This window comes from Cajanus cajan, chromosome 5, assembly GCF_000230855.2.
Source record: "Cajanus cajan strain Asha chromosome 5, NIPB_CcT2T_4, whole genome shotgun sequence".
In the NCBI taxonomy this organism is placed as follows: domain Eukaryota; kingdom Viridiplantae; phylum Streptophyta; class Magnoliopsida; order Fabales; family Fabaceae; genus Cajanus; species Cajanus cajan.
Genome location: NC_138521.1, coordinates 23,316,195 through 23,388,283, shown reverse-complemented (window position 1 = coordinate 23,388,283; position 72,089 = coordinate 23,316,195). Strand labels below are relative to the sequence as shown.

Genomic DNA, 72,089 nt, shown 5'->3' with positions numbered 1-72,089 from the left:
ACCATCCCACACTTAACATATGAGACACAGATAACAAGCTATGCTCTCTATTTCTCCTTCTCCTAGTGGACCTTTAAGCCACTCGATGCTATGCCAAAATTGACGCAATCATAGAAAGTGCAAAAAATCACATAAGACATACCAAAACCCAAATCATGAAATTGAATTGGTGAAAACATGCATAAAGCTTAATTCAACACAAATAAGTCATCAATTAAACATCCTTACATCTAAAACATCACAAAAACTTACTTATTTACTTTACTCTATACTTTAGGGTTCTTACAAGAACCACAAACACTCCCAGATTCCTAATTACAACAATTAACAAGAAATTGATTATACATATATCTCAACCATCATAAATTGATTATACATATATCTCAACCATCATAAAAGAGTACAAAACATAAATTTATAATTATTAGACAAAATTGTGATTTCTCCCTCATAACATACATGAACAAATAAGAGATTGGGAGCTAATCTCTCTACCTCGAAAATATCCCACACTTTAGAGTGAGACTATTCACTTCTTCCTTACCTCAATGAGCATTAGACAAAGGGTTTGAAACATTGAGATGATCTCCGATAGCCTCTGATTCTTTAAGTTCTTCAAATACAAAGAGAAAAGCGTAAGAAAACGTAAAAAAAAAAAAAGAATTGATGCTAACTCCTCATAAAATTCCCTAACTCACATTTAACTCATCGGTTAATAAAATAAATCACAGTTATACTTTCCTTCTCTCATATTAATTAAATAAACATTTAATTAAATGCATTTAAGTGACAAATTAAAACACATGTTTCTTCAACACACACATATATAAAATAATTTTTTGCAAACTTTTCTTATTTAATAAGAAACACTCATATATATATATATATATATATATATAACATCTCAATTAATTAATTAAACTATCTTATTAATTTATTTAGAAAAATTTGGGGTGTTACACATTTAAGCTTTGTTGCTCCAAAGCCATTAAGCCATCTTCTACTTCCCACTTGAAACCTACATCGATGACTATAGAAGCCATCGAGAAGAGGAGGTGTTGCGCGAATGGAGAATGGTGAGGGAGAAATAAATTAAAAAAAATTTAGTGTTGAAAAATTACTTTATATTCCTAAGGACAAGATATATCTAATGGTTAAAAATAATAGTTCACAATCACTAGTGTAAAAAGAACTTTTTATGATGAAAATTTTATATCGAGTGTAATCCACACAATGATGTAGTGACAAAATAGTAAATATAAAAAAAAAATTTATGTTAGTCATGTTTCACCTGTCATAAAAAGTTGTTTCTACTTGGGGTGCCATTACATCCATCATAGAATGTGTTAGGAGGGCTCAACTTTATAGTTGACTCCAACCTTGCTATGAAGGGTGCAATAACACTTGACATAAAAATAATTTTTTATGATAGGTAAAACAACATTTGACATAGAAAATGTTTTAAAATTTTAAATCGAAAACACAATTTATGTTTCAGATTCTTGTTTTTTGTTTTGCCTTCTTTTCTTTACTATCTTCCTTCTTGCACTTCCAAGTCTAGGTAAATTATTTTCTTCTTTTGCTTTTTTTTTGTGTTTTCTGTTGTTATTGTTTAAATATTGATAGTGTGATGGTTTGGAAGTAAACATGATGGTGTTGTAATGCAAAATGTGGTGACTACAAAACAAGATGCGAGAACGAGAGGAAAAAAGGGCACTAGAGAATGCTAAGAGATGCGATGAGAGAAAAAGAATGTGGCAATGAAACACGAAGAGATGTGACCCAAGAGAAAGGCAACGTAATACAAAAAGATGCGATAAGAGAGAAAGAGAGTGATGACAAAACATGAAGAGATGCGAGAAGGGAGAAAGAGAACGACGGTGAAATGTGAAGAGATGCAACCACAAAATGAAAAGAATGACGCAATGACAAAATAAAAAGAGATTAGAGTCGTCAAAGTGGGCTCTAGCCCGTGGCCAACCCGACCCACCTTGAAAATGGGTTGGGCTAGGCCAAAAAAATGAAAAAATTTATGATGGGTCAAAAAATGTGACCTGACCCACTTTTGATTCGGCCCACTCGGGTTGAGCCCGTGGTGGGCCGGGCAGCTCACCTAACCCACTTACCACCCCATCAACCCAATCCATTAACAACCCACGTAACTATTTATTATTATATATGTATTATTTTAACAAGATATCATTTTTTTATAGATAAAGATAAAATCAATGTTAAACAACATGAAATTGTTATAAATTTATCTACTCAAATCTCTAATGAAATTTAATATTGATGAATAATCTCTCTTATGAAAGAATTTTTATTTTTTTTGTTTTGATTTTTTAATGTTGTACACTTTTTAATTTAAGTTTAATGATGTATGCATAATACTTAGTTTTATAATTTTTACTTTAGATTAGAGATTATTTTATATTAAAATTTATTTTAAATTACAATTTTTTTTTATAAAAAAAATAGGTAGATTGGTGGGCCGACACGGTTAGTTCACCAACCAGTGATGGGCCGGATCAGGTTAGAAAATTTCGGATAATAAATTTGGTGAGTCGGCCTGAGTCAACTTACTTAAAAAGTGAGTTGAAGTGGGCCATACCAAATAGGCCAAATTGATAGCTCTAGAAGAGATGCAACGATAGAAAAATAGCACAACAAATAAACATTTGTTAACCTAAATAATAAGACTATTTATGTCAATTATTTTTATAATCGACATAAAAAGTAATTTTTTATATTAACTATTTTTATAATCAATATAAAAAATCAAAATATAACAAATTTAAAATCGACATAAAAATCGATTTTATCCGTGTCACACCCATGCATAAACTGTTGGGATAAAATTTCTTAAGTCAAATAGAAATTTTCCATTAATCAATATTAAGAACCGTTGTCTCAGATTACACAGTTAATGTTAATAATACATACCTGTATCCATTGACGTTGATCAAAAAGTTGCAGCGGAATAGTCTTTTGGTGCAATGATCTTCCTCAGCCAAATCACTAGATTCCTTGATGGAACTTGATGTTACTCTTCTGATAGGGAGATAGAGAGACGTGTGTTTCTAATTTGGCATATTGGGGACCATGACCATCTTTATGATTTTAAACCTATTAGGGTTCCCATTAACCCCTAACGGGCCAAATCTAGTTTCCACTTATTTGAGCCCATATCAGTTTTTCCTGTTGGCAGTCTAAAGGCTCACTAAAATTAGATCACTTTTATTGAGCCCAACCAAATGTAAATAACTAATATAAATACTACAAATAATATATATAGCCCACAATAATTATTAGAAATAAAATTTCTAACAATCTCCCACTTGGGCTTCATATTCATTTAAGTATTTATATCACAAAATTCTTTAGGCGCGCAACCGTATGCTATTTACTTTTAGACTCCCCTTAAACAATCTGGTCCATCTCATACAACAACAAGGAACCACTGCAGCTTTCATCATTATCTAATGTGACTAAACCACAATGATCACCACTATTGTATGCACTCAATGACATAGATCAAATATGGATAAGTGGCATGGAAATTACATGCAAACGTGATCTTAATCATGTCTATTTCCAACTGGTCCAAACTTTATTCTTTATAGAGATCCATTCAAAATGCAATATATATATATATTGCACAAAAACAAGCTCAGAATAAAATTATGAACATCAACTTTATTTCTGTAGAAAATCCAAATAATACAAATATCTGGAAAAATTAAAAAAAATAAAGAAGACACAAAACATAAATGAGACTCCCACTAAACTAAGGTACTATAAGGAATTACACCCATATGAGCAGTGTGCTCATGAAAGACTTTAGGCACCAAACCCTTAGTAAGTGGATCAACTAGCATAAAATTAGTCCCTATATGTTCTATAGAAATTTGCTTATTCTGAACTCTTTCCTTAACAACCAGAAACTTTATATCAATGAATTTTGACTTGGTTGTACTTCTATTTTTATTGGAATAAAGAACTGCAGAGTTATTATCACAATAGATTTTCAATGGCCTTTCAATGACATTAACCACACGTAAATTAGTGATAAAATTTCGCAGCCATATCCTATGGTTGGATGCCTCAAAACAAGCAATGAACTCCGCAACCATGGTTGATGAAGCTATAATAGTCTGTTTAACAGACTTCCAAGAGATAGCTCCTCCAGCCAACATAAAGATGTATCCAGATGTGGAGCGTTTACTGTCTTGACATCCGACAAAAACAGAGTCTGAGTATCCAATGATCTCTAAACTGTCAGACTTCTGATAAGTGAGCATATATCATTTTGTTCTCTTCAAATAGCGCATTACACGCTTTACTTCTTTCCAATGCTGCATCCCAGGATTACTTAAGTATCTGCCCAAAACTCCCACTATAAATGCAATATCGGGACGAGTACAAACTTGAGCATACATTAGACTTCCCACAGCTGAAGCATAGGGAATCTTTTGCATCTCATTTCTTTCAAGGTCATTATTAGGGCATTGTTTGAGGCTAAATTTGTCTCCCTTGGCTATAGGGGTATCTCCTGGTTTACTATCTTTCATGCCGAATCTATCTAAAACTTTATCGATATAGTTCTCTTGTGATAACCTTATGATACCATGAGAACGATCTCTTAGTATCTTAATACCTAATACAAAAGAGGCTTCACCAAGATCTTTCATTTCAAAATTCTTTGTTAAAAATCTCTTGGTTTCGTGCAATAAGCCTATATCGCTGCTGGCAAGCAGTATATCATCGACATATAACACCAAGAATATATATTTACCCCCACTAAACTTATGATAAACACAATCATCAAATATATTTGCCTTAAAACCATATGAGGTAATAACTTGATGGAACTTGTGATACCATTGACGGGAAGCTTGTTTGAGACCATAGATGGATTTCTTTAGTTTGCATACCATGGACTTTGAGTCACCAGACACAAAATTTTCTGGTTGCATCATATAAATCGTTTCTTCAATGTCACCATTTAGAAACACAGTTTTAACATCCATCTGATGGAGCTCTAAATCATAATGAGTTACAAGTGCCATTATTATTCTAAAAGAATCCTTTGAAGAAACCGGAAAAAAGGATTCTTTGTAATCAATGCCTTCCTTTTGAGTGAAACCTTTAGCAACTAAACGAGCCTTATATCTCTCGATATTACCTTTTGAATCCCTCTTGGTTTTAAATATCCATTTACAACCAATAGGTTTCACACCTTCAGGTAATTCAATGAGATCCCAAACATCGTTGTCTTGCATAGATTTCATCTCATCCTTCATGACATCAATCCACTTTTGAGAGCTAGAACTTTGCATAGCTTGATAGAAGTTGATTGGATCATCCTCTGTTAAGCCAATACCATCCTCATGTTCTTGAAGAAACACAATGTAATCATCTGGAATTGCACTTTTCCTTTCTCTAGTGGATCTCCTTAATGGCACTTCTTGAGATTGTTGAGCTTGCTCTATAGGTATTTGAGGGAGAACCTCAATATTGTCTTATGTAGGGACAATGTCAGGAATAACTCCATGATTGTCACCTATTACTGGGGTAGGTACTGGAATAGTAATAGGCACGAGGACTTGATCACTGTCAATAACAGGTTCTTTCTCAAAGATAACATTTCTTATGTTCTCTTCCTTCCCAAACTCAACATCCTCAAGGAATCTCGCATTCCCCGTCTCAAAGAATGATCTAGTAGTGGGATTGTAAAATTTATAGCCCCGAGAGCGTTCAGGATAACCAACAAAATAACAGCTAACAGTCCTTGACTCCAGCTTACTTTCATGCGGCCTATAAGGACGCGCTTCAGCCGGACAACCCCAAATGTGTAAATGTTTTAGACTTGGCCTTTTACCCATCCATAGCTCATAAGGAGTTTTGTTAACTACTTTACTTGGTACCCTATTTAGGATGTAGACTGCAGTCTTAAGCGCTTCTCCCCACAATGACTCTGGTAAGGAAGAATGACTAATCATACTTCTCACCATATCCTTAAGAGTCCTGTTTCTACGTTCTGCAACACCGTTCATGCTTGGTTTCCCAGGCATAGTATACTGAGGAACGATGCCACATTCCCTTAGGAAAAGCGCAAAAGGCCCTGGACGTTGTTCACCTGATCCGTCATATCTACCGTAATATTCACCACCACGATCAGATTTGATGGCCTTAATTTTCTTTCCAAGTTGAAGCTCAACTTCAGCTTTAAAAGATTTGAAAACATCTAGGGATTGAGACTTCTCATGAATTAAAAATAGGTATCCGTACCTTGAATAATCATCTATGAACGTAATGAAATATTGTTGCCCATTCCAAGATGCCGTAGGGAATGGTCCACAAATATCTGTGTGAATTAATTCCAAAACGTCCTTAGCCCTTTCGGCACCTAATTTTCTAGAATTTGTTTGTTTACCCTTAATACGTTCAACGCAAACCTCAAAGTTTGACAAGTCAAAGGGTTCAAGAATCTCATCCGGCACAAGCCTCTGAATTCTCTGTTTAGAGATATGGCCTAAACGCTTATGCCATAAAGTGGCTGAGTTCTCATTTATTTTACGATTCGTACCACGAGAATCAATGTGAAAATTTTCTTTATTAGAACTAACTACATCTAGTAAGTATAAATTATCAATTAAAGAACCAGAACCAACAACATTTGAATTTTGATAGAGGCTAAATTTATTATTTCCAAATGAACAAGAAAAACCAAATTTGTCCAAACTAGAAATAGAAATTAAATTCTGCCTAAAAGACGGTACAACAAAAGTCTCAAATAAATCCAAATGAAATCCAGTTTTTAACTGTAATCTAAATGTTCTAATAGCCTCCACTGTGACCTTGTTGCCATCACCCACATATATAAATCTTTTATTATCACTTGGTGGTCGGCTCCAAAGGCAACCCTGCATGGATACACTAATGTGAGTAGTAGCACCGGAATCTACCCACCAAGTATCATGTGGTACAAAAGCTAAATTAACTTCAGAACAAACAAAAGAGAGAAAATTACCTTTCTTTACACGCCAAGAGGCGTACTTGGGACACTCTTTCTTCATGTGCCCAGGCTTCTTGCAGAAGAAGCAAGTAGGTGTGTTCTCATCCTTTTTGACTTTCTTTTGCTGAGAAGTCCTTTCTACAACATCCTTATTATTCTTTCTCTTTCTACTCTAAGAGCTTGACGCTAAATGAGCACTTTCAGTCTTTTCTCTTTGTTGCCTTTACTCCTCTTGCACACAGTGAGAAATCAATTCATTCAAGGTCCATTTATCTTTCTGAGTATTATAACTCACCTTGAATTGTCCAAAGTGTGTAGGAAGGGAAATCAAAACTAGATGCACGAGCAAGTCATCAGACAACTCTAACTTTAGTGCTTTTAGTTTTGACGCGAGATTAGACATTTCCATAATGTACTCCCTTATGTTTCCTTTACCTTTGTATCTCATAGAGATAAGTTTAGCAAGCAAACTGCTTGCATCAGCTTTCTCATTACTGGTGAAATACTGCTCAATAGCATCAAGGAAACCTTTAGCATTTTGGCTTTCAGAAATAGAGCCCCGAAAAACTTCTGGAACAGATCGCTTCATGATCATCAAACACATTCGGTTTGAGCGTTCCCACTTTTCAACCTTATCCTCATCCGGGTTTTCCGGATTTGGAGTGAGTTTCTCAGCCCGAAGTGCAAGATCAAGATCCATGCAACCAAGAATTATCTCAACTGCTTCCTTCCAGGCCTTAAAGTTTGTCCCATTAAACATAGGTATACAATTAATTTGAGCAGATAAGTTAACAGCACTAGCAACAGCAACTGTAATAGAACAGAAAAAAAAATTTAATTTAATTACATGCTCACAGTAAAATAAAATAAACAAAACATGCAGATTATTTACATAATAGACCCATTACAAGATACCGAGCACAACATTAATTCTTTGTCTTTGGACATACAAATTAACTTGTTAGTGGTACTCTCAATGCAACGATCAAATATTGACAATTAATTCTGTCAAATAATAGCCTTTCTTTGGACCGACTATTATTCACATGATTGTAACTTTATAATTGTCACATATTTGTCATCACAGGCATGTTATTATTTGGCCAAATTGTGTCTTCCTTTGGGATGAGCACAAATCGCATAAATAATCTCATACTAACATCTATTGTAATTTTTAATCAAATTAATTTTTATAATAGGGATTGCTTTGGCAATATATTACATCAATTTATTTAATTAAAAATTACCAGACAAATTAATTAATAAAGAGGGTCTATAATCTGCCAACATTCGCACTCAAATTTGATATATAAAAAAAATATCAATTTAAATTTGAACATAATATCAATCAAATTTCAAGAAAATAATTCTTACGCGAATGCCATTAAAAAAAACGATAATGTGGAATTCAATATATATATTAATTATATAATTTTTCCAAATATCATTTAATATAACAACAATGATTTTGACAAAAAAAAAAATAAAAATTCCCACTTCTGGTGGTACTCAAAGGATCAAACACAATATTATTTTTCCACTTCCGATGAGAAAAATATTCTTTTATTTCATTGTTGCACAATTAACTCACTTCTGGTGAGAAAATATTTCTTTATTGCATTGTCACACAATTAACTCACTTCTGGTGAAAGAATATTTATTTATTGCATTGTTGCACAATTAACTCACTTCTGCTGAGAAAATATTCCTTTGTTGCATTGTTGCACAATTAACTCACTTCCGGTGAGAAAATTAAAAAATTAAAAAATTTCTACATTTGACAATGTCTTTAGGATAATTGCAAAATTGTTACATATACAAATCTATAACATTCACAGAAAATTATACAATTTCACAAAAATTCTCTTTAATAAAAATTCAATTTTTAATCGATCTCTTTATCCGTATAATCAATTAAACCAAATTGAAGAGAGAAAAAAATGACCAACGCATTCAAATACACGTATTATCAATGAAGAGAGAAAAAAAATTGTAACAATACGCTTTAGAACCCCATAACCTAATAACAACGGCGGCTCTGATACCACTTGTTGGGATAAAATTTCTTAAGCCAAATAGAAATTTTCCATTAATCAATATTAAGAACCGTTGTCTCAGATTACAGAGTTAATGTTAATAATACATACCTGTATCCATTGACATTGATCAAAAAGTTGCAGCGGAATAGTCTTTTGGTGCAATGATCTTCCTCAGCCAAATCACTGGATTCCTTGATGGGACTTGATGTTACTCTTCTGATGGGGAGACAGAGAGACGTGTGTTTCTGATTTGGCATATTGGGGACCATGACCATCTTTATGATTTTAAACCTATTAGGGTTCCCATTAACCCCTAACGGGCCAAATCTGGTTTCCACTTATTTGGGCCCATATCAGTTTTTCCTGTTGGCAGTCTAAAGGCTCACTAAAATTAGATCACTTTTATTGAGTCCAACCAAATGTAAATAACTAATATAAATACTACAAATAATATATATAGCCCACAATAATTATTAGAAATAAAATTTCTAACATAAACCACCTACTGTGGCCCCCATCTATAAAAATCCATTATATACTGATTTTTTTTTTGGTGTTGGTCCATTATATACTGATTACCTATAAAAATCAATTTCAAGATATAATGTTAAAGTCCATAGGCATAGACAGAGACCAAAATTAGGATGGACTATAGTAAACCCTGTATTAAGATTTTGCTGACGTTCCCAGTCATAAACTAAAATAATATCTGCCCTGAACAAATCTTCGGAGATCTTTGAGGTTTTGTATTCAACACAAATTGGATCAGTGTGTAAGATAAATACAAAATAACAATATGCTTTATATATTATATATGAAATGAAATGCATGATATCATATGGAAGTGCATGTGCTACTATTAGTAAAGTTTTTACCTAGTTGCCGCGTATTCGTATTAAGTATTAACATATAACCTATTATAAAGTTGTTACTGTCCACATTAAATAAATTATTAATACCGGTATATCTTCTATGAAAAGTTGGCTTACCCACAATTGTGGAGAGAAAAAACTAGTAAATAATAAGATCAATAAGTAAATATTTATTTTGGTTCCTAAATTTAAAATGAGTTGTTACATAGATTAAATAAAATTCAAAAAATAATTTTTTAAAAGAGAAAATTAACAATTACATTAGTTTAAAATTAAAAAATAAGACTAAAATGATAATATTAATATATATTTAAGAATAAAATGATAATTACACTTAAAGGTTTATTTAACATTTTAAAAACTTATTTAATATTTTTTTCATTTCATGGGCTAATAATATAATTAATGCTTACCTTTTTTAGGAACGAAAGTGACTATTTATTTTAAAATTAATTTTTATATATTAAATATAAATAATTATCTTGTACAAGAGTGTTTTTAAGAGTTTGTATTCGATGATAAATTTTTTAAGAATTTTTTAAATTACCGAGCTACTTTGATTTTTATTTATTATAATTATTTATAAATTAAAAATTAATGTATTAAAATAAATTATTAATAAATAAAAATAATTTATACTATAATAAAAATTATTTATTATAAATTTAAAATAAATTTTATATATTTAAAATGTCTATTTATACTTTAAACATTATTTATATGCTAAACATCTACTTATTTATATATGATTTATTATAAATTTTAATTATATATAATAAATATTTAATTTGGATATTTTACGTGTTAAAATACTAATTAAATCTAATATCTCTGTCAGATTTTAGAATTGGGTAGTTTTTTTTTTTTTTGTTCGTCCCTAGAGTATCCATCGCTGATAACAATGATTAATCTCCTCGCTATGTTGGAGACACCTCAAAGGATGAGATAGCTAGCCCCAAATTAAATATTTTAGAACTAGAATGAACTAGTTTTACTAATTCTATATTTTAATGTTTAAACAATATTTTAATAATTAGAGTCATAACTAATAGAGTGTAATTCAGTTGGTTGAATAAATTGTGGAGTGTTGTAAAAGTTTTCGTGCTAATTTCAATTTCGATGGATAAAAGAAACATTAATAGTGTATTTGGTTAGGGAATTTAAATAGAGTAATTCATTTATTTGAAGAATTTCAAATTCTTTAAGGTGAAATGTCTTGTTTGGACGGAGAATTTTTAAAGAATTTGAAATTCAAGCATTTGTGAAATTCCTCATATTTCTTCTTCTTCTTATTTCACTTATATATTTTATCTTATCTCTCATCTCTTCATATATTTAATTATTGAATATTTGAAATTATTTTTAAAATTATTAAATATTATCTAATATTAATTTTTGAAATTATTAAATGTTTAAAAATTAGCTAATATTTATTTTTATAAAATTTAATTTAAAAATATTCAACATATAAATATATTTTTTAAATCAATTTTACTATCGTAGAATCAAATTATTATATTCAACCTAATAATTTAAAATTTAAGAAATTTGAATTGACTTATCCGAACAAAATATTTTAAGAATGATAGAAATTAAAATTAAAGTAATTCAAATACCAAGAATTTAAAATTCCTTGAATTTGTAAAATTCTTCGTCCAAACACATCATAAAGTTACAGTGGATCTGTTAGTTATTTTTTTTCTTCTTAAAAATAGTTTTAATAGAATAAGAATTTTTTCTTACTTTTTTAATGTATTTATCTAATTTATATATATTTTTAAAATAAGTCTTTTACGTTTTTTTTCCAGAAACCACTCTTATCTATTTTTTAAAAGATTAATTTATTGAAAATCAATTTTTTTAGAAATATTTATTTTTAAATTTAAATGAATCGGCAATATCATATCATAATTTATGTAAGTACAAAATTATTATAGTTTAATTCCTTCTAATTTTTAGCCAATATTATAAATATAGTTAATTTTATATTTAGGGATTAAAATCATGCTCCACAAGGAAAACAAAATATGCGTTTCTTATGATTCTTGAAAGACATTCAATAAATTTTGACAAGGAATGACCCAAATCCATGCACCATGACAAGCATGTGCTGAAACACCATGAGCCCACACGAACCTAGCGCGCAGTCCACGCTAAACTCACACGATGTAAATAATTATTTATTCCTCAGTTTAACGTTGTTATATTTTTTTATCAGAAAAATTATGATATTTTAAAACAAAGTTTACATCCTCACAGTATAATTCCTTAATTAATTTAGATATTAATATAATTTCAAAGTTTTAATATTGATATAATTTAAATATTTGATCTAATAAATATCAATATAAGAAGTATCAGAGATCTCGTATCGTATAAAAATAAAATCATAATAATATATATAAATGGGAAATAATTATTATCTTTCTTAAGAATACCTGTATAAAAATTGTAGCTTTTTAAAATTCTATTTATTGTATAAAAATAATATGGGGTTGTATCTAATTTCAATTTTTTATTCAATAAAAGAGAATATTTTTTTATTTTATATTTACTTGATAAAAATAATATTTATAATTCCTTTAGAACTAAACAATGTAATCAAGGCATGAAACAATGTATATTAATTTTAAATATGTTTGAAATTCTTGCGAGTTTAATTACTTTGTTTTTAGCATTTTTTAATTTTTTTAATCTTTATTTTCAGGTTATCTTAGGAACACTCCCGAGAATACATGAATAGAGAATGTGGTTTTTTTTATTATTATTTTTTTTATTTTTTTTTTACGTTTGTTACAACTTACAAGGTTACATTGAAACTAACGAATTATTGATATAAATTAACATGTATAGTAACATCCATAATTTATAACATTTAAGAGATATTATCTTATGTATTTATCTATAAGAGTTTTAAATAATTAATTGGGTTATTTTATAATTATGAGTGTTATTTGATAAAAAGACATTTTCTAGTTCAATCATCATAGATAATTATTTGAATTTTAAGAGAGAAGTAACCAATGGTGGATTAACAGACTTTTATTGACAGGTTATACACGAGTTAGAGTTTAGTATTCCCTCTATATATACACATTAATGCATGCTCTTGTGATTTGAAGAGAGGAGAAAATTAGATGCAGCTGGAGAACACCTCAAAGACATGCATTTGAAGTTTGACATTCATAAAGAGGGGAGTGAGAATCTCATTTTGAGGTGTGGGTTATCTGCAGGGTGATGAGATATGCCCCAATTTCTGCTTGTTTGTGTGTTAATGCATGAAAAAGTAATCCCAAAATTTGATTGTGACTTTAAATTTATGGTCTCTGTGGATTCTTTCATGTCTTGATTGTGAGGTTATATTATGATTGCATTTATCATATGTGGTATTGTCTTTATTGGTGAATTTATAAGGGCCTATGGGTTTTCGAGGAACTCTAAGTAGTCATGTTTATAATCTATACAAATGCTTGTAATTGTGAATCCATGAGTGTTTGTGGGTTCTTATAGGAACCCTAAGGATACAATAAACTAAATTAGTAAGTAACAATTAATCTTTGTATAAGAGAGTTATTGGTGGTTTAATTGTACCAATATAGGCTTTAATTGTGAATTGGTGTAAGAATAGAGAGTTTATAGGTCAAACTTGTGCTTCGGATAAAGTTTCAAATGGTTTTAGAATTTTATTATAATAGCACAACTATTCTTATTGCGAGCATGCCCATGGTTAAGTAAGCACACCTGTGGTGAATTTATGCATGGCCTTGGACCCTGCTAAAGTTTGAATTGGCTTTTATGGTTCTTTCAAATTTGTAGCCCTAGATGTTAGCTATCAAATGCCATTAAAATCACATAAAAAAGGTAAAGAACTCAAGTTATGATTAAATTAATGAGCGGAGATCAAGATGTCAAATTTAGACTTAAACGTTGTAGTTTTATAATTTTTTAAAATAATAGATAGTAGATTCAAACCTTCAGGTCAACATAGAAGTTTTAGATAATTGTCTTATATTTCTAAAAAAGTTAATATCAACTTGATAGTATGTATATAACTCTAGATATAGTGTTTGGATCACACGAGGTCATAGATGATTAAGTTACAAAAATACAATTTGTGAGTAGTTATAATGAATTGTTTTACCCTTTACGTGTTTGATCTTATCAATGACTTTAACCTTTAAGTGTTTGATTCTAATTGAGGTATTTTAGTGGCATGGCTTAGGATCATGGTTTATAATATTAATAGTGATATGAGAATGATTAAGTGATGAGTTGAGTGAGTAGGGTTGATCTTAAATATTAGTAGAGCTGTCAAAATGGGTAACCAGGCCCAGCCTACCACGGGCTGACCATTTGGTGGGCCAACCCAACCTGTCTCATTTATTAGTGAGCTCAAAAAAATTAAACCTGGCCCGGCCCACCACGAGTTGGTCGTTAAATGGGTTAGCTCACCGAATTTAAAAAAAAAAAGGATTCCCACACGGTGGCTTGCGATGCTTGTAGAATATACCTGTCTGATTTACGCGTAGTGGCTCGCGATGGCTCACGGTGCGCGCAGTGGCTCACTGCTCGCGATGCGCGTGATGGCTCATGGTGCGGTGCAGTGGCAGCTATCTAGTGCAGTCTGGTGGCTTATGGTGCGGTGTGGTGGCAGCTATGGTGGCTAGTGGTGCGGTACGGTGACCATGTGAGAGTCGGAGGGTGTGAGAGTGAGAGGGTTTGAAGTGATTTGTGAAGTTCAAATTGAAACCTTAATGGGCCATTGGCCCAATAACTAATTTTTTTTATTACGGGTTGGTGGGTCAACCCGGCTCACCACGGGTTCAACCCGGGTGAGCCAGGTTGTTAGTGAACTGAGTTTAAAATAGGCTCGTACTGAGATTTCCAATTTTTTTTACCCAACCCAGCTCGAACCCGTGGTAGGCCGGGTTGACTCACTAGGTTGAGCCCATTTTGATAGCTCTAAATATTAGGACTTGCTAATTGAGATATACATGATGGTGATGTGATGTGCTTGTGTGTGTGATAATAATGTGATGTTTTGTGTGTGGACCATGTGATGGTCATGTGACGTGAATTCTAAGTCTAACTTAGTAGTGTAAAATTATGGGTGAAATTGCCTAGTCAAGATGTGATTGTTGTAACTTGAGAATTGTGAATATGATTGATATGAACATGAATTGAGTCTTGTGTAACATATATCATGTGCATAATGTGTTTTGTGATGGGTACAATGCGAAATACATAGTCAAGGAAGGTCCTCCTTGTGTACAAGCTTGGGGATTCATAACTTTGGGGACAATTAGGTTTGGGAGCCCGACTAGTCTCACCCTTTATATGCATGAGGTGAAGCTTGCATAACATAGTTATCCTGACGTGTCACTAGTGTATAGCCTCCAAGTGTAGAGTACCATGACGGTTGTGACCCGACATGATCTCTTAGGCTACTCATGCCATCAGGCCATGATATGTGATTTTACTGACGCTGTATTCATATAGTTTAGGAGAGTCTTGTTTATTGGACGATCATAAAATCCTTATTGATTATGAATTATGAATTAATGACTGATGATATGTGTGGTATAGACTTTGTTGCATCTTGTGGATTAATTGTGAACGTATGTATGTTGTTTAACTACATCTTGATTAATTGTTAACTACGAATGCGAGTAATGTTGAATGTATGGGATAATTATAGTTGTCACTATGCATGATTATTATTGATTATTTGTGTATGACCACCTAAGCATAACTTACACTTCTAGTCGGAGTGAGATGATTCTCACTCCACTTTTCATTTGTTGTTGGGATAGTGTTGGTTTGCAGGTGAGAATAATTATGATAACGATGTGCTTAGAGGCAAGGTTTAGACCTTTTGCTAGAAGTGCTTTAGTAGGATGTGACATCAAGGTAGTAGTTAGAATTCAAATTTTTAGTTAATTGTTTTAAATTCCTTTGGTTGAATTAGTATTCATTTTAATTCTTATTTTGTCGCAATTACTTTTTTTTTGTTGACAATTTTACTTATTTTTGTTAATGTGATACTTCTATCCACGAGATTTTGTGTTTAATAGAATTTGTTGCGAAACTCTTTTGATAAATTTGAATTAATATGCTATGATTGTATGTTGAATAGAAGATATCATAAAAGACACGTTTCACAATAGGTGAACCACTTTCTCATTCTACTTTCAAACCATTATAGAATATTACTAATGAGTCTTTCATTTGAGATATATTTTCTTCTCCCGTGCTCACTTGAGCACATAACTTATGCATGAAGTGGTAGCATGTAATCACTCGTCATTTTCTATATAACCATGAATACTCCTGTAGCGTAGCAAGTTTCAGAAGGCCCAAAGCCCAGTGTGGGTAATTTAGTAGCCTAGAATGGGTCGTTCCTAAACTGGAACAGACCGTTCCAAACTACTAAATAGGCCTATAAATCTTAGATTGGAATGGGCCGTTCCAAAATGGTCATTGTGAGTTAAATTTAACTCCAGAACAGGCCGTTCTGGTTTCAGAACGGGTCGTTCTGCATGTGAATTTTACACATGATGAAGGAGCTCAGAACGGGCCGTTCCAGATTCGAAATGGGCCGTTTTGACCACTTCAAACTTCTATAATTAGGAATTGTGTGCAGTTGAGGAGAAAGAGAGGTTTTAGAGAGAAAGACTCTAGACTAGAAATCTTGTTTTTGGAGGATTGAAGTTCAAGAGTCAAGCTTTGGAGGATATTTCTTCTTCTTCTCCTTCTTCTTCTTCTTCTTCTTCTTCTTAGATTCTTGGCTTTTATAGCCAATCTTCAAGTAAGGGAGGCTAGATTGTATGTTGTTTGGTTATATATGAGGTTTTAGGAACTCATATGGAGTAAGAATGTTGAGAATCATTGATTGATTTGATGACTTTCTCATTTTTCGGGGTTTTGGAAAAAATGGGGTTTTTGATGATTTTGATGCATGGTTGATTTCATGTTGAATTTGAGGTTATTTTTGAGTTGTATGGAGTTGTATAATTACATTGAGATGTATGATGAGTAGAAAGTGAAATGAAGAGATGCATGTTGAGTATAGTGTTGTAAACTAAATGAGTAGTTGTGCCAAATAGAAATGTGTTGAATATGTGATATGTTGTTAAAGTTTCTATATGTTATGTGTGGACATTTATATGTTGTGAAATATGATGAGATGATATAGTTGAAAGTTGTGAAGTGCATGATGATAATATTGTGAGTTGTGAATAACATGATGTGAAGTGTGTAGATGTGTTGAGATTTAAATAGATGTTATTAGTAGACTATGTTGTTAAGTTATTAGAGGAGAGTTGTATGTTGCTATAAAGTTGTAGGTTATGCCATGTGTTGAAAAGATATTACTTTATAATGATTGAGTTGTAAATTATGAGTTGAGCTAATAAGCTGTTGAGTTGACTGTATTGTTTAAAGTTGAAATGAGTCGATCATTGAGTTGATGAGATGATAACCATGTTGTTTAAGTTGAAAGTTGTAATACCCATTTTTTTATTATTATTTATTTATCAATGGCATTTTCGTAAATTTTCTTAAAGATGGAGGGTGTTTGGGTAACTTGGAACGGGTTGTTCCAAAAGCGGAACGGGCCGTTCCAAGCACCAAAAATGAACTAGATTTAAAGATTGAGAACGGGCCCAGAACGGGCCGTTCCAACAAGGAGAACGGGCCGTTCTGATTTTGGAACGAGCCGTTCTGGAAGGAGCACGGGCCATTCCGGAAGGAGAACGGGCCGTTCTGAATGAGTCTCGGAACGGGCCGTTCTGGTTTCGGAACGGGCCGTTCCAGTTCAAAATTTTACGTGGATTTTTTAGGCCCAGAACGGGCGTTCCGCTTTTGGAACGGGCCGTTCCGGGTTAGGCAGGCAAAACCCTATAAATAGGGGGTTGGGGGTGTTGGAAAAGCAGGATTGAGAGAGAGGGTCCTAGAAATAGAAAGAGGAGAGAGAGAGAGAGAAAAAGGGAGAGGAGGGGAAAGAAAGGAAGAGGAATCTAGTAGAGGAGGTTCTGCCAGGGGAGAGAAAAGAGGAGGGAGAGAAGGAGATTCTGCCCGAGTTTCGGTTCTTGTTTAAGGAAGAGGAGGAGGTTCTGCCCGAGTTTTGATTCAAGTTTATCCAAGTAAGGGTAGTACTTATAAGACTTAATCTAGTATGTATGAGCATGATAAGGGTAGTATAACTTTAAATATGCTATTTTGTTTATATGAAGATTATCATTTGTTTAAGTTGATGGTTGTTTTAAGTGTTTAGTTATTTATGGTATTATATTGAATAATTTGGCATGGTTATGGAAATTTTTGGTATGTAATTATGGAATATGCTATATGTGTGTGGTTTGGAAAGCTAATAGAACTTAGAGGAGTAAGGTTATGGTATGGATTAGATTTCTTGGTGAGATCAGGATATAATCTTTGGAAAAAATGGAATTTGGGAATCCCATGGTGAGGATTCCAATATGGAACTTTTCCAAAGATTGTGTAATAAACCACTTTAGATGTTAGGTGGATTCTGAAGTACTCCTCTAAGTATTCTATTTGCTACCGGTATGGATCTAGGCCGAGTCATACTGATGGATGAGGTGGCCCCACCAGGGTTACGTGACGACGTAATCTGTAACGTGGTTTAAAAAAAAATGTGGTTGATTTAGTAGCCCGGAACGGACCGTTCCAAGCTATTAAATTAAACTGAAATTCGTGGTTGGGAACGGGCCGTTCCGGAGGGAGAACGGGTCGTTCTGGATGAGTCCCAGAACAAGCCGTTCTGTTTCCAGAACGGCCGTTCTGGGCGTGGATTTTGTGCGTGAATTGGGAGTTCAGAGCGGGCCGTTTCGAACTCGGTACGGGCCATTCTGGGGCAATCCGAAAATCTATAAATAGGGGTTAGGGCCCTTCAGGAAAATGTGAGTTTTTAGAGAGAAGGTCTCTGGGTCAGTGAGCTCCTTTCTCTCCCAAATTTCTCTATTTGACTCCTTTTCTCCTCTAGACCACTAATACCTTCTGACTTTTCTTGGAATTCAGATTAGAAAGCTTGCTTTGGGATGATTGAAGTTTCGGGTTGAGCTTTGGAAGGGGATTCTATTTCGTCACAGTTGTTGGCTATTATGAGCTAACCTGCAGGTAAGGGAAGCTAGAATGTTTGTTGTGTAGGTTGCATGTGAGTTTAGAAACTCAATAGGTGCGTGAATGTTGAGAATCCATAGATGGATTGAAGAAAATCTCATCTTTTGGGGTTTTGAGAAAAAGGAGGATTTTGATGTATAGGTTGGATGCATGTGAGATTTGAGTTATTTTGAGTTGTATGGAGCCTATGTATTTTGATTTGGTTGCGTCAAGCGTGGATACTCTTAAGAGTCTCTGTTTCAAGGACACCGAGCGTGAGTTGAACGCGCTGGGCGTGGATGAGTTTTAGGACTCTCAGGTTGGGATTAGGCTGGGCGAGCTCAGGCTACGCCGAGCGTAAATATGTTTAAAAATAATTATTTTAAATTGATGCTTATGCATGTTTAAAGTTAAAATGTTAGATCATATATGTGTGATATATGATGTATGGTGCGGTGTGATTCATATGTATGCTTTGTGATGATACGTATGAATGTTTGAATATGAGTATGCTTATTGATCATAATGGTGGGTAGACCATGTATGATGTACGATGCATTATTGCATGTGATGTCTTATGACATGTGTATGACTGTTGATCATGATGGTGGGCATACCATATATGATGTATGATGCATGATTGCATGTGATGCCTTATGGCATGAGTCTAGCCTAGGACTTGAGGAGAGGAAAAATATTTTCGAACTGGAAGAGCTCACATAGAGTCTCTTGAGAGTGGTGCTTGGATAGGCCACTGATATATGAGAGTGGTGCTCTGGGAGGCCACTGGATTTGGGAGAGTGGTGCTCAGATAGGCCACTGGGTTGGGTGAGTCTCCTCTAAGTCCTTAGCTAGTGTTGGAGCGGGGTATGAGGTCGAGGGTTATTCCCTTAACCAAGTACTCGGGAAGGTGCGTGGATCCTTGCGGATAGTCGGTGGGCGAACTCCACAATTGACTTGGTTAATGCATGCCAAGGTCGTGGTAAGCCCGTACCCAGCTGTGCTATACCTGATGGTGGATCTGGACTTCCAATTGTGTAAGTGACATCATCCGAGTAAACCCGAGTGAGGATTATATATCCTGTTTAGCTGTGACCGAGCGGGCGCATTGGGCGTGAAAACGGTTGGGGTGGTTTCGGTAGGATGGAATGTCACTTATACAGCTCTATTGTTGTGGAGATCTCCTAGGTGTATGCGTGACGATACATTAGATGATTGATATGCATTGATATCTGTCATGAGATGCATTTATTGCATGATTATTAATATGATGAAGTGTGGTGTTTGACTTCATGATTGGTGCATTGTATGTTATGCATGAGTAGTATTGGATAGAGTGTATGGTGAGACTCTTTGAATATGATTAATGGTTGGATTATTGTGTAGTATAGATTATAGTTCTATACTTGTATGATTGATTTGTGAATTCTAGCTTACCCTTCTGCTTCCATGTGGTGGAACTGCGATGATCATACTTGGTATGGGAGCAGGTCAGGGCTAGCTTGGAGTTGAGGTGTCCGCTGCGAGACGGGGAGTTTTGATCCTCGTGTTGGAGTTATCATTTTGGGTAACGGTTTTGTCTGTACTTGACCGGCACTAGGAAATATTATTTTTGGGATGACTGTACATAAATGGAGTTTTATTTTATAACCAAAAATTTAGATAATTTATTTTTATTTGTACATGTATGTATGAGTTATCCAGCTTAATATTTCTCTTAGTTCACTAGCAGTAGTGCGATTCCACTAAGTATTCTATTTGCTACCGGTATGGATCTAGGCCGAGTCATACTGATGGATGAGGAGGCCCACCAGGGTTACGTGACGACGTAATCCAACTGTATATTTTCCCTGAGAGGTTAGGCGTGAGACATGGGTTGATGACATGTTTCACCGTATCAACACTTGGTTTGGATGGTGTTGAGGCCAACATTTGGTTTGGATGTGTTGGTTACATCATGGATTATACAGTGGTGTGACTTTGTTTTGGATGTGGAATATGTATACATATGGTATGGATTGTATACATTGGTTATGGATTCTTTATTATAATAAAATATGTATGCATTGGCATGGATGTGTATACAATATATTTTGGATTGGTCTATATTTAGCTTGGAAATGACTTGTTGGTCTGGATAAATACTGTGGATAAATATCTGTTTTAATGATATTTTATTATGATGTACTATGATTGGTTTTATATGTGCTAACCCTTATATTTCCATGATGTGGACTGTGATGATATCACTATGTGGGGGAGCAGATCAGGTGTGAGGCTTTGGGATAGCAAGGAGTCTTTCAGATAGCTGTTTTGAGAAGTGGCTAGGTTTAGAGCTTGACCAGCACCTAGGGTGTCTTATTTTGATGTCTTCATGACATTGTAATTATATTACCTTTTTGGATTACTGTATAACCTTACTGAGGATGATGACTCTGTTATAAAATTTTGTTATATATTTTAGAAAATTTTTTATATGTTATAGTATATTCATACTCTAGCGTAGCTGGCCCTTGTTTTATTTTCTTTAATATATTATTTATCTTTGGTTGGTTCTGGATGTGACATCCTAGGGTGGGTCGTTACAAAAGTTGATTGAGATGATGAGTTGAAAAGTTGTATGTTGTTTAAGTTGTTGAGCTGAGCTGTGCTGTTGAGTTATAAGCTGATTAAGATGTGATGATGAGTTGTTGATCACTAGGACTAAGGGAGATGTTTTCGAAGTTGCTCATCCCTTTGTGTGGATTGAGATAGTTGTGGTGCTCTGAGAGCCCAATTTGTTGAAAAACCCTCCTTGGGAAGTTGTCCCTTGGAGTGGACGTTGTGTTGTTCTCCTCTAGGACTTAATTGATCCCGTGTGTGGGCAAGGTCGAGGCACATGTGTGCAAAGAGACCATGGTATAGGGGACAGGTCGAGCTATACCGATTACAAGCGGCCAATTTGAGTAAAGTACGAAGTCGGGAACTTAGTTCCTAACCGAGTATCTGAGGGTTGTAGTATTTGGAGGATAGTCGGTAGGCTAATCCCATAGGTGGCTTAGTTGAGCTAGCTAATGTCGTGGTAGGCCTAAACCCAGCTATTTTACCCTGACATAGTTCTATACTTCCTTGTTTAAGTGGTGAAAATCATTCATGTTGTGGATTGGTATCCAAATTTTCTGTTTACCTAACAAGTCCAAAAAGGTTTTGTGTTGTCGGTTTGGTAGGACCTAGCCACTTAGATTGCTCACCCATGTTGTAGGAGATCTCTGAGTTGAAATGCGTGACGATGCATAAGTTGTTGATGAGTTGATTTGTTGTTGATATGAGTTGTATATATGTTGTTGTGTTGTTAAGCTGTGATTGTGTTGTATGTTGACCCTATTGAGGATGATGATAGTGTTGTTATGTTGTAAGTTGCTTTTAAACATGTGTTGTTGAGAGATGTGTAATACATGTGTTGGTTGTTGTTATGATGAATATGGTAACTATTTCAAATGGTTTGTACAATAGTTGTGTTAAAGTATTGATCAGTGTTGATATGTTGAATATAAGTTGAAATGATGTTAAGATGTATAGTATATGTGTTGTTTGTCTTCTGTGTCGGATGTGAAGATGACTATATAGTTGTTGTGTTTCATATTTAATTATTATGAGTTGTTTATTGTCTCTAGCTTACCCTTGCATGTTTCCATGTGGTTTGAACTGCGATGATCATACATTGTATGGGAGCAGGGCATGGATAGGCTGGGAGATAGTTGCTAGAGGCCACAGGAGGTGCCTAGAGATGAATATTTTTTTGTAAGCTACTTTATATTAGCATATTTTGTTGTACATAACTGGTTGCTGTTGGTTGCTTGATTAGCAATTTCTGTTGTAAATATTTTATTATATTATTCTAGTATATATATTCCAGTAGTGTGTAGTGGTGTTTCGTAGTGTGATGACCACGACGGGTCGTTACAACTCCTATCTCTGATCGAAATTTATAACTACAAGTCTCTTTACATATTATGTTTGAAAGAAATAAAAACATAAGTAGTTAATGGACTTATTTCAGAAAAACTCCTCGAAGAAATAAATGTAAAGGAAAATTGAAATAAGCTTTTATGAGGTAAAACTAACTTATGTATAAGTTAAAAATAAGATTTAATTTGGAGGAGTTAATAAATAAGAGAGTTTTTACAAATTAGTTTATGCATAAACTAATTTTAGTTTTGATAGAAGCTTATTTCATTTATTTTCTTATTACTTTTTTCTCTTAAAAGTCCTTAGAGAAATTTACCCAAATAAATCCAATTTCATGGTTTGCAAGTGCTTAAGAACATTTAATTTTTCAATGTCCTACTATAGATATGACATTTTGAATGGAAATCAATGTTTCGTGATATGCTGTGATCCATCTTACAAAGTGCCCTATATTTAGTTTTGGGCTTGACCCAGATGGAAAAAGCCAAGTGCGACCCAAGAAGGAAATCCATGGTCCATGTGGATTATGTATCGAGAGATTTGGATCGCCGCTCAACTAGACACACCTTTCGTTCATATTTTTCTGAAAAATATCTCTATTCTTAATTTTGCTGTTTTTTCTGACTATGCATATATATTGCTATTGGAGCCAAGTGTGCTCTGAGCAAACGGGGCAAGGAGAAAGAAATAAACTTAGAATTTAATGTGTTTCAACCTACCAACAAAATAGAGGCTGATTTCCCCAGGTGGAACAACATAAAATTATTATCAATGAAGGGTTCTAAATTCTATTATTTAAGGAGTAGCTACTCAATACATTATTTCCACGTTAAATTGAAGATTTTGACGTCAATATGTAACTAAATGTGGATCATCATAGAGAAAAAAAACACATGCTAAAAACATTCTTTGACTGTAAAAAAAAAAAACAATAGTGTTGGCTTTGAATGCACCTTTCTACAGAAAATGATAGAAGCCACACTCTAACTAGAGGTTGCCACGACCTAAAAGTAACTTCTTAAAGACGTTCTTCCGGTGGTAATTAATTGTAGAAGATACTTTAGCAATGATAGAAGATTCCTGACGCAACATTCACTCAAAATATTATGAATAAGTTAACGAAAATGAAATCAACTAGGATTAGTGGTTGAACAAACATAACTTACTCCACTTAATATTTCTTTATAGGCGTTAAATTTTATTAATTCAACTGTTGGTGTAAATTAAATTTTGTATATAAATTTCATTAGAAGTTTTCATATAATTTTAAGTTATCTGATATTTAAACAATTAAATTTATTTTAATGTATAATATGTTTTCAAGATATAAGTAGACATTGACAATAAGATTGCCTACATATAGATATTTAATTAATCTAAAATTCTACATGCATAATAATAAAGATGATATCACATGACTCTAAATTTCAGCTTAAAGAAATTACAGAATCCTATAAAAAATAACTATAAAATTTTCAAAGTCCTGTTCATTAAATTCTTTGAGACGTTGTACAGTGAGCCAACTACGAGTCTCACGACCATGCCCTATTTACGTAATTCTAGTTAATACGCTAATATTTACTCCTTCCGTTTCTTATTCATAGTCATTTAAGATTTTACACGGGATTTAAGAAAATGATTAATATTTTAGTTTTCAAAAATATTTATTATTTACTTTCCTATTCTACTCTCTATTTATTTTATAGTATTTCGTTGGAAATATATTATCCTTTTAAATGCAACATTAACTTCACATAAGTGGTTGGAGAAAAAATAGGTAAATATTAAAAATAAATAAACACATTATTCAATAAACATACATTAATTATCAAAGATAAAAATAAGAAAAAAAATTAATAAGTTATTGATTTTAGTAAAATGACAATAAAAAAAATGACAAATTCTAACAAAACAACTATAAATAAAAAACGGAGGGAGTATCATGCAAATTGCTAATACTAAAAATGTTACTATTCAACACGTAGATCAATTGAGAAAATGAATCGATATTAAATTCTTTTAACTTAAATATATAGTATAATTAAAAAAAAGAGTCTTGAATTAATATACAATTATAAACTATTTAAAAAATATATTATTCATTATAATTTAACACGTTTGATGTATGATTATCTTCCTAACGTGTGCTCTAGCAAAAAGAAAATATGGAAACATACGTGAAAGAACTCGCAGTCTCATTGCTTTTTCTTTTGGACGCTACTGAATATTATGTACTCTACTCGAGTTAAAAAGGAGTTGAAAATGACAATGGAACTGATCGATTTGAAAGTTGTAGCACCAATTCAGTATTGCCATAAGTACTTAACATGGTAAAGGGAGAGGAGCCGTAGAAAAATTGGCCATCATGGTCATACTATAGTCAATTATTTATCATCATAAATAACTTTAGAGCCCACAAATCATTCTGAAACTAACTCCTGCTTTTAATCATGAACTATGATTCACAATATTATGTTTCTGCTCTATTTTCTGTTGATACTTGATGTCTAACACTTTGGAATTTTGAGCCAAATGCTTATGCATGCACCATATACAAAGCTAGCTAGGAAATAAGAATCCAACTTGACTCCAAAAATGCTATAGCAAGATAGCGGTTAGCGGGGTGACCACTATTTTGAGGATCAAAATCTTCTGTCTCCAATTCCTGTCTCCAAACCCTGTCTCCTCAATCATAAATTGCCATCTCAATTAAATTGTCACATCATTACTTTTAATTTTAATTTTATTTAAAAAAAAATGTAACTGATCCATCAGGGCTATGCACCCCACGCACGGGCGTGGGCACGTGATCGAAGAACCCACCATGCTCGTCGTACGAAATGAGGAACAGGGTCAGGTTCCACTGCGGGCTCGCCCCGGCCACGACGACGATGATTTTCGGCCACTGTATCTCAAACTCAACGACTCGCCGGAGCTCAACCCGCTGCCACCACTCCCGCGTCACAAATGTAGCCTTCTTCCTCCTCCACCGCCGCCGCCGTGCTCCCTCCGCCGCCCACGACAAGGCCTCCGGATCGGACAGCCTCCGCCTCTTCCCGCCCTCCGACGCCGCCGAAACGAAACCCCCCGCGACCGTCACGGGGGGTTTCGTTTCGGCGGCGTCGGAGGGCGGGAAGAGGCGGAGGCTGTCCGATCCGGAGGCCTTGTCGTGGGCGGCGGAGGGAGCGCGGCGGCGGCATCATTCCCTAACCCAAACGAAGACGCTGTGAACGCGGTGGTGGCGGCGTTCAAGGGTATCGTGTTGAAGGGTTCCGCGGACGGGACGGTGAAGATGTGGAGGAGGCAAACCGAGGAGAATGGCGAGAAGCCGAAGCACGTGTTCGAGCGTGTTTTGTTGAAGCAAGAGAACGCCATGACGGCGCTGGCGGTGAACCGTTCAGCGGCGGTGGTATACTACGGTTCCTCCGACGGGTTGTTGAACTTTTGGGAGCAAAATTTGGTTACACTTTTTATAAAAAAAATAAAAAAATAACTGCAATGACGTGGCAATTTAATTGAGATGGCATTTTATGATTGGAGGGACAGGATTTGGGGACAGGGGTTTGAGACAGAGGATTTTGATCCCTATTTTGAACCCTTAACATGGATTTACACTACACATGTAGTTTATCATTGTAATACAATTTTTTTAAATCCATAACTATCTCTTAGATGTGCTTTTGTTCTTGTTTTGTATTCATTCTCATTACACTTTTTTTTTAATTTATAAATTACCATCTAATTTTTTTCTATTTTTATGCCATTTTTGTTGTTGCTTGTATGTCAATTTTTTTAATTAATTAATTTATTTTACAAACTTTAACCAAAGCATGTTCTCATTCTCTTGCATTAACTAAAGAGTGCCTTCTCTACTTGCATTAACTGAAAAGCTCTGTCCAGGTAATCAAGAGTTTTGAATTTAGAATTTTTTTTAAGTTACTTCGAATTCTTTTATATATATATATATATATATAATTATTTAATTTTATTTTTTATGTTTATCAAATTTTCAATTAATTTATTTGTTTGCAAACTTTAATCAAAGCATACTCTCATTCTCTTACATTAATTAAAGAGCTCTTCCCCATTTATTTCTCTTGCATTAATTGAAAAGCTCCACCCCAAGTAATAATGAATTTTGCATTTAGAATTTTTTAAAATTAATTATCTAATTCCTTTTTTTTTTATATATTTTTAAATTATTTAATTTTTTTTATGTATGCAATTTTTTTAATTAATTTATTTGTTTACAAACTTTAACCAAAGAAGTCTCACATTCTCTTTCATTCACTAGTAGAAAAATAGTCTTTTACATCATTATTTTCTCATCGGTCAAAACAAAAATTGACGTAAAAAAGATGCGGTGACATTTTTGTAATTTTTGTGAACTTTTTTACGTCGGACTTAATAAGGTTCGACGTAAAATGTAAAATCTACGTCGGAAGTATCTAATATGTAGGCACCTTCTTTAAACGTGCTAAGCTGGTAGGTTGGTTCTCTCCGCTGAAACAGGGCTTGAAGCCATCGAAAAATCTTGATGCTTTTTTCTTCATACACACCAACATTGCAGATCTGTGCCTTTTGGAGCTCCACTCCGCCTTTTCCTTGTGGCGCGGCTTTGGCTTCCACGACGACGGCGAGCCTGTCATTCAGGCTTACGTTTGTGAGAACGGTACGTTTCCTTTTCCCATGTACACTTAATTGCAAGTTCCCTTTTTTATGTATTTTTCATTTCCTTTTCACTGTCTACTTTCCATCTTCACTACTACTTGTTCTTTTCTTCATTTTTTTTTGAATATTATTATTTTAAATCTTACTGGTGGTGAGTCAAATGCGATTTCATAGACAGAGAGAACCAATCTACCAGGTTAGTTGCTCGGATGACTAACTCATACTCGCATTACCTAAATGTCAGTAGCATGTTGGCGTGGAGCTGGCTCTGCACCCGCTCGTTTCTTCTGCATCTGGAACGGGCCGTTCTGCAAGCAACACGGGTTGTTCTGCTTGCACTCGTTATTTTTTTTTTAATTTTTTACTACTTTTTTACGTCGGACCTTGGTAATGTCCGACGTAAATTGACGTCGATTTTACAATATCGACGTAAATTTACGTCTCTCGCATTAACGTCGGTAACTTTTCCGACGTAAAAAGTTCAAAATAACCGACGTGGAATACCTCTTTTGTACTAGTGATTAACTAAAGAGCTCCTCTCCATTTACTTCTCTTACATTAATAAAAAAACTGTGTCTCAAGTAATCATGAATTTAACATTTAGATTTTTTTTTAAATTACTTATCTAATTCATTTTTTTTTGTTTTTTTAAATTACTTATTTAATTTTCTTTTTTATGTATGTCTATTTTTTTGGTTAGTTTATTTGTTTACAAACTTTAACCAAATGAGACTCTCGTTCTCTTGTGTTAACTAAATAGCTTTTCCCTATTTACTTCTCTTACATTAATTGAAGTTTTTTATTTATAATATTTTCTTATATCTACTTTTTTCTTCTTCTTCTTTAACTTAGTTAGATAGATGTAATAATGGATAAATTATGGATTGATATGCCACAAAATATAACATAATACCTAGATGAGTTAAATAAATTCTTAGATTTTGTATTTGAAAATCAATTTCTCAATGGTGCAATAAGGTGTGTATGTCCTAAATGTCGTTTTAATAAACAAAAAACAAGAGATGTTGTCTTTGGCCACTTGACTTGTAAGCAATTCCCAAAAAATTAACTACAAATTTTGGATATGGCATGGTGAAACATATAAAACAATGGCATTAGAGAACACTAAAGTAATAGATGAGCCATTGGAAAATGAAAATCTAGTGTTGAATATGATAAATGATGCATTTGAGATTAATTGATACCTTGATGTGGAATGTGATATATATGAAGGACCATTCGAGTTTATAGGCATGACACCCAAAGAAAAAAAAAAGAGAAAGTTGATGATTTTCTTAAAGATTGTAACCAACAATTGTATGCAGGGTGTCAAAAGTACTCAAAGTTGTCTTTTTCTATTAAGGTTGTATCATATAAAATGTTTGTGTGTTGTGACTGACAAGATAATGACAATGATTTTAGAGTTATTAAAAGATGCATTTAAAATATGAAAATTAACATACCTAATTCATTTTATGAGGATAAAAGGTGATTTACAAGTTTGATCTCAATTATATCAAGATAGATGTTTGCCTAAGAAATTTCATGGTGTATTGGGGAGAAGACGAAACAAACTTCTTTGATTCTTTCAATGATCATCCTAGGTAAAAAAAATGCCTAGGTATAACCTTGATGTGTACCTATAACCTCTAATCAAAGAGTTGAATGAGCCATGGGTTGAAGGTGTGGAAATTTATGATTCTTCTCTAAAAGAAATGTTCAGAATGTGAGCAACTCGATCTCATGTGGTCAATCAGTAATTTCCTTTAGGCTTTGGACTTTATTTGGGTGAAATACTTATACTTGATATGCATGCCCAACTTGTAATTTTGATACTTTTCCTCAAAGATTAAAAGGTAGTTATAAATGGTGTTTTTTGGGACATTGATGATTTTTGGAGAGGGGTCATAAGTTTAGATGGATGAAAAAGTAGATGATACAATTGAAGAAAGGGATGCCCCAAGATTATTATCTAGGTTAGAAAATTTGAAGTAATTTGATGACATGAATGTAACCTTCAAAAGAAACCATGGGTCAAATAGTAGAGGGATTCAAAATTATGAAGAAAATAGACCAAAATAGTGGAAAAAGAAGAACATATTCTTTTAATCTTCCTTACTAGAAGGACAATTTTTTACGCCTTGATGTTATGAATATTGAGAAGCATGTTTGTGACAATGACAAAGGTGTTAGAAAAGAATGGCTCAATCCAAGAGGGGGGTGAATTGGATTCTATGACACTTAAAAAAATTTCAGAGTATTTAGGATCTTTATTTCAATTAAACTTTTCTAAAAATGAATTTTCAATGAAGTTTCTTAAAGACTTGTTATTGAAGAATGAATCCTATATGCTTTCTTGATTAACCAATGGAACAATATGTAATGCTCAGTTCAAACCAATGTTGCTCATGCAAACATGTTAATCAAGAACAATCTTTTCAATATACAATCAAGATATTACACAAAGTAAAAGATAAGGATAAGAGAAGATTGCACAAGTCTTTTATCCTGGTTCAGCCACTCCACATGTGACCTACATCCAGTCCTCAATCATAACCTGATCAAGATTTGTTCCACTATCTTAATGAAGAAGGTTTACAAGCATACCACACATGCATACACTCCTACATTCAAGATAACCACTTTCTTGACCTCAAGAAAGCACCCCTTGTAGAAACTCACTACAAGAATTCGTTACCACTTGAGAAACCTACTCAAGATTTACAAGTATTCACAAAGAATTAAGGAACGAATTCACCTGGAATTCAGATGCAAATCTTAATCTCTTTCCTTTCGAGAATGTGATGATGATGATCTTTTCTCAAAGCCTTTCAAAAAAGTTTTTCCTTCTTGGTTTCACAAAGAAAACTCCCAAGAATGTCACAAAGACTTCACAAACACGTTTTCTAATTTTGATTCTCACTTCTAACTCTGTTCTGAAGTTTCAAAATGGTCAAACTATTTATAAGATTTTCAGAACCAGATAATTGATTATTTTAAAGAATAATCGATTATTTTGTTCTTCAGATTTTCTGGAAATCAACCAACAACAATTTAATCGATTATTTTGCTGGATAATCGATTATTCCATAGAGTCATTTCTGGGATAATCGATTATTTCACAAATAATCGATTATTGCAGCAAGGCATCCTTTTTTGCCTGTTGCTGGAATAATCGATTATATTTAATGATAATCGATTATTTTGAGTTAGTTTTCAAAAATCTTATTTTAATTCTCAAAATAACTTCTTAACCTTTTAAACTCATCATCATACACTCCTAATCAGATTAGACACAAATTAGCTTATGCACAAAGCACACACAAAAAATAAACTCAATCAAAGCAATCTAAAACCTATTCCTATTACATAACATTTTCCTTTGACTTTGTTTTTGACTTCTAAGTTGTTGATGTCCTTGGTCAGCATGTTCCACACATTTGTTATCATCAAAACTTTTAATCTTCAGAGGTGATCTCATCAATATCAGGCTCCCTCAATCTCAACAATCACCCCCTTTTTGATGATAACAAACCAAGCTAAGCTTAAGCCATTTTGTTCATTTTGCTTTTGCCTTTTCTTTCAAATTCAAAACCTGCAAAACAACCAAAACAAAACCTTTCTCCCCCTTTGGACATCACCAAAAACAAATCAAGCTATGTATGTCCACAACACACAGTATAAGCTTTATGCATACTCCTTATATGCTTAGAACAATACCAAAAACTGATTTAACACAACATAGGTATTGGTCCACAAAAAAAAACTTTGTGAACTTGAACCATAATATTCAAGTCATAATCATAAAATCAGCAACATGAATTGTTCAACCAAAATCACAAGATACAATCCACAATTCAGAATTCAGAATCAAAAACATTATCAAATATGCCAACCAAACATCAAAGAACCATATAGTAATGTTCAAAACAGAACATCACATCATCAATCAATGTTCAACACAGAACATCATACCACCAATCAGCCAAATCACAATATATTAGAATTTAACATTCAAATTTCACCTGAAATCAAATTGTTCAACAACATAAAGCAATAAAATTGTTCCGAAATTAAAATGATTACAACCCAATCGAAATTGAAATTTTAAAAACCAAAAATTGAACAACAAAAAAAATAGAACAGAACAGAGCACTAATCAATCTGAGTCTTCAAGCATCCCAAGGTGAGTCTTAAGTCGGTTAATTTCATGATCAAGGGTATCAAACCGATCAAGAATACCCGAATATATTGACTCATGCCTTCTAGACATCTCCATAACAACATCAAGCTTATTAATCACAATTTGCTCGAAAGGAGAGAATGGCTTAGGCTCTGCCTCTTGCTCTCTGTCAGGTTTAGCTTCGACCTGTGGTGGCTGGTCCTCATCATGAGATTGAACGCCATCCTCATCTGTTGCCAGTTCAGGGGTTGGAGGTACATCTCCCTTGAATACCCACTTATCTTCCTGTTTGAGCATCCCCATGTGATGCAAGGAAGATTTCTGAATTTTGTTAGAAGCATGGAGAATAATTTTCTTCTCCCCTGTCAATTCTACCCCTGCATTCTCAAAAATTTTAGACAGCAACAAGGCATAAGGAGTTGAACCGTCCTCTTTCCTTCTCGCCTTCCACATGCAGTCATTCACCACTGACACCCAATCAATCTTGATTTTCTTTTTAATAACATGCATTAGCAAAATGTCATCCCTTGACATTTGAGCATGGTTGTGCAAACGGGGTTTAATCATCCAGGCAATAATAAAAGAAATCAAACGGGAATTTTTCTTTATACCTCCTGCCAAGAACTTGTTGTAGTTGGTGTTCTCAGGATTCCTCTGACAATCTCTGAAGGTTGTCAGCTCCCCAAAATCACCAAAGTTGAAGGGTTGGGGTTTGGAACTCCCATTGCCGCTCAGCCCGGCAGCCGGCTTCAAGGTTGGTCCATCAAGCTTTATCAGCTTTCCCTTCACAACAGATTGCATTATCCCTTCATTGCTAGTAGCAAAGCAGAGAAATAGCCTGATCAGCTCAGGGTAGTAGGGTCCTTCCAGTTCCAAGAATTTCCCAAGGTCTTGGTGCTCCAGCAGAGTTGGAAAGCTAAACCCTCATTTTTGAACGTACCACTCCAACTTCAGGGTTTTGGGAGGGATGATTCTCCGATCCGCATACCACTCGAAGTAATACTCCTGGGTTTTCTCATCCGCAAACCACTTTGAAATTAGTTGCCCTGAGGGCAGAGGACGCTTGCTCCCCCTCACTTCTAGCTTCTTGGGTCTTTTGGAGGAAGAAGCCATGGATGGGTTTTGGTGGAGAAGAAGAGAATAAGAGAAATGAAGAGGTTAAGGTTTGAGAGTTTGAGAGAATGTGAGAATGTGAGAATGTGAGAATGTGGAGAAATGAGAGGGTTTGGAGGTTCTTATGCCCTAGCATGTTTCTGAGTGGGGAAAGGTTTCTTAACTGAAGAGTAATGGGAAATTAAGGCTTTGGCGTACATATAAACCGTTCAAAATGCTTCATAAAAACCAAACGTTGCGCAGATAATCGATTATTTATACAAATAATCGATTTATTTGTATTAGTAAAAACCTTCAAAAACCCTGTCTACACTAAATAATCGATTATTTTTAGAATAATCGATTATTCTAGAGGGTTGTTTTTCTCAACTTTGCCCAGATAATCGATTATTTCCAAGATAATCAATTATTCTAGAGGCTTTTCATATTCTTCTTCCCAGATAATCGATTATTGCCCCAAATAATCAATTATTACATGGGCTCTTGGAATTCTTCATCTCCCAGATAATCGATTATTACCCAAATAATCGATTATTATTATGGGCTTACTTGAAATAATCAATTAAATTTTAAGATAATCGATTATTCCAGAGAAGTTTTGTTTCTCAGAAATTTATCTTTTCAAATTACTCCAAGTCTAATTCACTTCTTGAACACACTGTTTTATGCATCAATGTTTCATACTTATTCCAAACAATCACACAATCACTCTCAAATCACAATCAATTCAAACAAGATTCATTTACTATCCCTAGTTCAATTCTTAATTGAATAAATCTTTCCCTTGGTAGAGGTTTTGTAAATATGTCAGCTAATTGCTTACTAGTCTCAACAAACTCTACAACACAATCATTTCTTTGAACATGATCTCTCAAAAAGTGGTGTCTTATCTCTATATGTTTTGTCCTAGAGTGCAAAATTGGGTTTTTGGTCAAATTTATTGCACTTGTATTGTCACATTTCAGAGGTATTTTATTTAACTCGGTTCCATAGTCTCTTAGTTGTTGTTTCATCCAAAGAATTTGAGCACAACAACTCCCAGATGCTATATACTCAGCTTCTGCTGTACTTAAAGCAACACAAGCTTGCGTTTTGCTATGCCATGAGACAAGTGCACTACCTAGTAGGTGACAAGTACCACTTGTGCTTTTTCTATCTAGTTTACACCCAGCATAGTCTGAATCTGAGTAGCCTATCAGACTTAGTGAGTCTCCCTTTGGATACCACAAACCTACATTAGTTGTACCTTTCAGATATTTAAGAATTCTCTTTACACATTTCATGTGAGATTCTTTTGGATTTGCCTGAAATCTTGCACACAAGTACACAACAAACATTATATCAGGCCTACTAGCTGTCAAGTATAAGAGTGATCCAATGATACCTCTATACTTTGAGTTATCAACAGCTATGCTTTTCTCATCCACGTCAAGATTGCAAGTGTTTGATATTGGTGTGGCAGCCTCCTTACACCCTTCCATACCAAACTTTTTCAATAGTTCTTTGCAATACTTGCTTTGACATATGAAAATTCCATTACTCATTTGTTTGATTTGCAACCCCAAAAAGAATGTAAGCTCCCCCATCATTGACATTTCAAATTTTCCTTGCATGGTCTTAGCAAATTCTTTGCATAGAGAGACATTGGTAGATCCAAATACAATATCATCCACATAGATTTGAACATACATTGTATCATTTTTAAACTTTTTCACAAACAATGTATTATCTACTTTCCCTCTTACATAGTCATTCTCAATCAAAAATTTGCTCAACCTGTCATACCATGATCTTGGAGCTTTCTTCAAGCCATAGAGGGCCTTTTTAATTTTGTACACATGATTAGGAATTTTAAAATCCACAAAGCCTGGTGGTTGCTCCACATACACTTCCTCTTGTATCAATCCATTGAGAAAAGCATTTTTCACATCCATTTGATAAAGCTTGAAATTCATTATAGAGGAATAAGCAAGAAGTAATCTAATGGCTTCTATCCTTGCTACAGGGGCAAAGGTTTCATCATAGTCAATTCCCTCTTCTTGATTATACCCCTTAGCCACTAGTCTTGCCTTATTTCATATAATAATTCCTGATTCATCAAGCTTATTTCTAAAAACCCACTTGGTTCCTATAATTGGATAATCAGTTGGTAATGGCACTAAATCCCATACTTCATTTCTTTCAAACTGATTTAGTTCCTCTTGCATGGCCATTAACCAATGTTCATCTTTTAGTGCTTCATCAATACTCTTAGGTTCAACTTGTGACACAAAAGCCATAGTATTACAAATATACTTAATGGCACTTCTAGTTGAAACTCCCTTACCAATATTTCCAATTATATTATCCATTGATAAGTCCCTAGAAGTTTTCCATTCCTTAGGCAATTGTTCACTTGTATCCTTAGTGGTTTCATGTGATTTACTCTCTTTAGGCTTTTCATTAGGTTCACTCTCCAATAGAGGTTGATCAAGCAAATCAGTCAAGTCCTCTATTTCAGTTTGCTTTGTCTCTTGTTTGTTTCATCAAATACAACATGGACTGATTCTTCAACAACTAGAGTTCTCTTGTTATAGATTCTATAGGCTTTGCTATTTGTTGAATATCCTAAAAAGATTGCCTCATCAGCCTTTGCATCAAATTTTCCAAGTTGCTCTTTCCCATTGTTCAGCACAAAACACTTACACCCAAACACTCTAAAGTATGAAATATTGGGCTTCCTTCCGTTGTAAATTTCATAGGGTGTTTTCTTTAATATGGGCTGGATCAGAACTTTGTTTAACACATGACAAGCTGTGTTAATAGCATCAGCCCAAAAATATTTTGCCAATTTTGTCTCATTCAACATAGTCCTAGCTAGTTCTTCAAGAGACCTATTTTTCCTCTCAACAACTCCATTTTGTTGAGCTGTCCTAGGTGCTGAGAAATTATGGTTTATACCATACTCCTCACAGAATTTTTGGAACAAAGTATTTTGGAATTCACCTCCATGGTCACTTTTTATAGAGGTAATGTTTGAATTCTTTTCATTTTGAACAAGCTTGGCAAATTTTCTAAAGGCATTAAAAGCATCATTTTTATTTGCAAGAAACATAACCCATGTGAATCTTGAGTAGTCATCTACAATAACTAACCCATAGTAGTTCCCACCTAGACTCATGGTTCTTGAAGGACCAAACAAATCCATGTGAATCAATTGCAAAGGTCTAGTTGTTGAAATCTGATTTTTGCTTTTAAAGCTAGCCTTCACTTGCTTGCCCTTTTGACAAGCATCACATAGTTTGTCCTTACCAAACTTGAGTTTAGGTAATCCTACCACTAATTCCTTCCTACTTAGTTTATTTAAATGATCCATGTGAATATGTGCAGCTCTCCTATGCCAAAGCCAAATATTGTCTTTTTTGGTTATTAAGCACTTAGTATTAGAAATTGCTATTGAGTATTGTAAGTCAAGCATGTATATGTTGTCAATTCTCTTTCCAATGAATCTGATTTCCTTTGTCTTTTTATCACATATCAAGCAACATGTATTATCAAATTCAATTTTGAAACCTTTGTCACTTAGTTGACTTATACTCAGCAAATTATGTTTCAGCCTATCAACAAGCAATACATTCTCAATCAATGTTTGAGAGGAGGAGTTACCAATATTACCATGACCAAGAATTCTCCCTTTGTTGTTGTCACCATAGGTAACATACCCTTCATTCTTCAATTTCAGACTTGAGAATTTTGAAGGATCTCTAGTCATATGCCTTGAGCAGCCACTATCAAGATACCATAGTAAGTTCTTGGCCCTCAAGCATTCCTACAACAAAGATTCAGAGAAAAAATTTAGGTACCCATGTAAAGGGTCCTTGTAGGTTAGTTCTCAGCCTTTGGCTCTTTTCAATCCAAACCATTTCTCCATTTGGAACTCTATATTTCCTAGAGTAGCAATTTCTTATTGCGTGACCTCTTTTACAACAATAATAGCAAGTTGCTTGTCTAGAGAAATTGCTTTTAAATTTTCTGAAATCTTCGTTTTTCTTAAAAGCTCCTTTCCTTGACTTGAATGGCATGCTCATGCTTTGATTAAAACCAAGTCCACTCCTATCAAAAGTGTTTCTTTGTTTTCCCAAAAGAATATTCAAATTTGCATTTCCATTTGTGAACTTTGCAAGAGTGGTTTTTAAATCAGCATTTTCTTTTTCAAAAAGTCTTGCAATTTTCACAAACATTTTTTGAGGAGGAGGAGGTTTCACAATGAGCTTCACTAAAGTTGAAATTAGTTTGAAAATTTTCATGCTCATGTTTCAAATCCTCAAGCTCTTGTTCAGCTTTAATTAAAGCATTTTCATACTATTTCAGCTTGTTTTTAAGCTTTGAGTTTAAGGCATCTAATTTCACTGCCTCTTTATGAATTTGTATAAAAGCTTCTTGGAGTTTATCATAGTCCGGATTAGATTCAAGGTCAGAGTCACTTACAATTGTGTCTTGGTCAGCTCCAGCCATCAAACACAAGTTGTTTTCTTCAAATTCAGATTCATCACTTGTTGTGCTTGAGTCATTATCTTCCCAAGCAATGTAAGCTCTCTTCCCTTTGCCATTTTTCTTCATTTTCTTCTCCTCTTGTTGCTTCTTCAAGAGGTTTGGACACTCAGCTTTTATATGCCCCGGTTTTCCACACTCAAAGCAATTATAGGAGGATGTACTTGCTTCCTCTTTCTTATTAGTCTTTTTATTGAACTTGTAGGGGGAATTCCTCTTTTTCCTTAAGAATTTTCTGAACTTCTTCACCAGCAAGTTGAAGTTCTCTGTTTCGGAATCATCGGAGCTTGATTTTTCACACACCTCTTTGCCTTTGGCAAATTTCAAGGCCTTTAGTGACACTCATTTGCCCTTCTTGTCCTGCTGTTCATTTTCCTAAAATATGTACAGTTTTTGCTCATGCTCTCTTAGCTTCCCAAAGAGAGTAGCAAGGGTCAAAGAGGTCAAGTCTTTTGATTCTTCTATGGCTGTCACATTTGCTTGCCATGATCTGTCCAAGCATTGTAGTACTTTCAGATTCAACTCTTCTTTCTCAAATTTCCTACCGAGGTCAACAAGGTGATTTATCAAGTGTATAAATCTCTTTTGAAAGTCAGAAATAGATTCACCATTGTTCATTCTAAACAATTCATATTCTCTTATGAGAGTATGCTTTCTAGATCTCTTTACATCACTTGTTCCTTCATGATTGACTTGCAAAGTATCCAATATTTCTTTAGCAGATTTGCATTGTGATATTCTAAAGAATTCATCAATAGACAATGCAGATGTAATAATATTTTTGGCTCTATAGTCATATTGGGCTCTCTTTCTTTCATCATCACTCCACTCACTCCAATGTTTTTCTCTCTTCTCATCATCATCTTTTGTCATTGGGATATAGGGTCCATTTTCAATTGCATCCCATACAGCAATATCAATTCCTTCAATGAAAATTCTCATCCTAATTTTCCAGTAGACATAGTTTTCACCATTGAAAACAGAAGGTCTATGAATAGACACACCCTCACCATAGGGTAGGTTGCTATTGTCCATTTTTGAAATCTTGAATAACTCTCAAGAACCTTGCTCTAGATACCAATTGTTAGAAAAGAATGGCTCAATCCAAGAGGGGGGTGAATTGGATTCTATGACACTTTAAAAATTTTCAGAGTATTTAGGATCTTTATTTCAATTAAACTTTTCTAAAAATGAATTTTCAATGAAGTTTCTTAAAGACTTGTTATTGAAGAATGAATCCTATATGCTTTCTTGATTAACCAATGGAACAATATGTAATGCTCAGTTCAAACCAATGTTGCTCATGCAAACATGTTAATCAAGAACAATCTTTTCAATATACAATCAAGATATTACACAAAGTAAAAGATAAGGATAAGAGAAGATTGCACAATTCTTTTATCCTAGTTCAGCCACTCCACATGTGACCTACATCCAGTCGTCAATCATAACCTGATCAAGATTTGTTCCACTATCTTAATGAAGAAGGTTTACAAGCATACCACACATGCATACGCTCCTACATTCAAGATAACCACTTTCTTGACCTCAAGAAAGCACCCCTTGTAGAAACCCACTACAAGAATTCCTTACCACTTGAGAAACCTACTCAAGATTTACAAGTATTCACAAAGAATTAAGGAACGAATTCACTTGGAATTCAGAAGCAAATCTTAATCTCTTTCCTTTCAAGAATATGATGATGATGATCTTTTCTCAAAGCTTTTCAAAAACTTTTTTCCTTCTTGGTTTCACAAAGAAAACTCCCAAGAATGTCACAAAGACTTCACAAACACGTTTTTCTAATTTTGATTCTCAATTCTAACTCTGTTCTGAAGTTTCAAAATGGTCAAACTATTTATAAGATTTTCAGAACCAGATAATCGATTATTTAAAAGAATAATCGATTATTTTGTTCTTCAGATTTTCTGGAAATCAACCAACAACAATTTAAGCGATTATTTTGCTGGATAATCGATTATTCCATAGAGTCATTTATGGGATAATCGATTATTTCACAAATAATCGATTATTTTGAGTTAGTTTTCAAAACTCTTATTTTAATTCTCAAAATAACTTCTTAACCTTTTAAACTCATCATCATACACTCCTAATCAGATTAGACACAGATTAGCTTATGCACAAAGCACACACAAAAGATAAACTCAATCAAAGCAATCTAAAACCTATTCCTATTACATAACATTTTCCTTTGACTTTGTTTTTGACTTCTAAGTTGTTGATGTCCTTGGTCACAATGTTCCACACATTTGTTATCATCAAAACTTTTAATCTTTAGAGGTGATCTCATCAATATTAGGCTCCCCCAATCTCTCAACAATCTCCCCCTTTTTGATGATGACAAACCAAGCTAAGCTTAAGCCATTTTGTTCATTTTGCTTTTGCCTTTTCTTTCAAATTCAAAACCTGCAAAACAACCAAAACAAAACCTTTCTCCCCCTTTGGACATCATCAAAAACAAATCAAGCTATATATGTCCACAACACACAGTATAAGCTTTATGCATACTCCTTATATGCTCAGAACAATACCAAAAACTGATTTAACACAACATAGGTATTGGTCAACAAAAAAAAACTTTGTGAACTTGAACCATAATATTCAAGTCATAATCATCAGATCAGCAACATGAATTGTTCAACCAAAATCACAAGATACAATCCACAATTCAGAATCAGAATCAAAAACATTATCAAATATGCCAACCAAACATCAAAGAACCATATAGTAATGTTCAAAATAGAACATCACACCATCAATCAATGTTCAACATAGAACATCATACCACCAATCAGTCAAATCACAATATATTAGAATTTAACCTTCAAATTTCACCTGAAATCAAATTGTTCAACAACATAAAGCAATAAAACTGTTCCGAAATTAAAATGATTACAACCTAATCGAAATTGAAATTTTAAAAACCAGAAATTGAACAAAAAAAAATAGAACAGAACACAACACTAATCAATCTGAGTCTTCAGGCATCCCAAGGTGAGTCTTAAGTCGGTTAATTTCATGATCAAGGGTATCAAACCGATCAAGAATACCCGAATATATTGACTCATGCCTTCTAGACATCTCCATAACAACATCAAGCTTATTAATCACAATTTGCTCGAAACGAGAGAATGGCTTAGGCTCCGCCTCTTGCTCTCTGTCAGGTTTAGCTTCGACCTGTGGTGGCTGGTCCTCATCATGAGATGGAACGCCATCCTCATCTGTTGCCGGTTCAGGGGTTGGAGGTACATCTCCCTTGAATACCCACTTATCTTCCTATTTGAGCATCCCCATGTGATGCAAGGAAGATTTATCAATTTTGTTAGAAGCATGGAGAATAATTTTCTTCTCCCCTGTCAATTCTACCCCTGCATTCTCAAAAATTTTAGACAGCAACAAGGCATAAGGAATTGGACCATCCTCTTTCCTTCTCGCCTTCCACATGCAGTCTCACCACTAACACCCAATCAATCTTGATTTTCTTTTTAATCACATGCATTAGAAAAATGTCATCCCTTGACATTTGAGCATGGTTGTGCAAACGCGGTTTAATCATCTAGGCAATAATAAAAGAAATCAAACGGGAATTTTTCTTTATACCTCCCACCAAAAACTTGTTGTAGTTGGTGTTCTCAAGATTCCTCTGACAATCTCTGAAGGTCGTCAGCTCCTCAAAATCACCAAAGTTGAAGGGTTGGGGTTTGGAACTCCCATTGCCGCTCAGCCCGGCAGCCGCCTTCAAGGTTGGTCCATCAAGCTTTATCAGCTTGCCTTTCACAACAGATTGCATTATCCCTTCATTGTTGGTAGCAAAGCAGAGAAATAGCCTGATCAGCTAAGGGTAGTAGGGTCCTTCCAGTTCCAAGAATTTCCCAAGGTCTTGGTGCTCCAGCAGAGTTGGAAAGCTAAACCCTCATTTTTGAACGTACCACTCCAACTTCAGGGTTTTGGGAGGGATGATTCTTTGACCCGCATACCACTCGAAGTAATACTCCTGGGTTTTCTCATCCGCAAACCACTTTGAAATTAGTTTCCCTGAGGGCAAAGGACGCTTACTCCCCCTCACTTCCAGCTTCTTGGGTCTTTTGGAGGAAGAAGCCATGGATGGGTTTTGGTGGAGAAGAAGAGAATAAGAGAAATGAAGAGGTTAGGGTTTGAGAGTTTGAGAGAATGTGAGAATGTGGAGAAATGAGAGGGTTTGGAGGTTCTTATGCCCTAGCACGTTTCTGAGTGGGGAGAGGTTTCTTAACTGAAGAGTAATGGGAAATTAAGGCTTTGGCGCGCATATAAACCGTTCAAAATTCTTCATAAAAACCAAACGTCGCGCAGATAATCGATTATTTATACAAATAATTGATTTATTTGTATTAGTAAAAACCTTCAAAAACCCTGTCTGCACTAAATAATCGATTATTTTTAGAATAATCGATTATTCTAGAGGGTTGTTTTTCTCAACTTTGCCCAGATAATTGATTATTTCCAAGATAATCGATTATTCCAGAGGCTTTTCATATTCTTCTTCCTAGATAATCGATTATTACCCTAAATAATCGATTATTACAGAGACTCTTGGAATTCTTCATCTCCCAGATAATCGATTATTACCCAAATAATCGATTATTATTATGAGCTTACTTGAAATAATCAATTAAATTTTAAGATAATCGATTATTCCAGAGAAGTTTTGTTTCTCAGAAATTTATCTTTTCAAATTACTCCAAGTCTAATTCACTTCGTGAACACTCTCTTTTATGCATCAATGTTTCATACTTAATTCCAAACAATCACACAATCACTCTCAAATCGCAATCAATTCAAACAAGATTCATTTACTATCCCTAGTTCAATTCTTAATTGATTAAATCTTTCCCTTGGTAGAGGTTTTGTAAATATGTCAGCTAATTGCTTACTAGTCTTAACAAACTCTACAACACAATCATTTCTTTGAACATGATCTCTCAAAAAGTGGTGTCTTATCTCTATATGTTTTGTCCTAGAATGCAAAATTGTGTTTTTGGTCAAATTTATTGCACTTGTATTGTCACATTTCAGAGGTATTTTATGAAACTAATATCCAAAAGTTCAGTCATATGTTGATTAAGCTTTTAAATATATTGAATGTGGTGAAAGTGTAAGTCTTGTCATATTGAGATTTAATGTGATATTCTTTTATGCCAATGAATTAAAAAGATTCATAAGAGGAAGACAAGAAATTGAAGGCTTTCAGCTCTAAAGTTGGAAAATATAGTTAGTAAAAAGTTTACAAGTTGGTTTCTTCATCGGGTAAGTTCTGAACTAATTTCATGTTTTGAAAGATAATTAAAATAATTAAATGCATGTATAGTTTCTTAATTAGTTTCACTCAAATGCTTTTTATCTTTAGAGTAAACCGTGGTAATTTAATAAAAAGAAAATTATTTTAATCCAAAAATTTTACATTTTGTCTACATATATTTGTTATATATATATATATATATATTTAGAGAAAATGTGTATTGAAGAGTTCATTTCTCTTGTTTTATCCGATTAGTATACGAAAGATGAAAATTTTGATGAGAAAAATATATAAGATCACACCATGTGTAAAAATAAATCAGTTTTGTTATTAACTATTGTTTAAGCGCAAAGATTATAGAAATATTAATTAAATACACCTATATTAGGTATTTCTTTTTACTTAATAAAGAATTATTAAATTAATGATTGCATGTACATGACAATGCATATACATAGGACTATAAATTTCTAAAATAATAGACTATTATCTAATCAATATATAGTATATGAAAGTGTGTGTAAAAATATTTGCAAGTAATATATATTTAAAGTAATAAAAATGTGATTTTGGATAATTTTAAACTACAATTGAATGTTAAAATGAAGTGTATTTTTTGACAGTTTAAAATTGTTAAAAATGTTAAACAAGTCAAACAAAGATGTATTTTTGGGGTTTAAAGCCACCAAACAATGTTAAATAAAACTAGAGTAGAAGCATTTTTTGGGGATTCCTAACCGGCAAAAATGATGAATTTAAGTAGAATGAAATGCATTTTTGGCATTTGAAATTGCTAGAAATGTTGAATTCAAGTAGAATTGAAATGCATTTTTGGTAGTTTGAAACTGCCAGAAATGTTGAATTCAAATACAACTAAAATACATTTTTGGTTTTTTGAAATTGTCAGAAACATTGAATTCAAGAAGTATTGAAATGCATTTTTTGGTGATTTCAAATTGTTGGAAAGTGACTTGAATTTTCTAGTGTCCAAAACCAAAAATTAAAAAAATCTACCAAAATTCATTTTTTGACTAGTGTGAATCTAGCAATTATTTATCTAGCTAAAAATGCCATTTGGGACATTTTTTTAATCACTAGAAACTACAAAATTAACCATCACAAATCTCATATTTTTTTTGTAATGATAAATGCATGAGGACTTATATTTAATTTTTATTGTCGTTGTTGTAGTCATCTAGATTAGATTTGTATAAAGTTGTTAAATGAGTTAGGCTAGTTTGGCCTAGTCCGATCCGCACGAGTCAAATGATGATTTTAGACTAGGTTGCCTATATTATTTTCAGGTTGTTATTTTTCGACCCAACCTGACTCATACTGGTACAAATTGGACTTAACTAAATAAATAAATAACAATAATTTTATATCAAAGTCATAAAAAACTAGTTAACATTTATTATTATTTATTCATTTTAGTGAAAATATGATTGTTTTGAATATGAGATGTGATACACTCTATCCCACATGCATCATATCAATAAGTATAACAAAATTTTTCTGAATAATCTTATCGAATAAATAAAATTCTCAAGGTAAAAGTATCACATTGAACTAAAAACTCAACAATAATAAAACTAAATTCGAAAAAAAAAAGGCAATTGAATTTTGACAAGCAAACAAGTAGAGGTGGGTATACGAATTGGTCCGGTCCGTTTAAGGCCCAGTCCGTAAAATCCGCATTTTATACGGGCCAGATAAGTCCGGTCTGTAAAATAAATGGACTTATTGTTTAAGTCTGTATCTGGCCCGCCAAAGTCTGCGGATAACAGACCGATCCGCGGGCCTAAATAATGGTTCAAAACAATAAATTTTAAAAAAAAAATACATAAAATTAGAAGAAAAATATATTTTTTTTATTTATAAGCTAAATTTTATCATACTAAAATTTATCAATAGTTAAAATGGTTTAAAATACTAAATATTAAAATAAAAATAATTACAAATACATAAATAATAGTACCAAATTTTCAATAATAAAAGCATCAAAATGTCATAAAAATAATTCAAATGAAAAATACATACCAACTAAATACAATTTTAATATCATAATAATTTAAAAAATTAAATACAAAACTTAATATTAAAATCGTAATATTTAAAAATATTAATTAGTGAAGTCTGCGGACTAGCCCGCGAGCTCGCGGATTAAATATGCCAAGTCCGCGGACTTCACGGGCCGGGCTCAAAAATTAAACATAGTCATACGAATTTGAAAAAAACGGGTCCGTTATCCGCAAAATCTGCGAGTTTACAGACCGGTCCGAGGACTTGGGTTCATCTACCCACCCCTACAAACAAGTGACATGAGAAATTAAGTTGTACAAGAATTAAAGAGGTTCAAACTTTAGAGGTTGAACATCACATGCATAAGGAGTTTTTGAAAGAATAACATACAAGCATCGTTTACTACCACTTGCACAAACACTAGCAACACGAGTAATACCACCAACCTGAGACGGATGCACGTAGTGGCTTGTGGGGGTAGTGGTCCCCACTAACTTTTCAGCTTTTTTTAATAATATATATAATATTATATTATCTTTATTTAAAATCTAAAAATAGAAAAAAAAATTAAAAAATTAAAAAAAATTACAAAATTAAAACTGAATTTGAGTCTTGTTGCGGTTATCTTTATGTGAGAAAGAAGATTTAAAAAAAATATTTTAATATGATAAAAATTAACAACAAATTACATGTTTTAGAATAACAAAAAGTTGTTATGCATTTAAATTGTAAATCAAGATAAAAAAAATTATAAATTAATAATGTATGTATTTTAAGTTAAAGAAACCATAAGTTGTTATTAACCTTTTTTTTGGATATTTTATATATTTTTTATATTTTATTTTTACTTTTTTCCAATTCTTTTTATATTTTGAGGTTCCCCTCTACCTCTAACATATTTTAAAGTGTAGAAGAGTGAAATTGGAAAAAAAGAAAAAAAAACTTCTTCTTCCATCTCTACTCCTTCTTGTTTGAATAGCTAAACTATATATTTAAAGTGATCTTTGAGGTTAGTGTATTTAAAGTTATTATTTTATATTACTTTATTTGAATTAATCTTTTTTTATTTTCAATGAGAAATTCAGTATTTTAATTTTTATTTACTCATTCTATTTTTATGTTTAGAAGAAACATTGTATGTTATGAACATTACATTAATTAAAACTATATTGCTTTTAGTTGTAGCAATGGAAAAGTATATTAAAATAAAATCATCTTCAAAGCAACCATCTTCTCCTCAAATACAGGTTGAAAAAGAAGTCAAATTGGGTCCACCAACCAAAAAAAGATTTTTAGAATGTGATTTGGAAAGGCTTCCTGATGATCCTTGTCTAAGGCCAAAAATTTCAGATTCTCATCCAAATGATAGAGATGAAGTTAGAAGATATTATTTGCAAAAGGGTCCTTGTCAACCAAAAGAGATAAATTTTCCACAAAGACAATTTGGAGATACCATTCGTAAATTTAATCCGAATTGGTATTTAAAATATGGAAGTTGGTTATAATATAGTCAAAATATATGAGGATGCATCATATTGTTTATGTTGTTATCTTATGAGATCACATGTTGGGGAACATAAAGGTAGTGGTGATGTATTCGTAACAGAAGGTTTTACAAATTGGAAAAAAAAGTGAGAGATTTCAAATTCATGTTGGAGGTCCAAATAGTTTTCATAATCAAGCATGGAGGAATTGTCAATCTTTGATGAAACAAAAACAACATATTGAAGTTGCAATGTGTAAGCAATCTGATCAAACTAAAAAGGAATATCGAATTCATTTGAATGCAATAGTTGATTGCATTCGATTCTTATTATGCCAAGGATTAGCTTTTCGTGGTAATGATGAGTCAATGTCATCAAGTAATAAGGGAAATTTTCTTGAACTTTTAGATTTTCTTGCTGACCACAATGAAGTTATTCATAAAGTGATAAAAAATGCTCGTGGAAATCTTAAGTTGATAGCTCCTACAATACAAAAAGATATTGTTAGATCTGCTGCTAGTGAAACTACTAAAGCTATATTTGATGATCTACAAGATAATTTGTTTGTTATTTTGATTGATGAATCTCGAGATATCTCAGTGAAAGAGAAAATGGTTGTAGTTTTACGTTATGTTAATAAAAAGGGACAAGTTATAGAGCATTTTCTTGGTCTTGTTCATGTTTCTAATACTAGTGCCTTATCATTGAAAATAGCTTTGGAGTCATTATTTTCAAAATATGGATTAAGTTTATCAAGGTTGCGTGGACAAGGATATGATGGAGCAAGTAATATGCAAGGTGAATTTAATGGTCTCAAAAGCTTGATATTAAAAGAAAATTGTTCCGCATTTTATATTCATTGTTTTGCCCATCAACTTCAATTAGCTCTTGTTACAGTGGCAAAAAAACATGTTGGAGTTGCATTATTTTTTAACTTGGTTGCTAATATTTCTAATGTTGTGGGAGCATCATGTAAGCGTTGAGATATTCTTCGAGAAAGTCAAATTGCAAAGGTGGAAGAAGCATTGCAAAAAGGAGGAATCTTTAGTGGACGTGGCTTGAATCAAGAAACTACAATCAAGAAGGCGGGAGATACTAGATGGAGCTCACATTATGATACATTACTTAGTTTACTTTCCTTGTTCCCTTCCATGATTAATGTGCTTGAAATAGTTGAGGAAGATGACATAAGTTTAGCGCAAAAAGGTGAAACATGCGCTTTATTGAATTCTATGCAAACTTTTGAATTTGTTTTCACCTTGCACTTGATGAAAAATATTTTAGGGATTACTCATGAGTTATCTCAAGCATTGCAAAGTGATGAAGATATTGTAAATGCTATGAAATTAGTTTCAGTGTCCAAACAAAGATTACAAGCAATGAGAGATGATGGTTGGTCTTCTTTGCTCAATAATGTTTCATCATTTTGTGAAAACCATAACATTGTGGTTCTGAATATGAATGACACTTTTCAAACACAAGGAAGGTCAAGGCGTAGGGTAGAACATGTTTCTAATCTACATCATTTTCAAGTTGAATTATTTTTTCAAGTGATTGATCAACAACTTCAAGAGTTAAACAACTGTTTTACAGAAGCAAATACTGAGTTGCTTCTTTGTGTAGCATGTTTAAATCCAAGGGATTTATTTTCTGCATTTGACAAGGAGAAGTTGATTCGTTTTGCTCAATTTTATTCTTTTGAATTTTCTCCAATTAAACTTTTGACATTAGATAATCAACTTGAAAATTATTTCATAGATGTATGTTTTGACAGTACTTTTTCAAAATTAGAAGGGATTGATGATCTTTCTATGAAGCTTGTGGAGACAAGAAAACATGTTGTATATCCATTGGTGTATTTTCTTTTAGAGCTAGCCTTGATACTACTAGTGACAACTGTATCAGTTGAAAGAGCTTTTTCTGGTATGAATATCATCAAGAATCGGATGCGAAATCGTATGAGAGATGAATGGTTAAATGATGTTTAGTTACTTATATATAGAGAGAGGTTTTTGATAGTATTACAAATGAGCAAATCCTTCAATATTTTCAAACTATGAAAACTCGTAGAGAACAATTATGATATGTATTTGTCTTTATAGAAATTTTATTTTGTATTTTGACAAATTTATGATTTAAATATTGCCCCCACTACTTAAAATTTCTGGATCCATTACTGTATAGAGAGAGAGATTTTTGATAGTATTGAAAATGAGCAAATCATTCAATACTTTCAAACTATGAAAACTCGTAGAGAATAATTATGATATGTATTTGTCTTTATATAAATTTTATTTTATATTTTGATAAATTTATGTATTTAAATATTGCTCCTACTACTTAAAATTTGTGGATCCGTCACTGCCACCAACAACCATTACTTCTTACATACGCAAGAAGTACCCAAAAAAACAAGCAAACAAAAGAATCAAGGCAAGCAACCACACTACAACACACAACAAATCACAGATCAAACTCTAATACAACTAAATGAGACATCCTCTAGCCCACATGCATCATATCAACAAGTATAACAAAAATTTCTAAATAATATTACCAAATAAATTAAAAACCTCAATGTAAAAGTATTATATTGAACTAAAGTATTTGGCAAATTGGGCAAGAAAGGAAGAAGTTAACTTAGGTAGGAAAGTGTTTGGCTAGCCTACTAAAGTGAGCTAAATTAGTAAACTGTGAAGCGCAAATGGAAGTTGTTTGCTCATCTTGTGAGTATGTATGTATATAGTGTGGTGTCACATGCATTTTTATTTTTCAAAGTAACCATTTTTTTAATATAATATTCATATATATATATATATATATATATAATTAAAATTTAGCATTTCTTTGATAGGTTGGATTTTCAATACAAAAATCTAATACCTAACTCAAAACATTGGGTTGGATTGAATTTTACTTGAATATTAAAAATATCTTACCCAAAGTATTTGGATTAATTGAGTTGGGTAGGAATTAGGTATTTACTTGGATACCCGTATCTATGAAAATCCTACATTTTGATATTATTATTATTTTTAAAATTCAATGATTTATGGGGGGCTTTTTCATTTAATTTTTCATAAAAAATTTTTTTAATAAAAATATTGGTCCGCCCATAAATTTCGCTCACCTGATTTAAAACGAAGAAGGGGGTGGGTGAGGGAATCATTCCTTGCCTATTTATTAATTTGTCACTTTAAGAAATATCAAACTAGATTTATTTCAACTTTTTCAAGTCCCTAGATAAAAAGTTCTAACTAAACTTGTCAACTTGATTTTATATATATACTATTTTTTAATAATATCTTTATTTTTTATTTCATTTTATTTTCTATAATTTTAAAAGATATTTTTAAACCAAAAATATACTTAATTAAGTTCTTAACTCGAATCCATCTGAATTAAATAAAATTAATCTAATTAATAGGTCATTTTTATTTTTTTTTGTTAAGAAAAGTTATAAATTTCGAATCAGTCAAACGTGATAATTTTTATGTTATAGTAAAAAAAAAAAATATTGTTAACCAGTTAAACATTAGTATTTTAAATACGAGTCTTAAATAATGAATACAAAAGTCAATAGTCAAATAATACATAAGAAACTATCAATTAATGACAAAATTGACAATTTAAAATATCTTTATTACCATCAACTTCTTTTAACTAAATTTTAATTTTAATTAAACCTACATCTATTATTTTAAACAACCTCTGCCAACCTCACCTGATACATTCTTATTATTATGAAACTAAATGATGCCGATTTACAATTAATAAAATAATAAGATGTGGATTACTTTACTAGTACTGTTTAGTCATGCACAAAATATAGTAAGACACAGTAGTTTCCAAAATATATATAGTAGCTGGCCATCTACGGACCTACACAATGGTTATAGTATTAATTAATGTATTATACAAACCTTCCATAAACTTATTTATTTATTTTATTTATTTGGTCAAAATAAAGCTTTCAACCACAAGTGTGTTTACACTTCAGCTTGGACCAAGCTACAGCTACTAGCTACATATCCAACTTAGAGAGGTGCATATTTTGGCACACCCATGTGCTTTCGTTGACAAAGAGAGAAGCATTTATAAATGCCATTTTCTTTTTCATATTAAGTTTTTATTTCTTCCACTTTCAACCAAAAAAAAGTGTCTAGAAAGTTGGTTCTCACCGAAAAGTACTTGATACAGAGAAACATCACCATTAAGATGTTAAATGTATAATCAAATGCGTGTTTGGATTAAGTTTTTGTTCATTAGGGAAATGTTTGAGAATTAATAATTTATACATTATTAGTGTAAAATTTTTACATTGACAATCAATCATATTTTTTAATATTATTTATTTTATTATTATTTTATTAAATAAGTAACGGACATGTCATTATTAAAAAATATAATTAGTTGTCAGGGTATAAGTGATTAACTTAATGTTTGGATTTACTTATTATAAGCTAATAGTTTTTTTTTTCTTAAAACGTTTTTAAAATAATCTAAAACAGACTAGCTTACCCTGAGACGTGAGTGTATATTATTTAATTCCAAGATTTCATTTTGCAAAAAGGAGAAAAACATAAAAGGCCTCATTTCCCTTTTTCTTTTTCCCTTTGCCTATGGGAACTCAAAATTAATATACTAATCCTCAGTTCAAGTTACAAGATGATGGTGTGCCACACAAACTTAAGAAAGAAGAAAACGCAATATGGAATTAATAATGTCCTAACTTATCGACAAGAGAAGCCTCTCATCTCTCCCAAAGCAAGACACAAAGTCATGTAAATATGTTTTTCCACATTCAAATTTAAGTTAAATTTATTTTTAATCTCTTAATTTTAAAATTAATATTTTAGTTATGTAATTTAAAAAAATATTTTATTTTTATATTTAATTTTTTTTATGGAATCTGTCAAATAATGTTACACAAAATCTATCTACAAACATATATATTATTAGTGACTTAATAGACTAAAACAAGATTTTAAAAAATTATAAGGACAACAAAAAGTAATTTTAAATTTGAGAGAGTAAAAATAAATTTATCAAAAATTTGATAGACTAAAAATATATTTAAACTTAATTTCTATTGAAGAAGAAAATTTGACTAAATAAATATATACATGTCCTTTCAATATTTATGTGAAAGAAAAATTATAGAATTAAATATATTTTTAATCTTCATAAAATTTAATTAATGAACAACTTTGATTTTACGTCTTATAAAATACTTTTATATTTTTCATAATCTAAAATATGAAATTATTATTTTTAGTCCATATTAAATGAAAAAAATTTATTTTTGTCCTTATAAATATATATTTTTTAATTTTTATTCCTCTAAAATATAAACTCAATGTTTATGATTCTTAATGATTATTTTTAAGTTGATAAATAAAATTTAGGATTTATAAAAAACTGTTAAAAGTGTCATGCTCTACAAACAATTAAGAGTATCACCAAAGATAATCACTTAATTTTATAGTATTAAGGCATAAGTAAAATAATAATCATATAATAGTCACTAAATATAGTGACTCCAAATTTTGGAGGGTTGGAAAATAAATAATTTTAAAGACTAAAATTAAAAACTTATTTATTTCATATACATAGACTAAAAGTATAATTAAACTAAAATTATATTACACAATATAACGTTAAAAAATAAATATTACATATAATATGTGGGGAGGGAGAGTGGTATAAACAAACGATATTATTAAAAGAAAAATTATTATTTTACTAAAGTAATTAACATGAGAGTCAAAAATAATTGTTTATATATGTAATACGTCCTCACAATCACCAATGTGTGCGACACTTTTAATGAGATGAAAAAAGATTCTTTATATTAGTTCTACACTTGTTACAAATATTAATGATATAGAAAGTCTTAACTTTTTATGTGTGTGACACCTTCTATCCCAAACATTATAAATAAATATTTTTTTATCAAACACATTTAATTAAAAAGTATCTATAATAATCTTCCAAGTAACAGGGTTCATAGTTCACTAAATAAATCTCTTTAGCATAAAAAGGAAAGTAAACATCATTATAAGTTCAAAATCAAAGGTACAAACTGACCTTTTATACAAAACTTTCAAGAAAACCAACATAATGAAACAACTGTAAGTTAAAGGCATAAAATAAGACTCATGACAACATAAAACTAAAGCCTCAAGTTTTATCTCCTTCATGTTCAACCTTGTATACATGATTAGCTTCTGCGCAACATTCAATCCAAACAAGAAAACAACCAGAAAAATAATAAGAGGATTGAGAATATATATCACACATGTTTAAGCACATATAAGATAGGGATAGTATACTAGCACACCACACAATCACAACTCATATTAATACAATTAATTCAATCCTCAATAGTTATAATACTCCATTTAATGCATTAAACTCAAAATCATACACACCACTACTCAATGACTCATGCAACTCATGTTCCTAACTCTATGTTCATGTGATATCAATCTCATCATCACCAATACAAGGTAGCCTAAGAGTCATGAACCAAATCACTACACATTGGGTGACCCTCTCAATCCACTCTCAATTAGAGGATATCTACTAGGATCTAATCAAAGTGTTATAGTTGGCCATGCTTACCTCACATCCCCATTAGAGACTCCCTACCAAAACATTTCAAAGTCTAGGTAGATGACCATAAATACTCTCTTACATAGATTTACTCAACCTCACCAAAGAAAGTATGCAATGCATGGGTTGTATATAGAAACCAACATTACACACATCAACGCAATGACCAACTTGATTTTGCCAAACCCTAAATTTTGGACTTTTCCACAATGTGCCAAACCCTGCTTGGATTTCATCATTGTCAAACCAAAGCTTGGACTTCTCCACAATATACCAAGCCCTACTTAGATTTCATCATTGCCAAACCGTAACTCAATTGCAACTCAGACTTACACATCTCATCATATCAACACCAATACATCATCATTCATCATTCACCAATGTCTCAAACAATGCACACATCATTCTTAGGTCAAACATCAACATTTCATATTACATCACGCACAACCATCTCATATTACATATAGGCACAAAATTTCAAGTACAAAGTTTTAATTTCACATCTTCATCATAACTCACTCATTACTCATCCAAAATTTTTCCCTCTCATATACTTTCTATTTCTTAACTATTGTTATTGGTATTTCAAACCATTATCAAAATTAAACACTTGAGGGATAAAACAACACACCATTACAACTCACCACCACTTTTCCTCTCGTACTCACATCTTTTCATTTCCCCAACATTATCTTCACATTGTCTTCCACCACAATGTTTGTCACTACCATATTTAGCCATTTGTACCACAATTTTTGCTTCCAAGCCACAATACTATCAACATTTAATCAATAGCAAAAAAATATGCAAAAATAAAAAATGAATGCAAAAGAGGAAAATAATCTACTTGGATGTTGGAGGAGGAGGACCATGATGAAGAAAAAGGAAAGGAGACAAAACCTAAAACAAAAGTTTGGTGTTGAAAAATGCAAATTGCATTTTTTTAAATTTTAAAATACTTTTTATGTGGAGTGTCATTATACTCTATAAAAAGGTTGGAATCAATTACAAAGATAACCTTTTACAACACATTTTATAACAAATGTTGACTCATTCGACAAAGAAAGGGCTTTCTATGACAAGTGAGTCAACATCTGCCACAAAAAGTTTTTCCATATTTTAATCTTTGTTACTGTGCCACTTTCTATGTCATATGAATAACATCTGACATAAAATTTCCATCATAAAAAGTTCTTTTTGGACTAATGAGTTTTACTTTCTGATTGCAATTCTTGATTTAGTTTTTAAGAATTGTAAGATAATTATATGAATCATTTTTCTTTCTAATGGTTTGTTTTGCACTATTGTAAAGAAAAAAATTAATATGAAAGTTTTTACAAGTTAGTTTGTGCATAAACTAATTTTATCTTTTGGACAAACTAATTTCATTTTTTTTCCTATTTTCTTCTCCTGTAAGTACCTTTGAAGAAGTTTACCCAAACAAACTCATCATTGTATAAAATCCACCAAAAATTAGTTAAACAACTCACTACTTGCACTATCAATGATACACTTAAAGTGATAGATCTTAGGGCAACTTCAACTTAAATGTATAGTCATTGTCATTAGAGAACAACTTAAGTAGAGCAAACTTTAAAATGGATAGCTATAACAAGCAATTCAGTCTCATTTCAGTGTCTTAAGCCTTGATTTTGATTCTGCATGTGAGGTTGCCTATAAACATTTTAATTCTACAAGTAAGGTGACCTATAGCTCAGATTATAAGCAGTAGAATATTAGTCATTCTAGTTCCTGTCAGAATCGCCAACAAAATTAGCCTCCTCAACTACCTTGGTAAAGAAATTGCTATTTGACAATCCTTACTTTCATGACTTGTAGCTCCATATTGTTCATTCGTAGGTGGTGGAAGTGTAGACATATATTGAGCTTAGGCCTGCATCAAGGTTTCCAACTGTTTAGTAAGTGTTTCTAATTTTAGCTCCAAAGTTTTCCCTGCCTCAACTTGGTACATCCCAACAAACTTCTTGGTCACATGTTTATCACTTGAAGACTGATAGTTATTTGAATCCATATCAACTATCATTGTAAATGCATCCTCAAAGGACATTTTTAGCATGGTTCCCTTACACGCAACATCAATAATGAACATATTTTAGCAAGATAGCCCACTAGAGAATATTTGAACTAACCGTCTTAATTGGAAGTCGTGATGGAGGCACCTTTTTAACATATACTGAAATCCCTCCAAAGCCTAAAAAGGGACTTATGCTCAAATAGAGATAAGTTAATTAATGGTATCCTTCTAAAGCTTGTTTAGACTTGACTCATCAAAAATTTATTGATGCACTCTAAATTAATAAAAATAGAATGGAATACATTTTCAAATAGAGATATAATAAAATAAATTCCTAATCCAACTTGAAATTCCTTCTTCTAATACCATTTCTATCAGTCCCAATAATGGTACACTAAAATCTTGATATGCTAAAAAAACACTTAAAGGCAATTGTAGCCTATTGTAGCAATAATAAAGGACATGAGTCTAGCTAACAAACCAAAGAACTGACGAGCGATTACTAATCTCTTTACATTTTTATGTCGTCTATGGAATTTCTATTGTTTAAGGTTTAATCAACGAAAATTAACATACATTAGAAGATTGCAAACCAAACTCTAAAGAATGAAATAAAAATGCAATAGTGAACAAACTATATATGTGTTATGGTTCATTTGTGCTCTTAATCCTTTTATGCAATCAATTTTCCGTAAAAACCTGTGTTACATGTTCAATACTAGTGTTCCCTTACAATTTCTACACGTAAACAATGAACATGAATTACGATACTCTATTTTTTATTAAGTTCCTATTTGATCATTTAAGAAATTAGAATTGCATGCAAAACAAATGGATAAATAATTAACTAATTAATTTGATTTGAAACTAGGATCGAAGAAAGTTATTTTTGAGGGATAAAAAAAAACATTATTCTTAATTGGAATGAAATGATCCTATAAAAAAAATTGTCATGCAGTGATATATATACTATAGTAACACTAAAATATATGTTGTTGAATCTAATTCAAAATTAACATTAACATTACATATAAATATATGTCAAGTAAATATATACTTACATATATAATATTTTTAATAATATTTTTTTTTATATATCATTATATGTAATATTTATTATAATGTTGGTGAGATAACTAAGTACAATATTCTTAATCAAAGAGCTAATTAACTCAAGAGAAGAATGATTGTTGTGCAAATTTATAGTGGGATTGGATCAAAAGTTGTGTGACTGTGCGAATACTTTCATAAACTTCAAATACCTTGTTTACAAGTAATGACAATATGTAAGCATGCACACTATGACTATAACACATATATATACATCTGGTCTACGCATTGAAAATTGAGATTAGATAAATGAATTTCTTAACTACATTTATACGTGCAATTTTGGTAATTAAATATTCACTGACTTGTATTATTCTTATACATATTTATGTTTTTAATAAAAATGTCAAACAATGGACACATCACACTTGTATTGCATTGAAGAATATAAATATAGATTTCATGTATATGTTTATATTCTCGTTGAAAATTTTGGTAACATAAATTTCAATACACCTCAACGCAAAAGTAACAAAAGAGATGCTTCTACAAAATAGTTAAAAACACAACGATAACAACAAACAGTCAAACGTGCATTCATCATGATTGTTTGATAATTCTTACTAAAAGATTCAATCTCTAATCCAATTCAGATGAAACTTCATCTATATGTCTAATATTTTTTTTACTTCCTTCCACCCTTACCTCTTTGTTATTTATCCTTTCCTGACCACATAAATTGACCAGATTCAACCCTAATTGTTATATGACCCCATCCATCACTTCTGTTAACGATGTTAGCTGAAGATAAAAAATCGGTGCAACAAAATGAAGATTAACCAAAAATAAAAAAATAAAGAACTAAATCAAGTTTAAATTAAAATAAAAGATGAAATAATAATTTTGATTATATTTTAAAATATTTTTCTATTACAATTTCATATATTATGATTATATTACTAAACTATTATTTTAAAATTGTATTATTTCAATAATAAAATATGTAAATAACAAAACACATTTCATATAAGATTTATTTCATACATTGTCGGCGTAGATTTTTTTAACATTATCAATTAATCAAAATCATCTAGCTTAATTTTTAAAGTAATTATGTAAAAGTAAACAAATTTATTGTATATAACAAATTGAGAATTTATAGTTAGGTGACAATGTAAGAATTTTTTTCACATTGCAAGTACATAAATTATTTACTCAAATAGTAGTACACATTATACCATTACAAGAATTAAAAGAGAAAAAATTATACACAATATTAAAAAATATATATACATATATATATATATATAAATAATAGTGATAAAATAATTAAAATTTTCAATAGGAGTTGTAAGCAATCGGAGCTTGGCAAAAAGAGTTAGTCCCCCACAATGTGATGAATTAAGGTGTTTGACTATCTTGAATAAAATTGTCTCTCAAAGAAGATACATGCAATATAAATATTATATATATATATATATATATATATATATATATATATATATATATATATATATTCTATTTTATTTAACAAATTATAATATTCAAGTTTCAATACATAATTATATGAGTGATGAACTAAAAGTTATTAATTTAAGTTATTTGATATTTGTATTTCTTAATTAAAGATTATGATATGATCTTTAATTTAAATATAAAATTATATAAAAATAATAATACTTTATTCTTAAGCAGTCAAGAAAAAGTTATACATCTTTAATAGATAAAAAAAAAGTTATATAAGTGATGATATTAAAAATACGTTAATTATATTAAATATTACTGGTTCAAACAATATTGTCCAAGTAAAGGGTATTTATAATTTATAAAAAGAAATAATTATTATCATAATTAATAAATATAAAATAATATGAAAGAATTATTATAATTTTTTAAGCCTTCAAATAATTAATTATTTTAAATATAATTCTTAACATAATTATTATTGTGTAATATTTTGATTAAATTATTTAAATAATCATTATCAAATAAATAAATAAAAAATAAAAAAAAAGCTTGTTGATGATTGATGCATCAAAACGTTGACGATGAATTGAAGGGGTGTATAACTATAGTCTACTAGCAGTAGTGCGAGAAAGAAAAGTGTTTTGAAAGCAGACGCAGATAAAGAAGGAAAACAAAGTAGTAAATGACAATAATAAGAAGATACAAAAGGAAACGTGGCAAATCCGTAGTGGCGCAAAACAATGGATAACCATCGTCGGTTCTTTGACTTTGTATTCCTTTGAGAAATTGTTTTGTTACCAATATTCATCGTTCCACCAATGCTCTCTCTGTCCCTGTCGGTTTCTACACCATACGGATTCAAACTTTCAAACTATGCAAAGACTCAAAGCGCAAAACGACAAACGTGTGACTAAACACTCCTCCTCCACTCTCTCTTTCTCTTTCTCTTCTACTACTTCTCACCGTTTTCCTCGACAAGTGGAGTAGACGACACGAACTTGGACACAAAGTTTCACTCTCTCTCTCTCTCTTTCTGCACCTTTCTTCAACCCAAGCCGCAACATAAACAAATATAATTTCACCGCCTTCGTTAACCCTCTTCATTACTACTAACAAATCAACCTCGCCACCTAATTTAGAAAAACCGAGTTAACTTCGGGAGAAGTAAATTAAAAATAAAAAATAAAAAATAAAAAATAAAGTACGGTGTGAAAACTGAAGCGTTTCCAGTGCGTGAGCGTGTGAACTTCTGAAGGTTTAAGGATGGGAGTAGTTCCGTTTTAAGGTTAATTTTGGTTCCATTATTGGAGCTGGTAGGTAGGTAGCGAGGTAAATGAGAGAAACGAGGTTAAATTAAATAAACAAAAGAAAAAAAGAATGCTCAGGTTGACCGGTGGATATTAGAGTAGTAGTAGTAGTAGAATAATAATAATAATAATAGAATAGAAACCCTAAAGAGAAAACAAAGCAAAGCATAGCAAAGCAAAAGTTTTATCTTATCTAACAAAAGTCTTGTTTGCTTGGTGAATAGAGTTTGGTTGTTGATATGGACAACGCTTCCACAGCTTCAGGGGACGCTAGCGTCTCTTCTTCCGGCAACCAAACAAAAGCCGCCACCAAGAAAAAACGAAACCTCCCTGGGATGCCGGGTAACCTAACCTAGTAATTAACCTCGATCAAATCAAACCAAAACGACAAACGCGCTTTAATTCAATTCAATTCAATTCAATTAATTTCTGTGGTTTTATTTATTTATATTTATTTAATTTTTATGGTCAGATCCGGAGGCAGAGGTGATTGCTCTGTCGCCGAAGACGCTGTTAGCGACGAACCGTTTCGTGTGCGAGATATGCAACAAGGGGTTCCAGAGGGACCAGAATCTGCAGCTTCACCGTCGCGGCCACAACTTGCCGTGGAAGCTGCGGCAGAGGTCGAGCAAGGAGGTGAGAAAACGAGTGTACGTGTGTCCCGAGCGCACGTGCGTGCACCACGACCCTTCTCGGGCCCTTGGGGACTTGACCGGGATCAAGAAGCACTTCTGCAGGAAGCACGGCGAGAAGAAGTGGAAATGCGACAAGTGCTCCAAGAAGTACGCGGTTCACTCCGATTGGAAGGCGCACTCCAAAGTCTGCGGCACCAGGGAGTATAAGTGCGATTGCGGAACCGTTTTCTCTAGGTTTTTCTTTTTCTCTCTTTCTTACTTATTTCTTCTCCACCATGTTTTCTTTCTTTCGCTTAAGCCTTGTTTGGATTTCAATTAGGAGGGATAGCTTCATCACGCATAGGGCGTTTTGCGATGCGTTGGCGGAGGAGAGTTCCAGATCTCACACTGTTGTCAAGCCGGATTCGGAGAATGAATCTAAGGTTTTAAATGGTGATTCGCCGCCGACGGAGGCGACGGTGGTGGCTTCTGCTAGTACTGCTCAGTCGAATAGTGTCGTGTCCTCTGGTTTGCAGACGCAGAACCTAGGTAGATTAGATAATTAATGACTTAATTAGGAAAGCGTGTGATGTTTTGTTTTGGCTTTTGTTTTTGTCGCGTGTGATGTGGTTAAAACGTAAAACTAGACAAAAAAATTATTAAAAAAAAAATCAAACATGTGTTTGTTTTTGTTTGTTTTGTGAGGTTGGAGGTTAGTAGTTTTTGTCTGGTTTTGTTTTTGGGTGTGGCTTGTGTGTGATAAAAAGGATGGGGTGATCTGAGATTGTTAATTAAGTGATGAAAATAAAGAGGTTAAAAGGTGTTTATGGGGCTGTGGGATCTAAATTGTGCAATTGATGGCAAGGGAGGTTCAAAGATTATTCAAAGCTAAAAAGAGGAAAAGATTTGTGTTTTTTTTTTTGGGGGGGGGGTTGGGGGAAAGGGGGAGTGGGTTTCAATAGAGGAGAAACTATTATTTTGTTCTTTTCTTCTGAACTTTTAACTTAAAAAGAAAGGCACCAACTTTCTCAGTATGCGTTTTCAAGTGGCTGCTTTTGCTCTTCTTTCCTGCTACTACTATTAATTAATAATAGTTCATTATAATAATGTGCTGTTGCTGTTTTGCATGTTGTTGTTTCTGCTTTGCTTTTCTTTATTTTTGCTTCTGGTCATGTTTCAGAGTTGCCAGAAAATAATAATCCTATTGAGGAGCCAGAAGCTGTTACTACTACCTTAAGTGGGAGCTGTGGCAATAGCACCTGCTCAACCAGCAATGGCGGTGCTACCAGCAATAAAAGTAGCGTGTTTGCAAGTTTATTTGCTTCTTCAACACATTCTGGGACCCTACAATCTCAAACACCAGCATTCAATGACTTAATTAGAGCAACAGGGCGTGCAGATCACCCTGCAGCAGAAATCTCAGCTCCATCATCATCAGAGGCCATATCTCTTTGCCTCTCCACCACCAACGCCTCACCAATTTTCACGCCGCCGCCGATGCCGCCGCCGGTCATGTCAGCCACGGCATTGCTGCAGAAGGCTGCTCAAATGGGTGCTACAGCCACAAACGCCTCTCTGCTTCGCAGCTTCGGCATCATGTCCTCATCTTCAGCTTCAGCCTCTTCAGATGGCCTACAATGGGGCCAGCAGCAAGTGGAACCTGAGAGTAGCTCTGGACTAAAGGAATTGATGATGGGAACAGCACCCTCAATGTTTGGTCCAAAACACACCACTCTTGATTTTCTAGGATTGGGGATGGCTGCGGGTGGCACTTCTGGTGGAGGCTTATCAGCACTCATCACATCTATTGGTGGTGGTTTGGATGTTACTGCAGCATTTGGTAATGGAGAATTTTCTGGCAAAGATATTGGAAGGAGCTCTTGATATTTTGGTCGCAAAAGGTTATCATATAAATGTTGTCTTTGTGTACAATATGTGTAATTGTTGCATTGCACAGGAATGTTAGTACTAGTAGCAATGTGCACATACTATGGAGCAATGCAACAAACAATGCGCAAATGATGGCCTTTTTGGATTGTGTTGCCCAAAAAGGACTGTTAGAAAACGGAAAGGTGGCACGTTCCTTCCAATTAGTGGCACAAGTTACAATTAGTGAGGGTGTTTGCATAGGGTTTGAAGTTTGATAGTATGTGGTTGTCGTAGTATTTGGCGACAGTAACATGTTTGAAGATACGTATTGTTTGGACTTCTCGGGCGTCGACACACATTTTTGATCAGATTTGAATTCCGTCGTTGGATGCTTTGGTCCGTGGCTGTTGGCATAAATCAGGAAAGTTTGATGTAGTTTTTCTTCAACTGTCGATTTATTGTAACGAGGTGGATTTCCACCTATGCCCCCATTGTTTTGTAGTTAATGGTGGATTGAATGCAAGTAGTGGTAAGTAATTAATGTTTTTATGTAAATGTCATAAAGAATTGTATTCCTTTTGGTAGTTAAAGATTTCTTCTTTTAAATACTATCTTTACGTGTTTTAGTCGTCAATTTTAACAAAAATGTTTTATTTACGAGTCATTTTCAAAGTTTAAAATAACATTGATTATTCTTAATAATTACTCCTTAAGTAAAAAAAAACAAATAATTCATATTAACTAAGAAAGGGAGTTAATCTTCACAAAATTAAAAGTGAGTTAATGTCATGTAATTACATTAATTCTATTTTAAAAAATAATTTAATAATTTTAGTTATCTTTTTAGTGTGAGGTTTCTTTCCAATTCTGGATGGTATGTTTTAATTGATTAGGATTAAATTTTATTATGCATAATTGTTATGTGCAAAACTTGGAACAGTTTTATGGACTTCGTTATTGTTCTGCAAAGTACCATGACTGTTGAATTCTTATATGGTTATTTGTTATGTGGACAATTTAGTTAGTTATAAATGATCTCATATTCAATTCTAAAATAATTCTTGTTTTTGAAATATCAAATATGGTATAATTACGTTTATGGAGATGGTTAAGGGTCAGATTTTCCTCTTTCAATTATGATTTCTTTTCTTGGTTCAATCCTCTTAGTGTTTGTCTATCTTAATATTGCACATTGGTTGTTAGCTTACTGTCTCACTAGTTTGGTGTTACTCATTTGTGAGGATTGCTTTTTATCATCCCATTCTCTTGGTACTATAGTATCTGCAATATAGAAAGTTTGTTGTGTATAGGTTAATTAAGCTGCCTATTTTGAAGGATTTTTAGTTTTTGATTGGCGTGGAATGTATTAACTGTTTATATTTATGTTTTTGTTTTTGTTTTTATTTTTTAAAAAAAAACTTTGTGTATATAGATTAAAATGTCCCTTGTACTCTTATTAATTTTATTTAGCTTATTAAAAAAAGTATAAAATAGATATACAAATTTCAATTAAATAATTAATATTTTGAAGATAACAGTATTAAATAGAGTAAATTTAATTAAAATTTATGTATATTTGAGTGAGACAAACATGTGTCTTTGTTATTTATATTTAAAATCGGAGAAAATATATTTTTATTTTGCACCTTACTTTTATTAATTTACATATTTATAACTAGTATATATTTATTGTACAATAAAAAAGATATATTAAAATGTTTCAAAACTACTTTATGAATACTATGTTTCTCGGTATGTGCAAAAGAATATAAAAAACCTTACACGATAGATAAAAGGAAACTAAGGTAATAGCTCTGTTTAATTGCCGCTTTTTTAAGAGTCGGATTTTTGGAGAAATTTTATTCTTATTTATGTCATTTTCAACGCTTCAGGTAATATCAATTATTTTTTGTTAATTATTTATCGCTTAAATTTTAATTAATTTACGCTTTCAATATGAAAAAAATCTCTATTTATTATGGAGTATAAATAGGATAAAATTAGAAAAGTAAAAAGCATTTTATTAAGGTAAAAAAAGTTATTAATTTTTTTGGTTAAAAATCAAATAAAAAGTAATAATTTCCATTTTAGAAGATAAAAAATACAGAATTTTTTTTATAAACTAAAATAAAATTGTTTATTTTACCGAGACTAAAACCATTTTTAAATTTATATTTTACAATTTTTAATTATTATTAGTTTATATATTAAGATTTATTTTTTTTCTTCTCAAATTTCAATTCAACTACTTTTTAATTTTCTATATTAATTTTTTGGACTCAAAAGTCATTTGTAGTTTCAAATTGATTAGTTTCCTTTCAGAAAATTAACATTTTTCCTAAAATCTATTTTTTTTTATTTTAATATTTATTTATTTATGTTGAGTATGTATATTTTTCTTGTAATTTTAATTTTTTTTAATTTTATTCTTTTTTAATTTTACTTAATCAAAATTACTAGTATAATAAACGTAATACTTGCTAATTACTTAATGAAGTAAGTATTAAATATTTTTAATTTTTAAAATTATAAATGCTTTTAATAGTTACATTTTTAATTTTTAACACATTAACTAAAATTTGTGTTTGTTCAATAATAGGAATATTGTGGAAAATATATTACTTGCATTCTTATATTTTATCAGTGTATATATATTTGAAAAAAACAACTAAGTATATATTAACAAATTTTGATACGAGATAAAGTTGGATGTTTTGATCCTTAATTTAGATATTTGAACGTCTGATACCTGGCACGAGTTGAAGACTCATAGTCGAACTTGGATTCTTAATAGTGTTTGTATTTTCGTTGTGTCACTTTTTCATTAATGTGAAAGAAAGAAAATATTGCATTGGTATTTAATGCCGAAAAAGAAAACGAATGCTTTCGAAAATAAGCAAGAAAATGAGTGTTCATATCGACCATTTTCAGGAGTACAAATTTTTATGAGGATAAAAATTAGGGACACTACTAATGTTGGGTTTTGTTTTATTATTTTTAAAATAAAATGGTAATTTCACTTCAATATTTTAAGTAATAAAAATTGATATGAAAATTTAAAGGTGAGATAAAAACGTTCTTTAATGGAAGAATAATACCTCAAAACCTCTAAAATACTATATTAAGTTTTAATAAAATATCTTATTAAAACTTTACTTATTTTATTATTATATTATTGGTTGGAGTTGATGTACATCTTACTTAATTTAAAATTATTATAACAAATGATTTGATATTTATGTTCATTAACTAAAAACTAAGGTTTGATATTCAATTTTGACATTGAATATATTACTTTAAGTCTGGTGAAAGAGAGTTGTTTTTTTTGTTAGATAAAAAAGTAAAATTTGTTCAATATTTTAATAAATATTTATATCACATAAATATTAATTAATAAATAATAAAAATGACATCAATAATGTACTCTTTTTGTTCATTTGAGAATTTTTTTTATTTATCATTTTTACAGTTTAAGATTACATTAATCATTTTTTTTCAATTATACCCTTATCCCATCAATTACTTTACACATTATTTTATAAAATTCAATAATAACTAATGCAGAAGTTCAAATATAAATTGCTTAAGTATCATGTAATAGTTTAGTGGATAGATAAATTGAGAAAAGTTCCTCTTTCAACTTTAGAGAAAAAAATTAGTCCATTGAAGAAATCAAGACTTTATTTTAAAGATAGAAAATGAAGATAGAGGCATCGTAATAACCTTGCTAATACATGATAAATATGGTTGTTGAAGGAGTCACTCGAAGGAGTGATGGCCCCACGACGTGAATTGAGAGGGAATGAGCAGACCAGGTACAGCTTGCAAACGCTACCCCAGTTTGGGTCACAAGGATATGAGTTGTTTTGTCAGTGATCCACCATTTGGTAATGATCTCAGTCCTACTGTACTACATGTTGTGTGATGTCGTCATACATATTTATCAAAATCCTTTTCGTTCCTAACCTATGTGACACAAGATAATATACCCATATATATTAAACATGAATAATTATTTTATGTGATAATATTTTTTATAAAAATCTTAATGAGAAAGTTTTAGATTTTTTTTTATTAATAAAAGGATTAAGTAATTAACTCACGTAATAATCATATCATTATATCATATCACAATACATTTGTGGATTTACAAATAAGTTTAGATAACGTGTCACATTCACAAAAATTCAAGAGATATGCGTTATATTCACAAAAGTTGGATGATGTGAGTCACATTTATAAAAGATTAATATTAACGATATAATAAATGAATTTATAATCATATTATGAAAGAATCAATCAATACTAATTATAATATCTTTTATGATAATTAACATTTATGATATACAAATCATTGTCATTTCTATTTTTTAATTATAATAATTATATGATTAATATATATATATATATATATATATATATATTTGAAATTATATAATTAATTATATGAGTAAAATAATAAAAATACACACATGCAGAAATGCAATATATTTTTAATTAAGGTAATTTTAATTAATATTGTATAAATAATTTATGAAATAATCAATCAATATAACATCCTGATTTTCTAAAATAAAATAACAAGAATTGTTTTTAATAAAATTATATTATAAACTTAGTTATTTAATTATTTAAATTTATAATATAAATAATATTTTTATTAATTAAATAAAATAAGAAGGAAGTGAGAGAAAAGAAAGAAGAGTTTAGGTTAAACTGTGAATCTAATCCTAAGACTTAAAAAAAAATAACAAAGGGGTTAGGTTTTCATTATGCATAATGTTAGTCAAATAACCTCATATAACTTAAGAGGGCGGGTGAATTAAGTTTTCAAATTTTTTTCTTATAAAATTTTTTCAAATTACTTTCTTACAAATTCAATTCCTTATATAAATTTATATGTAAAGAATGAATGATGCAAAACTACTCTAACATAATTAAATAACAAGTAATTAAAAGTGTAGGAAAAGAAGAATTGCAAACTTAATTTTATACTAGTTCGGTCAATCCTGCCTACATCCAGTCCTCAAGTCTCCACTTGAGATTTCCACTATTCTTGTAAATCTTACAAGACTTGAATCCTCCAATACCTTGGAACTCCCTTTTCTTGTGTTGAGATTCAAAAATCAACTAGGAGAAAAACCCTTTCTCCTTTACAGATCCAATGATCAATTTGGAATTACAGAATAACTCTCTTTTAAGAGTAGATATATATTACACCTTTTTGATCTTAATGAACTCTTTAGAATAATGCAAATGAAATTGGCCAAGAGTTTTTGTATATGACTTTTTCACATAGAGTTCATAACCTTCTTCTGAAAAATTATAGGTATTTGTAGACAATTATTTCTTAGGTTATGTCTTTTCATGAAGATTATAATTTTTTAGAAAAGATACTCTGGTAATCAATTACAAGACTTGATAATCGATTACAACGGTTTTTAAGTTCAAAATATTTGAAACGTATCATTTAAATTCAAATTTTGAAGTTTCATCTTTTGATAATCGATTACAATGACTGGTAATCGATCAACAGAGCACATTTTAACATTAAAACCTTGAACAAAGAAGTTTTCTTTCTTTGGTAATCAATTACATCAACTAGTAATCGATTACCAGATAGATATTACTGAATTAGCTTATGAAAACTTAAGATATAGAAAACTTCTATTTTCCAGTTAAAATATTTTTGTTTAATCTTTTGAATACTCTTTTTACCTTCTTTTTCAAAAACTTATTCTTATATTCAAAAAGACTAAATTTAGATTTTTTTGAAATCCTTATTTTAATGGCCAAGTGAAATTTGCAATTTCTAAAAGTTCATTTTACATATCAAGCTAAGTAGTCAAGACTTATATAGTTATTTCTTGAGATCTTGCTTCTTGATCAACTTGCTTTAACTTGACCTTTTATTTTTTTCAACGCTTTGGCATCATCAAAACTTTATGCATATGTTCTTCCACACATAATTTTAAAATACTAAGAACATTTGTAGATGAGAATCTAAAGGAGACTATGGGAGAAAGAAGAAAGTAATGATTAATATTGTAGAAAGTTCATGTAGTATTATAGAATCGTCACTCAAGATAAAAGAGGATGAGAATGTGTTAAGTCTCATTTATACATATGTTTAGATAGGAATTATTAAACAATTCCACTCACCCCATGCACTCTTGCAATATAATTGTTCTATTTTTGATTCATTTTTTTGTGCAGCTATAGCTAACCCAAAATTTATCTAACAATACCTTGATACACCTCATTTTTTGTGCAGGTATTGTGTTAGAGAATTGAGGATAGAAGACCCATAGGATTGGAAATTTAAGGAGCTAAGGAGCAGGAAAGAGTACCTGGGCCGCGCGCAGACTACCCGCGTTGGGCTTGAGAGGCACAGAGTATCACCTATGCATTTCAGCATTGCGCCGGGCACAAAAGCATCTGTGCCGGGCGCAATTCAAAATAGAGAGTAATTACCTCTCTGGAAGACCCTATGCCGGTCACGAAGTATAACGCGTCGGGCATGTAAACCCTATCCTGCCTCCCCCAGGTTGTATTTGATCAAGTCTTCAAGGATTTTCCCCTCTTTCACACATTGGGCGACTTCTAGGAGCTGAGGAAGGGATTCCCGGTGCTTAGGACCGTTCATGTGTGGGTCTTTCTTTCGGTTCTTCCATCTCTCTTCCATCTCTATTTTTGTTTTACCCTCATTGTCTTGAGCGGTTCTACCCATTATTTTGTGGGGTTAGATGTAACCAACGATACTCTTATGTAATCTTTACGTTTTTGATGATATATATATATATATATATATATATATATATATATGTTGTTTCATTCATTGTTGTGTTATGTTTCTATTCTTAATACTTGCTTTGGATTGATCCTCCTTTGCTTGATATAGAGTCCATTGGGTATTGGAAAATAACCATTGAAACTAGCTCTGAAACAAATGCCTAGTGGGAAATGTATCTAGGAATGGAGCTTAGCCCATTAGTAATCTTAAACCCTAACCCGTAATGTAGGTGTAGGTATTGGATACTCAAGGAATTGATATTCACTATCCGCACCTAGGCTCTTTCTTTAAGGGATTAGGTTTGAGTAAACTTATGAGTTGACTAAGCAATGAATGTAACAAGAGATTAAAGATTCACTAGTGTGTAGTTCGGTGATATCTAACTCCACAATCTTACAAAACCACAATATCATTTCTACCATTTCCACACACAAAATAATTCATTTTATAGTTTTAACATTCCATAGGTCATAACTTTTATTTGAATTGCATGACAATCTATGAAAGTGGAATCTTTAGTCACGAATAGTCAATAAATGCTTATTTTACCTACTAGTCCTTGTGGATACGATATAAATTTACTACTTGAACGGCTGATATACTTGTCGTGTTTGAGTCTGTGGAGAGAATTAAAATGATTTACAATAATAAGTAGTTTAAACGGAAATGTCAATAGAATGTTTTATTTATGAGCACATATGAGGGGATATGAGTAGTGAAGTGATCCCTAAATCTCTTAGGGTGTTAATTGAATTATTATGAATGTATATTTTTATGTTCTTGAATTTATCTAGGTAAGAACATCTAACATTTTATCTTAATAAATTCGTGAATTAATGATTGATTTGAATGACTTTGTGTATAATGAGTTAGGGTTGGATTGAATGGTTGAATTTAAAGTAAGTTTAGTAAAAAATGTAATTCCATATTATTTTGTTTGAACTAAACTATTGCATTCTAATTAACTTTTGTTTTGGTGCAGAAGTAATCAATTTCAAATAATGTTAAAGCTAGTACTAGAGAATTGTTTTAAAATGGGTAGAGTGCAGTACTTTTTTTTAAGTTGTGATTTAGTTATGTATTTTTGTTTGCAATAAAGCTTTGATCCTCAATTTTTTGGAGGATGTAAAATTTTTTTATTTTCTTCATAACACTTGGAATGGAGAAATTACAATCTCAAGCATTTATGCAGATTTGAGGAAATCTGTGCATACTTCTGCAAACATTTGATCATTTTGGCAAATATCTCAATGTTTTATTGCCTCATCTAAACACGAGGTCCCATATTCACATGTTGTGTAATGCGGTAATTTTTTCTGGCAATAGAACATTGAATCTCCAATGGTTTAAGGTTGCTAAATAACTTAAATAATTTGATAGTTGATAACATTATTGTCACTACTAGAAATATGCTTTTTTTTTTTTTGCGGATTTTACTACGAAAAGAATTTTTCATGAAATATTTGCGATTCTTTTTACAAATTAAATATTATATGAAATTTTTGTGAAAATTTTTACAAATTAAAAATTGCAGGAAATTCTTGCCAAAATTTTTGCGAAAATAAATTTACAAAAAATATCTACAAATTTTATTGCAAATATTTTTTGCACATAAAAAATTCTAAAAAAAATTTACAATTTTTTTTTCTACAAGTTTTGTTTTGTTGCAAATATAATTAATAGATAATATTTTGATGAATTATAGGAAAAGTCGTAGGAAAATTTTCCTACAAATTTTCCTGCTCATTGAAATTTTTTAATAAATTAATAATAAAAATTTTAATTAAAGAATAGTTTTTTAAATATATATTAAGTATAATTTATATTAATTTAAATTTACCAACCTCTGTTCAGATTCAGATTTGTAGAATTTTTAGAACGCATATGCTCATTCACACTTTTTCATCACTTTCGCACACTTTCTCTCTCGATTCGCACTTCCTCTCTCTCTCTCGTTACCTCTTTCACCGATCACTTTCGCACACTTTCTCTCTCGATTCACACTTCCTCTCTCTCTCGATTCGCACTTCCTCTCTCTCTCGTTACCTCTTTCACCGAGCTTTCCTAATGCTGCGATTCGACCACTCCCTACCCTAACAGGGACGAACATCCTTGTCACGAACTCCAGGAAGTACAGTATAACTATAGAAGCGGGAAGGTACGAGCTCCTCATTACTTCTTATTCGACTTCCAGGAGGAAGAAGCAAGAGTCAGGTGTGGCATTTAGGTTTCCTATCATAGTTGTTCAATAATCAATAATCAGAGAAGATCTTATTCTCTGATTTTCAATAATCGCTATCAACATAGGAATATCACGGTTATTAGGGGTTATACTTTATATAATCAATCATAACCGATTTTCCTATTCTTCCAATCCTCGCAGCGCATTTAACACCTTGAAGTTGAATTGGAATAAATTGGAAAATCATAGAACTAGGTAACTTAGGAGCTCAGGTTTCTATGGTGAAAGGTCTTGTTAGGTGTAATTATGGCTGTTTCCCAAGCAATGGAGGGGATGATTAGGAATATGGTGTTTTTTTTCAGTTGCTAATATAATGAGAGCAGAAGAAAGAAGACTTTATTTCTTATTGGTCATAAACAATGTGAGGACCCCTTTTTCCTTTTTCCTTCCCGACTCCATTTCCTCACTCACTCTAACTCTCATTTTCTCTTTACTCACTCTCACCTTCTCCTTCTTCTTGCTTCTGATTTCCTTCCTTGTGGTGACCTTGAATTGAAGGTGCTGATCAAGCCTAGGCAGGGCTAGCTGAAGATTTTCTCCTTTCTCCGTTCGCTTTCAAGTTTCTTCTTCTCCGATCTCCGCGGTCCCGAAGCTCGGATTTTCGTACCGAGGTAAGGGAAGCTAGGTTTTTCGTCGTTTTTGGATGAAATTGAGTTCTAGGAACTTATTTGGCTGCTGAAGCTTGATGATTGTGGTTGAGAATGATGAAATAAAAGGGTTTTTGGGTTTTGGGGTTTTTGAAGAAATTCTTGATTAATTCTTGTTTTGTGGTTGCATGTGGGAAATGTATCATTTTTATTGATCTTTGATGGAAATAATGGCTTTTGGCTGGACTGCATGTGTTGGAAATGGAAGTTTTTGCAGGTTTTGGACTAGATTTTCGAACTTGGTGGGTTACTGCTGAGCTGCGCGCTGGGCGCAGTTCTTTTTGCCGGGCGCGTGACCACCTGGGGGCTTCATTTGGGCAAGCCCGCCGGGCGCAAAGGTGTGTGCGTCGGGCGAGCTTGTGAATGTGAGCCTCTGGATGGCCCACGTCGGGCGTGGCTTGGACTACGCCGGGCGCGCTATCAGTAGGTGGTCTGATTTGGGGGTTTCTGGTTCCGCGCTAGGCGCGCGTTTGGATTCGCTGAGCGCGGAGGCTCCTTGGGGGTCTCTGCCAAGAGGGCGTTGGGCGCAATGCGAATTGCGCCGGGTGCGAGACCTTGGTAGGTCTCTGCCTTACCCACGCTGGGCGTGAGTTAGGCTACGCCGGGCACATGAGACTCCTGAGAGTCTCTGCCTGGGCTTGCGCTGGGCGCAATTGAGTATTGCGCCATGCGCGAGAGAGCCTTGAGCTCTCTGATTGAGGCATGCCGGGCGCGAGCATGTTTGCGCCGGGCACGCTGGCCCTCTGGTGCCTCTGGATGTGCCACGCCGGGCGCACCCATGAGTGCGCCGGGCGCGTATGAGGATGTTGACTTGATGAGTTATTAGTTATTTAACCTTGCTGAACTTGCTGAAAGTGGTTGTTTTATACTGAACTAAGCTGAATTAGATGTTTATGTTGTGCTAACTAGTTGTTATTACTGAAAAATGTGATGTTGAGCGGTAATAGGCGGATGATGCTGTGCTGTTATTGATGATCTTATATGCTGTATTATACAATATTGTTGTGCTCTAGAATGATGAGCTGAGTTGTGAGTAGTAGGCTGTGTTGAGTACTACTTAGCTGTGCTGTAGATTGTGTTGCTGTGCTGTGTTGTTTATTGCTGAGCTGAATGTTGATAGCCACTATTGTGGTGCTGTTATAGCTGTC

The 72,089-nt window shown here is 32.4% G+C and overlaps 3 protein-coding genes across 3 annotated transcripts; all 3 read left to right on the top strand.

Moving 5' to 3' along the window:
- The first annotated feature begins 46,550 nt into the window (after nucleotides 1–46,550).
- LOC145957915 (uncharacterized) lies at nucleotides 46,551–47,282 on the top strand. The gene has a single exon (XM_083074342.1). The coding sequence runs from the start codon at nucleotides 46,551–46,553 to the stop codon at nucleotides 47,280–47,282; it is 732 nt and encodes a 243-aa protein (XP_082930468.1).
- A 168-nt stretch (nucleotides 47,283–47,450) lies between these two features.
- LOC145957914 (uncharacterized) lies at nucleotides 47,451–48,287 on the top strand. Its single transcript, XM_083074341.1, has one exon. The coding sequence runs from the start codon at nucleotides 47,451–47,453 to the stop codon at nucleotides 48,285–48,287; it is 837 nt and encodes a 278-aa protein (XP_082930467.1).
- Nucleotides 48,288–58,318: 10,031 nt separating this feature from the next.
- On the top strand, nucleotides 58,319–61,870 carry LOC109789825 (zinc finger protein ENHYDROUS). The gene is made up of 4 exons (XM_020348860.3): nucleotides 58,319–59,118; nucleotides 59,249–59,645; nucleotides 59,731–59,939; nucleotides 60,571–61,870. Exons 1-4 carry the CDS (start codon nucleotides 59,016–59,018, stop codon nucleotides 61,272–61,274), a joined length of 1,413 nt encoding a protein of 470 aa, XP_020204449.1. The 5' UTR covers nucleotides 58,319–59,015; the 3' UTR covers nucleotides 61,275–61,870.
- The last annotated feature ends 10,219 nt before the right edge of the window (nucleotides 61,871–72,089 follow it).

Coding starts and splice junctions, on each gene's coding strand:
- LOC109789825 (XM_020348860.3), top strand. CDS start 59,016: ATGGACAACGCTTCCACAGCTTCAGGGGACGCTAGCGTCTCTTCTTCC. Junction 59,119..59,248: donor AAACCTCCCTGGGATGCCGG/GTAACCTAACCT, acceptor TTTTATGGTCAG/ATCCGGAGGCAGAGGTGATT. Junction 59,940..60,570: donor TTTGCAGACGCAGAACCTAG/GTAGATTAGATA, acceptor GTCATGTTTCAG/AGTTGCCAGAAAATAATAAT.
- LOC145957914 (XM_083074341.1), top strand. CDS start 47,451: ATGATTAATGTGCTTGAAATAGTTGAGGAAGATGACATAAGTTTAGCG.
- LOC145957915 (XM_083074342.1), top strand. CDS start 46,551: ATGTGTAAGCAATCTGATCAAACTAAAAAGGAATATCGAATTCATTTG.